Here is a 71,543-nt window from a genome sequence, read left to right as displayed (position 1 = left end):
ACACCTCACCCTCCGTCTTTACACACTCCTTCAGCCTCCATCCATCCTCCTCTGTCTGTGACCAAACTCTCCTGCTCTCCTCTCCTCCTCCTCCTCCTCCTCCTCGCCCTCCTTCATCTCGTCCACCCTCCATCAGCCTGTCCTCCCTTTGCCCTTGGCTTGTCCATTTCCATGGCAATTGAAATCTCCCACAGTGCCAACTCGCAGCTGTGTGATGATGAATGACTCTTTACAATGAACCAGCGCACACACATAGTCTGGTTTCCATGACTTCAGAGGACATCACATTGACTTACATTCATTTCCTGGAGACTGACTCTAACCATAACTAATAACCCTAACTTTAACCTTAACCAAACTTTAAAACATGCCTTCACCTTCACCAAAAATGTCCTCACTCCATACGGTTCATATTGTTTTTATGGTCCTCACAAAGATGCACATACAAGAAAACAATCACACAAACATGTTTTCACCTTAACATGTTATTAATGGACATAATTGGAACCTTAACTTAACCTTTACCTATTTCAAACCCTTAATCACACACACTGCTCGTCCTAGGACTCTGCACTGACCAGTTAACCTTAACCATAACCACAATTCAAATCTTACTCCTCTAAACTCAACCAGTTCCTCAGAATATGAGGTTCTGCCTCAATAGGACCAGGTTTTGGTCTCCATGAGGATTCCTGGTCCTGACAAGATCAGTGTTTAAGACAGACAAAATGTCCTAAAGAGGTGACAAATACAAGAACACACACACACACACACACACAGGAGTATCTGAGCTTTTGGACAGAAGAGAAATCTCACTGATATTCTCTCTCTCTCTCTGTCTCTCTCTCTCTCTGTCTCTCTCTCTCTCTCTCTCTGCCTCTCTTGTGTGTGTTGTGTCTCAATATCTGGCTCAGGACCCCGGACACGTCTCACTATTTTCAGATACTGATACCCTGTCCATCACGTCCAAGTAAGACTTTCCTCAGATGCAACTTTAAACGGCTTAAGTTAGTTAACTGTGGTCACATATGAAGTCATTGCAGACTTATGTATAAATATGTTCAAATGTGTATGACAAACTTTAACATGATAAACATCTCTTTAATATCTCCAATGTCAAAAACTCTAACTTAAATCCACTGAGAGAAAAAGACAGAACTGAGAATCTACATCATTAATCATGATAATCATGAGTGCATCAAAGAAGTCTGCATATGTTATTTATTGGTTTTCTTTGAAGCAAATATATACAATATAAGTTTTAAAAATATATATAATAAAAGCCCACAAAAAACTCTCAACAAATATGAAACTTTTTGCAGCATCTTTTCAGTGTCATTTTTATGATCTTATTATTCCGTGTTTCCTCCTGAGACGCCGGTTTGTCTGTGATAAAGATCACTAACCGTTTGACCTGCCGCGAGGAAGCGGAAAACATCGAGCAACAAATGTTTGTAAGTCATTAAATCGGCAGGAAGGCAAGTGTCTCGTTGTTTATACCTGTCGCACTGAACTCACAGCAGACGTTCATGTGAGTTCACAGGAAAAGAAATCCTGAATGACGGGAAGAGCCTGAACTCATCGTTTCAAACAATAACTGTTTTTCCTAATCTCGATTTAACTCAATCAGCTCTGCAACAGTTATTCAACCACTGTTAATTAATTATGACTTGATTACTTTAATTATATTTGTATATATTAGTATTTTGATAATCAGGCTTGAGTTGAGCGAGTTCATGGACAGTTTCATGTGTGAACAGAGGGGGGCGGCGTTGAGAACACAAGAATCAGGAAACAGGAGAGAAACGTCCATTTTGCGTGCGTTAAACTGAATTCTGTCCGGATTTTCTCCGGTTTCCTTTGAATTAAATCCTTTTTAAACCAAAATCAGATTTTTTTAAGCACATTCAGATTATATCTAGCTTGTTTTGGGTTTTTTTGCTAAGAAACACATGAGATCTGATTTTTCCAAAGCTGATTAAACCACATATGGAGGTGGTTTTGAGTGAAATTCTGATCAGATTATTACAGATCTGTCTCAGTCGCTCAGATAAGATTTAAATCCGTCACATATCACTGAGAGATACGCATTCACTTTAGTCAACGTGTTGATTCCACCGACTGTTTTTGCGTCGTGTACATTCTCCATCATTGTTCCGTCATTCTGTTGCTTCCACAGAAAACACAGCAGTGTTCTATTTTTGCTGGATAATGGAACTCAACGCTTCAATTCAGCAGAATTCAGGAAGAAAAACACATTCATACATTAAACATTAAGCCCAGAATAAAAGCGGCGGTGTTGACTAGACTAGACAATGTCAATATGGACACGCAGATCAGATCACAGTTGATGAAGAAGATCAGATTCAGATGATTTGGGATTTGGGATGCGGTCTAAGCAAGGCCTTAAAAACACATGAGATATGATTTTCTTCAAACCACATACTGAGGTGGTTTTTTGAAGGCGATTCTGATCGAGTCCTACAGATCCGTCTCAGATAGGATCTCAAAGTGTCTTCTGCGTCACTCGCAGCACGACGAACGACAACAGCAACGATGACGTAGATCCAAAAAGACGCTTAAGTTAATCGGAGTCGCGTGGAAGACATTTTGGACCGACACAGATTTCTGTCGTCCATTTCGTGTATTTAGTTCAGACTACTTCTTTCCGTGGGTCGTGGCGTATAACGATAGAAATCCACGTGGAAGACGAGACTAGACAATGTCAATATGGACACTTGCAATATGTGGTGTGAACAGTTCCTCAGGAAGATTAGATTCGGATCAGATTTAAAGTGACACATGCTAATCAACAAACCATTTGTATGCACAAAAGTTCCCGATGCAAAACAAAACAAGAGAAACAAGACGTGCTGTAAACACTTCCTGTGGCTTGTTTGTTCATATGGAGAAACTCATATTCTCCTCGTCTAACTCATAATTACACGTAGATAGGGTTTGATTGCGCCTGCAGGTTCTCGCTGATTAATTACGTGTTATCATAGAGTTCGGGAGTTTCTGTTTTCTTTGCAATTCAGATGGTGCTGGCTTCCCCCAGAACTGGGCCTGAGTGCTTTGACCCGGCTGCTCAGAGGGGAAGAGCAGCGCCGGGCCAAGAGGAGAGATTCCTCTCTCAGGCTCGCATAAACAAACACAAGACAAGAACTCATGAGTAACCAGTTACTTCACCTCGCTCAGTAAAATGTGAGCAACATGAACTCAAAACACCCTAAAAAGCAGGAAAATAGCCTTGAATATTCAAATGTGCTTCAAGTGACAGTTGTAGTCATTGATGACTCTGCAGTGTGTTCTCATATTGTGCTGCTGGCACTGGAAACACCAAATACAACACAAGTGGTGATAAGAGTGAAAGAAGGCGTGTTTGTAAGTCCTCGTGAGATCGCTCCGAGCACAAATGGAACGCGAACGCATTCGAACGGTAGCGTAGACTTCTGTTAAAAGGCTAAAATCATTATAATCATCAGTTATTACAGTTACTACGAATCTTTCCTGAGTCCGATCATTTGTATGAACCTCGTACAACCCCACTGATTAAAAGAGAGAACACGGGTGTGAATCAGCTGTGTGATTGTGACTCCTCCTCAGATGTTCACAGCCACACAGTTTATTTGTGGTGCTTGTAAAGGCCTCACAGTGTTAAACTGGAAAAACAAACTGATCCCTGATCTGACGACGCGTTGTCTCCGGTGTTGACCTGCTCTTTAGCTCGGATCCACGGATGTAGCAGCCTGTAGCATGTCATAACCAATAATAATAATAATAATAATGATAATGATAACGATCATTTCTCTGTTCTTAAAGGAATCGTGTAATAACGTTTTTATCTTGTATTTGAGTAGATACGGGATGTTCTCAAGTGTCTTGTTTTGTCCACAAAACCAAATTGAGTCAGTTTTTCATAAACCAGGAAATATTCACATTTAAGAGGTTGATGATTCAAAAAGTATTTAATGATTTTATGTCATAAAAGCCATTATGACATTAAGAACAAAGAAATGATTACGAAATATTGTTTCTTCTGCTTCAATTTTTACGAATTGAAGAAATTTCACCAAGTCACCACGTACTCACTTCTGGTCGACTGCTGCCTCTTTTTGGTAAGTTTGTGTTTTGGAGGTAAATCTGAACGAATGATTTCACACACTAAAGTCACAAAGTAACTTTCTATGGAATCTGGTGTGGGAGAGTTATTTATAAAGTGACACAAACTTTATGTTCCAGCCAGAAAAGGCAGATTCTCCTCACAGCACAGACTTTCCCTTTAATATGTCTACAAAATAAAAATAAAAAAATTGACAACATTTGTGTACTTACATTTGTTGACTGATGTATTTACATGTTTTCAGACAAAACACAGAGCAAACAAGTTATGTGACAATTAATTAACTCAGAATTTATGAAAATTAACTCAACTGAACTCAACTGAACTCAACTGAAGAGTAAACGAGGACAAATCTATAGAATGAACGACCTCATGTGATTTTCTTACCGTGTAAATACACTGAAGTGTATAAGTCAGCGCGGAGTGAAACTCTGCACTGAAACAACATCAATAAATGAAGAGGGCCAACGTGGACGGGTGGAGACACTTCGAAGTGAAAGATGATATAAATCCACACACAGTGTAAAAGTTTGTCGTGGAATAAATTTACTCTCACTCTCTGTGTTAGTCTTTCCTGGAAGTAAACGACAAGGTGACAGATGCTATCTGTTTTTTACGTATAGAATACTTTTTTCCTAAATATTAATTTTAAATATGCAAATATGGCACACATTTACATAAATCTAAAGAATATTGAATAAAATCCAGTTAAAAACTCAGTCAAAGGTTTTTAGAGAGCAGATGCCACATGTCTTTATGTTAACACATTTTATACTCTAAAATAGAAACATACTTTTACAAATAAAATGTTCGATAAATCAGTCGTCAACAAAAAAGTCTTTCAAATTAAAACATAAATGTGAATTTTCAGTATTTTTTCAACTACATATTGTATATTTGAGCTCTTTTTAATCATTTATATTCACATGTGTGGTTTTCAGATACTTAAATCCTCACAGTGTAAACTTTGCACAACATTTTCATTGGATCAGAAAGACGAAGACCTTTCGCTCCATGTTTATCATCAACCACATCTGCCCCCCAGAGGAAACCCGAGTAACGACAGAATAATGGCTTCAAATGTTTGGACGACCGCGCGCGTGTGCGTGTGTGTGTGTGTGTGTGTGTGTGTGTGTGTGTGTGTGTTGTTTCAGTGTGTTCGTGTGTGAACTCATAGTAACGGGACACTCAGCAGTATAAACCACTCTTACAACATCATCAGACACATGATGGACAGGAGAACCACAAAACGCATGTGTGCCTACATTACCCATAATTCCCACACACTCTACACACAAAACAACAGTTCAGTTAGAGTCTGAAGTGTGTTGTACTGAAATAGACAAGAAAACAGGGGATGATTTAAGGCGTGGCTATGGTGTGATTGACAGCTAAAATCGTCTAATAGGTGTTGACTTACTATACATTTAATTGATAAAGTCCACGGGGACAATGAGCATATAGTCAAAATATAATCAAAATAACAACATTTGTGATGATATTTCACAGAATTTCAACTAAAATGTGTTTGTTTTTAGGTGGAATAATATAAAAATCGCAATAAATAAACAGAATTTATGATGCAAAGTTAATCTAAAAACAGACATAACTCATTGTAATTTAATATTATTCAATATTTTTCAATGGGTGGTCTGTGGGCCCATACATACATATATATATATATAAACATACATAAAATGTGTATATTTGAGTTGCTTGTTATTTGGCAGCTTCTTACTTGTGGTGTAAATGTAGCTAACCTCTCGGTTGAAACTTAAGTGACACCGTTTAACTTTTACTCTTTGCTCTTTACTCTCTGCTATAATCTCATCTCAGTTCGTCTCCGCAGGGAAATCAGTGAAATTATCTTAATCTTTTGTTACATCATGATCTGCGATTTACATAATTGGGCCTAATATTGAAAAGCTGGATCAGAGCGGAGCTCGCTGTTGTGGCGCGGCACGTAGCGCGGCGGAGTGGACCGAGCTAATGGCGGTAGCCGTGGCGCTGGCTGACAGGTTGAATAATCATTACAAGCGCAAACAGCACGTACTGTGTTACACCAAGAACACAAACACTCGCCAAAAGACGTCAGCGGTGAAATATCAGTATCCATCATCAGCTGCTGGCAAACGCTCATGTGCCTTTAATATGCAAACTCTTACAAGCAGTGATGGATTTTGTGTCATTTCAGCACAAAGTTTGGCCTCAAGACTCAAATGAAATGACTTTGGGCCTCAGTTCTGCTCTTTATCAAGATGAAATGACATCATGTCCTTGTTTGACTTGGCCACCTGTCCGGGCTGCACAGAGACATTTAATTTAACACTAATGAGCTTCTTTACGCAGTTTGAAGTGACTTCTAACAATTTAACACTGTCATCAAATACATGAGGTTTCTTTTTTTCACTTTTCAACCTGAAGCAACAGCGTTTCTGTCACATGTCAAATGCTTTTATTGTATGTTTCACCAAGAAAAAGGTCAGTTTACATATGAGCATTAGCATTAGTTAGCATTCATGGGCTTTTGAAAATGATCTGTGTTCAAATGAGCGTAACAGCGCCACATCGAAGTAATATGTGTAATAACCACTACTAACTAACTAACTAACTAACTAACTAACTAACCACCAAAAATCAGGATTAAATCCAGAAAAAGTAAACAAAACAATAAAAAACTATCTTGCTAACAACCATAAACAGAATATCAGTCAGAGTGGAGACGCAATGGAGGCAGAAATGCAATATTAATGGATTCCGACTGTTAATAAACTTTGTTTACGTTCTACGTTTCTTAACAAATGTTATAAAGCTAAACATCACAGCTAGCATGCTAGCTAGATTTTACTGACACCAATAAATGTTGTACAATACTGAAAAAGGAAGAAGTTGAAGATTAATAAATCAAGAAGAATGATGAATGAATGAAAAACACACACATACAGACACACTCATAGTGTCACACAATGCATTCCGTAGCCCCTTACCCTAACCTTAACCCTAAAACCAGGTCTTGACAATGTTAAAGCCCTTTAAAGTTGTGGAGCCCAGACAAAATGTCCTCACAAAGACAGAAATACAAGTGCGCACACACACACACACACAGTAGTGGGAAAGTTGCTGACAGTGGGTTTGTCTGTGTTCCAGCTGTTCTACTGACAACAACGATTCTCTGGGAAAAACCATCTGACAAATTAACCCAGAGACATGTGGTCGTGTGTGTGTGTGTGTGTGCACGCGCGTGTGTGTGTGTGTGCGCGTGTGTGTGTGCTTGTGTGTGTGTGTGTGTGTGCAACTGCTCACTCATTTTTCTGCTTTTAATCACTGTGACAAACAACCCAAAGAAGCGTCAAACAGCTCAATTGTTTTTGTTTAATGAATAAAAACTATATATATATATAAAACATTATTATTATTATTATAAATAAAATAACTTTTCACTATGGTACAAGTGATACGTTGATCATTAAAGGTCAAATCTGTGAATTTCTTTCCAACTTTACTGAAATGAGAAACATCCAGCGCTCAAAACCAAAACTAAATAAAACTGGATTTCAAATGAAACCAGTGAAACATTTTATACCAAATACGAGCTGAGACAACACTGAACGTTAAAATATAGTGGTGTAAATAGACCGAGCAAAGTCACAGGAGGCAGATTTATTCTCTCCTCGTCCTCCTCTTCCTCACATATACTTCACACACAGATTAAGATGGAGCGAGAGACTAAGTGACTTTTTTGTTATTTGTTTAATTTTTGACAAATAATAATTTTGACAAATAATTCCATAAATCCTCAACTCCACTCTTAATTTCTGATTTTACTCCAAGTACCACCAGAGGAACGTACCACTGGTGCTACACGTACCACAGTTTGAGGACCATGGAATTAAACGAATGAGACTCGTTCACTTCCACTCATTTCTCTCTGAATTTGATTTTTTTTTTTTTATTAAAAAAAATCCTGGTTATTTAAAAAAATATTAGTTTAGTTTTTCAGAAATTCACAATTATTTTACCAAGAAAAAGGTCAGTTTACAAATGAGCATTAGCATTAGCATTAGCATTAGCTTGACTTCAACTCAGATTAGCATTCATGGGCTTTTGAAAATGATCCGAGGTTTTTCTTTGTTAGTTTAGATAGTTAGTTAAATATAAATCATCTGTGATTACAGGAAACAAGACTTTAATGAATGTGTGTAATCCCGTCGCTTCAATGTGCAACAGATTATCTGATGTGAAGAAAAGAGTTTATTTAAAAACGTCAGTGACAACAAGCAGCTGTTAGAGGATTTATTGACTGAGACTGAGTCACAGTTACTATGATTATTTGTTTCTGAAATTGAACTGAATCATATTTGACATTGTTTTTTTTATATAATGATCGTGTTTCCTTGTGCTGTGACTTTGCTCGGTCTATTTACACCTCTGTACTTTAACGGTGGTGATAACAATATTACTGAGAGAGAACCACTGACAATGATGAACGTGCTCAGGTTTCATTCATTTATTTGTTTCTCGTGAGGCTTTAAATTTGACTGCTTATGTAACTAAACTAACTCTGAATATTCACTGAAGAGCAGCCGATGAAAAAGACAAACAAGAGAACAACAGTTGTTGAAAATACTGTGAAAATTTGCCAAATGTAAATCAGGGTACTGACACTCGAATGACTCTTGAATGTGAAGTAGACCCAGTAAATCTACTTCTCTGCGTCTTCTGCCTGTCTCACCTCTTGGTTTGTGTCTTACATGTCCTCTCACCTCTGACTCCTCCCTCCATGTATGTCATGTTTATCGTGCTCTTTGTTCTTCTGCCTGTCTCACCTCTTGGTTTGTGTCTTACATGTCCTCTCACCTCTGACTCCTCCCTCCATGTATGTCATGTTTATCGTGCTCTTTGTTCTTCTGCCTGTCTCACCTCTTGGTTTGTGTCTTACATGTCCTCTCACCTCTGACTCCTCCCTCCATGTATGTCATGTTTCTCGTGCTCTTTGTTCTTCTGCCTGTCTCACCTCTTGGTTTGTGTCTTACATGTCCTCTCACCTCTGACTCCTCCCTCCATGTATGTCATGTTTATCGTGCTCTTTGTTCTTCTGCCTGTCTCACCTCTTGGTTTGTGTCTTACATGTCCTCTCACCTCTGTCTCCTCCCTCCATGTATGTCATGTTTATCGTGCTCTTTGTTCTTCTGCCTGTCTCACCTCTTGGTTTGTGTCTTACATGTCCTCTCACCTCTGACTCCTCCCTCCATGTATGTCATGTTTATCGTGCTCTTTGTTCTTCTGCCTGTCTCACCTCTTGGTTTGTGTCTTACATGTCCTCTCACCTCTGACTCCTCCCTCCATGTATGTCATGTTTCTCGTGCTCTTTGTTCTTCTGCCTGTCTCACCTCTTGGTTTGTGTCTTACATGTCCTCTCACCTCTGTCTCCTCCCTCCATGTATGTCATGTTTCTCGTGCTCTTTGTTCTTCTGCCTGTCTCACCTCCTGGTTTGTGTCTTACATGTCCTCTCACCTCTGTCTCCTCCCTCCATGTATGTCATGTTTCTCGTGCTCTTTGTTCTTCTGCCTGTCTCACCTCTTGGTTTGTGTCTTACATGTCCTCTCACCTCTGACTCCTCCCTCCATGTATGTCATGTTTCTCGTGCTCTTTGTTCTTCTGCCTGTCTCACCTCTTGGTTTCTGTCTTACATGTCCTCTCACCTCTGACTCCTCCCTCCATGTATGTCATGTTTATCGTGCTCTTTGTTCTTCTGCCTGTCTCACCTCTTGGTTTGTGTCTTACATGTCCTCTCACCTCTGACTCCTCCCTCCATGTATGTCATGTTTATCGTGCTCTTTGTTCTTCTGCCTGTCTCACCTCTTGGTTTGTGTCTTACATGTCCTCTCACCTCTGACTCCTCCCTCCATGTATGTCATGTTTCTCGTGCTCTTTGTTCTTCTGCCTGTCTCACCTCTTGGTTTCTGTCTTACATGTCCTCTCACCTCTGACTCCTCCCTCCATGTATGTCATGTTTCTCGTGCTCTTTGTTCTTCTGCCTGTCTCACCTCTTGGTTTGTGTCTTACATGTCCTCTCACCTCTGACTCCTCCCTCCATGTATGTCATGTTTCTCGTGCTCTTTGTTCTTCTGCCTCTCTGCAGTGATTGATGAGTGAATAGTGTCTGGAAGTGTTGAACTATGTCTTCCTCTCCGTTTCATCCTCCTCATCATCTTCCTTTCACACACATCCACACGAACCTTTCAAGAGTTCAAATGTTGTTTTTTTTCTCTTCTCAGACAAAAAAACGAAGCTTTTTAGAACTTAGAATTTAGAACCCAGAGAAATGGTAATGCATGTTGAAAGTCCAATGTTAGTCAGGCTAAGACATTAGTTTGGTTTTCTTCATGCACTTGCACAATCATATAATCTCCCATCTATTACGCTTCCTTTTTTATTTTTTATAATGTGTAAAATAGGAACATTTGAACAACGGATGTCACATTTCCTCATTTTCCCATCAAGATCTACTGATAGCAGTTTTCAGTGATCCTGGTACTTGAAGCAGTTCAGGTCTCTGTGGCCCCGTTTTGACCAGCATCTCTTAACTTTCTCCGACTGCAGTTTGAAAGTGAACGTCAGCCTCTCCATGATGTAGATTTCATGAACACTTTGATTGAACATGTGCTGATTGAAGAGTTACATACTACAGCTTTAAGTAGAAGGCTGCATCGATGACATGAACAACATGAACAAGTGTATTCCTGCTTTGTGTTTCACTGATGAACGGGTCAAGTAAAACAAACACAAACCCCAAAACAGAAAAGTAGAAATGTGAGCATATCACTAATATTTATCACGTAGGTGTCTGGACGAGCACCTGGTCTGAGCCGCCGCTCTCCGCTCCATCGTCCTTCACACGCTCACATCAAACAGCTCTAATCGCAGCCTAATGACGGCCATTATCTGCCGCTCGGCCTCCTTCAGTCTAAACACACACACACATTTAAAGTCCCATTATGACATTAAAGGTCCAAGCCAGTGGTCAGCAACTGGTGACCCGTCAGCATCAGAATCTGGGCCCGGCAGAACTGATGCTAGAATTGACAGTTAACTAGTTACTAACTAACTAAGAAACAAAAATAAAAACACTGCTGTTGCCACGGAGACAGCCAGGTTTGGGGAGTAAATGTCTGTAAAATAACTATCATCATATGTTTCGGCTCAACAAGCAGTAATTCTAAAAAGTGAAATGATGCACAATCAATAATTAAGAGTATGTCTCACACACATTCGTCTTCTTCCACATTATTGTTAGTTTAAGGCAACAAACGTGTGTTTTTGTCTCAGACTGAAGACGTTTGAAGACTCTTTGTCTGATGAAGACAAAACAACCACATTTACTTGCTGATCCCTGATCTAAGGGGGCCCACAAACCAAAGGACCACACAAGATTTATACCGACCCACACTTTAAAAAGACACTTCAGGGTCGGTTGACACACAAGACACATGACACATGACACACAACACATGACACGCGACACGCGACACGACACACGACACACGACACATGACACACGACTGGACTGTGTATGGAGGCAGCACAAGGCCTGTTTCACAGAGGACGCACATGCATGGTTCTCATTTAGGTACTCATGATGTACAACGTCCGCAACAACAGAGAGAAGGGTTCTGGTTCTGGAGGTAACAAGAACAGAGTGACGTGTTCTGGTTCTGGTTCTGGGGGTGACAAGAACAAGAGCAGAGAGACGTGTTCTGGTTCTGGTTCTGGAGGTGACAAGAACAAGAACAGAGAGACGTGTTCTGGTTCTGGTTCTGGAGGTGACAAGAACAAGAACAGAGTGACGTGTTCTGGTTCTGGTTCTGGTTCAGGATATTTCCTTCTTCAAGAGCAAATCAAGTGCAGAACTCCTGGCAAGTCCAACCACGCCTACACGACAGCAGATGATGTGTGAAGAACATGATGAACATGATGACGTTGTTGGTTTCTCGCAGCCCTGAGAGAGGACAAATGTCTCAAAGTAAAAGCACTCTGTTATTAGTCTGGTCTTAAGAGCGCTGAGGACGCACAGAGGACGCACAGAGGACACACAGAGGACGCACAGAGGACACACAGAGGACACACAGAGGACACACAGAGGACACACAGAGGGCTCACGGGTCACACAAACACATTTGTAGGATATTCCCAAACCTTTAGTTCACTGCGGTGTTTTATCTCGTCTTCAGGAAACATTGGAGTGTGAAAGTAGTTCCTTTTACAACATCATTTTACACATTACAGCCAAGCAAAATCTTTTTTTTTACTAAAAACAAGAACATTTAAATCAATTTAAGAATATTTGGCTTCTTTCTTGTCAGGCTCTTTTTGCTGTGAAAGCAGAAATGGGACTGGGAGCAGACACGTACAGTATGTCGCCTTAATGCCAACCCATTTGTAAAATGACATCATTCAAAACAACGACGGACGCTCCATCACAACTCTTACTACGAGACTGAGCTTCACAGAACCGTGAGACACAAAAAGCCCTCGTAGTTATTTTAAGTCCTGGCTTTTGTTTTGTTTTCTAACCACATTGTCAACGTCTAAATAAAGCGTTTATAGGTTTCTGATTCCCGGGATTCTCTGGGCGTCCGTGGGGAAGGTTGGGAATGATTATTGAGAAACGGAGGCAGTGATGGGAACGGTTTTAGCAGCAGCAGCAGCAGCAGCAGCAGCAGCAGCAGCATCAGCAGCAGCAGCAGCAGCATCAGCAGCAGCAGCAGCAGCATCAGCAGCATCAGCAGCAGCAGCAGCAGCAGCAGGCTGGTTTTATTGTGCTGCACTGAGGCGGCGTTGACTCGTAAAGAGCTCCGACTGGTGAGCACCGCCTGAGGAGCTGCGTGTTTGTAAATGTTTGTGCTGATCTGATGTGAAACACTCACCAACCTCAGAACATTCATATGAGCTCATTTTAGAAGAGACACTGATTCAGATCAAAACGCTGAAAAACAAGAAGTCATGCAGGAAATGTAACGACACAGGAAGTGGTTGTGAGTGTGTGTGTGTGTGTGTGTGTGTGTGTCACTATGTACAGTAAATATTACTATAGATAAAAAGTCAAAGTCAAACATATTATGTTCTGTGTTGTATTTACATTTCAATACTAAACGTGTCACTAGTTTTGTTTTGATCGTCTTGTGATTTTCGTATCCGTGTTAAAACCACTCGTAGCTCAGCTTCAGCTGTTCCTATGGAAGAGTATCAGTGCCACATGTAAATCAATCAATAAATCAATCAATAAATAAATAAATAAATAAAACAGCAGGAATTCTGAGATCAGAGTCAGAATTCTGACTGCGGTGAGCTCGGCGGGGTGGGCGCACACGCTGGGCTTCTGCGTGATGATTGGAGCACCTGTCTGAAAGGCGGAGCCAGTTTAGATTGACAGTGTTGAAGTCTTTTCTCCCTCAGTCCTGCGTGGATTATGTGATGAATTGTGTTGACAAACAGCTGCTCGTTGTGTGTTGTTTACTCTGTGATGTAGAACATTTTCATTTGTGCATAAACACAATTATCGCGTTTCCTTGTTCTAGTTGTTCGTTTGCAGAACTTATGTTAGAATGAATGTATAAATAACACAGTTTAAAATGTGTGTTGCTGACCTCGTGTAAAAGAGACCTCCATCTCAATGGGACTTTACCTGGTTAAATAAATGTAGATATGCTGCACACGAGTGGAACTAACTACCAGTGGAACTGAAGTCAGCACCAAATGTGAATAAAATCATTATTTTCAAAGCATTTTTAATAATTATTGTTTTATTTATAATTACTGCTCTATCATAAAATAAGTTTTTGTTTTATTTTTTTTAAATTAAAATGTGTCCAAAATGTTGCCTCACCTGTCATTACAAGTCCTGCTTTAAAGTTCATCAGTATCCTGGAGATTTATTTTACAGTTGTATTTTACCAACTGTGGGAGGAGCCCAAGAGCAAACCCTACACTGTGTCACTGTAAGTGTGCAAGTGTGTAAACTTCAGCAACAGTTATTGGTGAAGTTGCAGCTGATTTTCCCTCTCAGTGTTTTTAAGAACCCTTTGTAGCCTTCACTTAGCATCAAAACTCATTGTGGGCTGTTAATATAATAATGACAATAAAAAAAAGAATCCGCCTCCAATCACGGCTCGGGGGTTTATTCCAAAAAGAAATCCATGCAGAGGTCAAATGAAGGGTCAATGAGAAAACAGTCAAACTTAAGCGCCAACGAAGGGAGGCAGCAGGGGAGCTGGAATGTGAGCAGGAAGCTTCAGGATCGAGCGAGATCTGAACCGACAGGACAATTAAAGGCCGCGAAACAACAACTGAGCAGAATGAAATTATAACAGAAATATCACTGATGCTTCGTGACATCAACTCCATAGACTCCATAGAGCTCCCCCGGCGTCTGGTATAAATAGAGAAAGCTCATTCTGAGGTCATGAAAAACAACTCATTTACACACTCAATGGTTAAACACCTCCCGTCATATTGTGTATGTCACCATTACAAGTTCCACTTAAACGCAGTTGTAAATTCAATATTACTATTACTATAGCTCCTCCTCAACGTGGGCGGAGTTATCGTAGCACATCTGCATGAAACTGCCGTGACGACACAAACACACAAACTAGTGACTTGTAAAGCAGTTGTTTTGGGTGTAACTGAATCATTAGAATCAGTCGATTAAAAAATATTTGTCCACAGAATGGTTGCACAGTACTTACAGTACTTACAGTACTTACATACAGTACTTCCTGCATGACTGGAGCTGAACTGAAATACCATTGTTAACAGGTACCAGGTGCTATCACTGATGGAAAAGCAAAAAAGAACCAGTTTTGTGTTTTGTGACCTTTACTGAATAATGCTGCGTCAATAACAATGCACAGAAACAACATAGCAACTGTCTACAGTTGTCTTAGAGGGTCAACTCAAAGTAAGAAACACTATGTAAAGTGTAAATGTAGTTAAAGTGTGTTTTAAATTAGGCAAGCAGGACATGTTTACGTCCATTTAACTGAGCGCTCTCTTTCTCTATTCTCTATTTCTTTCATGGTAGATTTATCTGGTTTATTCGGAAAAAGAGAGGTGACATATGTCGGTAATTCAGCAAAATAGAGCAGTGATTATATTTTAATGAACAAACTATGTTAGGACTTGTTTCGATTTGCAGCCCAAATCTGATTTGAATTTCACAGAAATCCTTTTAAGAAGAAGAAGAAGAAAAAAAGAGTAGAATGACGAGTCTCTTCTGGTGTCCATGTTCCTGTTGCCTAGCAACTACTACGCTCTGCCGAACTCACCGACTGAAGCAGAGCACGTCGTGTTCATCAAAACGTCCCATAAATGTTCATGAGTGTTTCAGTCTTCTCCACACACACACACACACACACACACACACACACACACACATGGTGTTATGTGCTCAAATGTGAGTTAAGAACAATAAAACAAAAGTTTTTTTTTTTATTGTTATTATTTTAACATGCTTGTAACTCGTGCAGAACATGAACATGGATCTGTTAGATAAAACACAGGAACATTTACTGCTCAGGTGACGTTTGACGTCTAATTGTCAGGTTTATCAACTAAATAACCTCTGACCACATCAAAGCGTGCTTTTCCCGTCTCTCTCTATCTACTTTCTCTCTATCTATCTGTCTTTCTGCCTGTCTCCCTGTCCTTCTGTCTCTGTGTCTCGGGTCCATTTGAACTCAGTCATTTGGCAGAAAACTAAACAAGCCCCCTGTTAACTAGCGCACTTACTGCTGTTTACAGACCGAGTCTCTCAGAAAGTTGTTGCTGCAGAAACTCGAGTTTTAATGCAAAAATCTATGTTAGAGCCACAGAGTTTGTTTACGAGAACCTTCTGGATCTGTGTAGAACTTTACCTGCTTATAGCTGTTACCATCTGTGTTGTAATGTAACAAAGTACTTTTACTGGTACTTTTACTGCACTACATTTCCTCTTAATATCTTTGTTACTCCTTACTACCAAATACAATCAGAAGAAGAAGAGTTGGTATTATGGTCTGTTTAGAGGCTTTCTAGTCTTGATGAGCTGCTTGACACTACATTTTTCACCCATTCACACATCTTTCATAACCCATTCACACGCTGCAACATGGGGTTAAGTGTCTTTGCAAAGGCAGGAATTGCACCACTGAGCCACCATGACTTAATCCTAACTCTTCAAAATAACTTTTGATACTTAAGTACAGTAAATGAAATTTACTTTAAGACTTTTACTTAGTAATATTAATAAAAAAAAGTGACTTCAACTGCTACCAAAGTCATTTTCTGGTAACATACGTGTACTTTTACTTTGGTGGAGGGTGTGGTCCTGCATGCACATACCAAATTTTGTACAAATTCGGTGAGATTTGAAAGAGATATTTTAGTTTGTTTTACAGCTTTGCCCATTAAAAGAGATGGGAGAGATTCCTTAAAACTTTGATCTCGTTGTGTGACGTCATGAGTGGGTACATTCTTACCAAAATTGAATGGGAACACAATTCAGATTGATCCATAAAAAAATGAAATTTGAATTTCATTTTTTTTTCCATCATCTATTTCCATGTAGCTCCTGCCAGAGTAATAGCTGTAGTAGCTGTTAGTCACGCGAGCTCGTTTCACCAATCATCAGAAAAACAACCAGGTGAAACAACACCACAACGTACTGGTTTGACACTTTCAAGGCTTTCAGGCCTGATTTGTGACTTCCTGAGAAAACATTCGTCAACAAAAAGAAACACAAATACTGAGAGGAATTTGAACAAATAGAGAGAATGTGTCTGAGGTGAAGCAGTAAATAGGGAGGTTTCTGACTCCCTGACTTACAGACACGACGCAGCTGTGGCTCTGACACACAACTGCTGCAAATCTTCAGCTCACGTCCACCAAAAGTCTGTTAACGGCACTGGTTTAGTAGATCTGCAGCAGACACTGAATTCATCAGGTGAAAAGCTTAAAAATGTGTTTTTGTCATTTTTAAAGAATAACCTGTTTCCAGTTTCTTTCATCAGAGATTTTGTCTTTGTAATAACTTCATTGTTTTAACTTATTGGCCATGAAGACATGACACATTTGTATTATATGAAACATATGCAATACAACTTGTATGTTATCTATAACAAAGATACTGCAATGATAAATAATTATTATTGCAATATATTTTGTTATTGTGGTCAAATTTCCTTTGATACCTATCTATGTACTGTAGGTAGGTAGGTAGGTAGATTAGTTGGTAGGCAGGTATCTATCTAGGTTGGTTGGTTGGTAAGCAGGTATCAGGTATCTATTTAGGTAGGAAGTCATCTGATGATTAAACACATTTCCACAGGTCAAAAACCAAACAGGTTTTATGACAGAACTTCATACAACTCATATAACTATCACTTCAGAATAAATTTGAAGTTTTAGGAGGAGGCGGACAAAATAAACTGGGACGGAGGTGAAGAGGAGGACAGAGACACTGACACGAGCTGAGGAGACACCGTTATCTTCTCGCTGAATTCAATTAAAGCTGCGATGAGAAGATGGTGACAAACATGGGCTGATGTTTTGGAGTCGGACAATGATTAGATATTGGAAGGTGGGAGGTGAAAGGTCAGCCACTTTCTCTGTCTCTCTGACTGTCTCCACTTCTGCTGTGGAGTCACACCTCCACTGTGGGTGGTGAACACACACACACACACACACACACACACACACCGGAGGGGGAATGTAGTGAATGAACTCTCTGCAGATAAAAATCTTTTCTTGTCAGTAATTCAATCCTTCAGCTACTAGAAGAAAGAAACCTGCTCTGGTGAAAAGCAGAATAATTCAATAGTGACTCAGGAATGTATCTGAACCTCTGTAAAGTATCAATCACAGTCTGAGCTGCTGCGATTGTTAAACGATTGTTCAAATCTCATCCGGAGACAAAACATGGGAGACAGTGGTTCGTTCTGCTCATGAGTCGAGGGAAAACATCACCGGACGACCGAGATTCAGTTTCACTGAAATGTTTCAACAGCGTTTCAAAATCTGGACAAAAGCTTAATTGTTGACTTTCACTTGCATTTGTGTCATAAATTTGATTCGTTATGAATATTCTCTCGTTCTCTTCTGGGAAAAAAGTGTTTATTTCATGATCTCTTTGCGTCATCCCATCATTCCAATGTTTTTGTAATAAATATTTAGGTTTTTGCACTAAATGTGACTTTGTTTGAAATCTCACGGTATTCCCTGAATGTTATTAATATAAAATACAGTATGTATTTGTAATATATAACGGTTAGTGTGTTACATGACGTATACACCTTTCCGATAAAAAAAGTATATTTTTTACTGAGAATTAGTCAATTATTGAACACTTTTATAAAGTATAAGATGCAAGCACTGTTATTACACTGTAAAAACTGATTTTCAAGACTATAAAAAAAAGCCACACTTCAGGTAAATTGTTCTTATTTTTTGCCATTATCTTACCAGGCAAGTTTTGCACTAGAAGAATAATCTTGTTCAATTTATCACATATTATAGTATATTACTGCTCACTTAAAGTTTTAACAACCAGTAACAAGATAAAAAAATTGTTTGCATGAAATGGAACCAAAGAAAAAGATTATTCTTCCCTTATTTTGAGAGTAAAAACAACCGCACAGCTTCTGCTCTCTACTGTGATTATCTTGAAAATGTGGTATTTTGTAATTCTATACTGTGTGTTTTTGTCTGTTTTTCAGTCTGAAAGTGAACAGATTTACAAGATTGTTTTAAGAATTCTAGCCAAACGAAATTTCCTCACCCCATTGACGGATTCATTTTCTTACAACACCAAATATTGAATACATTTAAGAATAGTTGGCTAATTCCTGGTGGGACCGTTTTTGCAGTGTAAGTCACATGAAATGGAAGCTATTGGAATAGAATATAATTATATTTAAATATGGTTAATATAGTTAGCATCGTTCCAATACAAAGAATGCAACTGATTTTCTGTACGGAGAGTTTATAGCTGATGTTCGTTTTCAACTCTTGTCCCTAGTTGGGCAAACACCACACTATAACACACTTGAACCTACTTCATAACTACATTACATACTACAATAACAATACATTTAAATAACATTTATCCAATGATAAATATAAAGCATTATCAGTACAATAAAATACGATACACACAACTTACAAGTCAAATAAACTAAAGACACCTAAAACAGTAAATGTGAAGTACAGCTTTGTTTTTCTTTTATTTCTGATATTAATTTAATTTCAGTTCAGAGTCAACAGCCTTTAACAGAGAATGTGGATTATCCAAATGTAATCCAACAAATAAAGTGGTATTTTTAATAAAAATGTATATGGATATTCAAATACAGTAAAGCAGTAAACAAAGAGTGTGTTTGTGTGTTTGTCTGCCAACAAATGTGCCCTTTATTTTAACTGTGATCACTTTCCTTTGTCTTTTTTTATGCTGTGACTGTGGCTCTACAACATAATCCAGATTATTCACAATAATGACTGTCCTTTCAATAGTTTCGAAATAAAGGAGAGAAAATCTTTTGTGAATACATGGATATATTTAAAGGTGAGAACCAAAGATTTTTAGCCAAAACTAACGTCATCAATGCAAACATGTGTGAGAACACAGCAGGTGCCTCAATAGACGAATCAAGTGATTAGATCATATGGTCAAACACCTGTAATCTCGACGATGTTTGAACTGCAAATGTTGATGTCATCCCTTAAATTCCCCCCACGTAGAAAAATGGTCACTAAATAGACGAGAGATTAGTTACAATATCCAAACAAGGATTAACGAAGCTACGTAGAATAATCAAAAAAAAGTTTCTCTCAAGGTTAGGTTTAGGTTTAAGTCAAAGCTTCAGGCTAATTAGTCCAAGAATTTCAGTTTAAGTGTGGACAGATACACGCGACATTTACAAAGTAAATAATTCAACATTCCTCCTGTAGGAATCCAGATCTATGAGGTGTTCACAGCACAATCATTAGTCACATTCTTCTGCTAAATGATTCTAATGATGATGAATGGGATTTTTTTTTTTTTTTACCCACACAGAATCATTTGAAAATGTTTTCTTTCATTTATCCAATTTCATGGATCAACATCACCTACTGCACTGAAATCACTTCAGTCTGGACGTCAACACTAGACTCTGACAACAGCCGTGTGGAACCTTCATGGAAGTTACAGGTACAACAGACGCCTGATTATTACACCAACAGGGACTGTAACGACATATTCAAATACACATACACTACTTTAATATGGAGGTGGTTTCCCTTAACATAAAGAAAAATGAAATATTTGTTTATGGTTTATGTTTGTATCTGAGATTAGTTCTGTTAATCAGTCATTCGGTGAGTGTGTGGTGGTTGGAGAACTCTTTTGGTGCATTCCAGTTGTAGTCAGAACTCGGATTTCCAACTAGGAAACAAATACAAACACTGCTACGTTTGCGGCTAATAGCAGTTTGTTGCACAGTAAATCAGTCGTACATGTAGAACTGTTTAAAATTTTATCTTAAACATGTTATGAGCGCTGTAATTGACTGGTAATGCTAACAACGGTTAGCCTGAGATGTAGTTGGGTTTCCGACTTCTCACCTGGAACACGGAGAACTTGAGTATGACATCACTCTTTACTCCAATGTACTCCAATGTAAATGGAACACAGCTTTCTACTATATGGACAAGAAACCAGCAGCACTTCCTGCTTCTAACTCTCATGTGACTTCACGGAACAATCAAATGTTTAGCTAGCTATAAATAGGTAAATGTAAAGTATGTAAATATATTTACGTTGCAATATTTCAATTGCAAATAACTTTTCCATTTGGATGTTAACTAACACATGCATTTTATGTGATGCATATATTTCAGTCACACAAATAAAACTACTAATAAATCCCTTGTATTTTAGGTCCAGGAACATCACTGCCACCTACTGGACTGGAGTGCGGCAAATGGATTAATAAAGTCACAGCTACATTAACATGATTGATTTATGCTGAGTGCAAGGTATTTGATGCAATAAAATGTGAAAATGTGATTATTTATATTAGGATTATAAATATAGCGTCACATCCTGAGTGTGGAGCAACGTCATCACGGTGAAAAGCAGGTGAAAAGATGACAAAAGTGGAGTCAACAGGGATAATTACAAACTGCCGGGAAAATACAGAAGAAAGTAATAACAGCTTCTCATATTTGATCAGAGAGAGAAAAACAGCTCAGTAAAATCCATGAGGGATGACGTCTGCGTGAGAAAATGTTACACATCTACACATTTACTAGAATAATTGCACTATAACAGGCTCATTATTGTCCGTGTGCGTATTCTTAAGGAAGCGTTTAGTTGTTTTCTTATTTTTATGGTGAGAAGTTTTTACGATGCAGGATCGATGCAGAATAATGGGGAGGTTTTTACAATGACTTTCATTGTACAGTCGGAGAACAGAGGGAGTAAAAGAAACAGATGGAAGAATAATAGTTGGTGAGGACGACAGGAGGGAACAGTCACCGCTCTGTCCTGAGTGAAACCAGCTGCCACTCATCCGCAGTCACAACCTCAAAACCTGATCTCTAACCTGCAGATTAACACACAAGAAAACCTGCGCTGCTACAATCTAAAATCACACACACACACACACACACACACACACACTGCATACACAGCTGCTAAAGCAAATGTAGCTCGTGTTGAAAGAATCCGGAGTCACAGTCCAGCACATATTTTCTTATCGTTTAGTTTCAGCGGGTTGAGCGGTCCAGGTCATCCATGTGGCCACACACACACACACACACACACACACACACACACACAGGTTTGTGCAGCTATTCTTCCTAGGACACTGCATTAACTTCCATTAACTTCAACTTCATTTGGACAGACTAAACAAATCTTATCACTAACCCTAACCACAATTCAAATCTTAGTCCTAAACTTAACCAGTTCATCAGAAATGAGGTTCTGCCTCATTAGGAACAGGTTTTGGACTCCATAAGGTCTACTGGTCCTGACAAGGTCAGTGTTAATGAGAGAAAAAGTCTTAAAGAGGTAACAAATACAAGAACACACACACACACACACACACACACACACACACACAGAGAGGTTTGTGCAGCTATTACTCAGCTAACTAAAACATGATCCTTAGATGTAACCAGACTGCCTAAACCTGACCACAATCCACATCTCCTCACATTCTTATAATGAAGTGCAGGTTTTTTTTTAAAGTACTGACATAAAATCAGCGCTAACGTTGCCATGTGTGCCCCCAGCCTCACTGAAAACAATCCCCCACTCAACAAAAGCCCCACGTCGTATAATCTATAATACCTGCCTAAGTCTACGATAGCTTTTACAAATATGCGCTTCACCGTTGTCGTTGTTAGATGATGTTTTCTGACTGGAAACTGGAGTTTGTGAAGCGCACACCCTTCTGCACCAAATCATGTTCAAATCATGAAAATCATGTTTTTTTTGCTCACAGGGACTCAGGAGCTGCCGGTCTACTGCTGCCTCGTGTGGTCAGTTTGTGTCACTGAGGTGAATCTGAACAAAAGGATTTCAAACACCCAGGTGACAAAATGATATATTTGAACTTACTGATGGAGGCAGCAGTGGATCAACACCACATGATTTTCTGAATGGGCTTTGGTGGGGCGAGTAAGCGGCTTTCAAAGTGATATAAATGACACTTTTTTAGGCATAAAAGACAGAGATAAAGTAGGGAAACATATTCCGAAGATATACTTAAGCCACAGTGTGCTTTATAGGTGGGCCTTTAGTTAATCTGCTAAAATTAGCACCAGGTGCCATTAATTAACCAGAACCTCAATTAGGTTCTGGTTAATTAGGATCAGCCCTGGGGCCATGGGGCCATGGGGATGACTGAAACTGGCATGGTCAGTGTATATACTAGAAAAGAGCCATTAAACAATTGCATATACATCTATATATATACATATGCAGACTACTAAATCCACCTCAGTTACGATGTAATACCGAGATCGTACGACAGTTTCCTGTCTTACCTTCTGCAACCACTGCGTGTTGTTCTGCATCGTGCTCTCCAGGTGCTGCAGTTTCTGAGCTGACCATTCTCCGTCCATCGGCGGCGAGTCCCTTTGCACGAGACTCGCTCTGCTTTGAGAGCCGCCATAGAGTTCTGAGTTTGATGTGCCGTCCTGGCATCCGTCGAGCTCCGGCAGGATGAAGGTGTAGCTGCACTGGCCATGTTGGATGCGGTGGTACCTCTTCCTTTTCTCTCCACCTCCTCCTCCTGTTCCTCCTCGCCTCTGGCTTCTTCCAGCTCCTCCTCGTTCGACACCAGCTGCATCAGCGAGGACCGACAGCGACCAAAGCAGCAGAAGGACCAGAAACCCCCGGCTGAGACTGAGGCCTCGCATGACGCTCTCCTCAGCTGAAGTGTTTTCTTGCAGTGTGAACAGAGGTCAAGAGGAGCTCTCTCTGACTGCACTACGTGTGTGTGTGTGTGTGTGTGTGTGTGTGTGTGTGTGTTTGTGTGTGTGTGTGTGTGTGTGAGAGAGCAGGGCGACTTTCTGCTCCTACCACTCAGTGCATGAAGGTCTCCTGAGAACTTCTCCAGAAGAAGTTTTCTGGAAAGCCTCCCTCACTCGTGGTTTGGATGAGTTAATCACTGGTTTTGATGCATTCTCGTTCTTCTCTCTCTCTTCCTCAGGTCTTCATTTTGATGAAGAGTTCTCAGGAAAGGTCCATTGCTGAGTTCCTGACCAGATCCAACACAATGTTCCAGGTGAAAGTCCAGATCCTCCAAGAAACCCAGAGTTAGAACGAAAGCTGAGGAGGATTTGGGGATGTGAAGCAGTGAGAGGACAAAAATGGTTAAAGTTGCAAGTAAATAAGATCTTACTAATCCTTAAATACCCAGAAGAAGGAGTTTTTCTTCTCATCCTATTCTGGTGGCTCCAGTTTTAGAAGTGGCCGAGGAGAAATACTTCTGCCCCCTTCTTATCTGGCTGAGAAAAGGGAGGAATGAGTGAGGGAGGGGAGAAGGGGAGGAGTGGAGGGACAGGAGACCTGAGGGAGGTCTATTAGAGAGAGTACCCTCTCTATTTGTGAGAGAGGAAAAGAAAGAAAGAATGAAAGCAAAGAGGGAACTAGAATGAGCCAGAGAAAAGATTAAGAAAGGAAGATTAAGAGAATGAAAAGAGAAAGTGTGGACTGGGGTAAAGAAAAAAGAAAAAGACAAGATGCAGATGAAAGAGAGGAAGAAATGGACCAGTAGAAGAATCTGCTGTAATCTTCTGTCTTGACTGATTTCTGAGGAGAACTCTCAGAACCTTGTATGGTCATTTACACTGAGTCAGCAAAGGGAAGCTGGACGTTTCACTGCGTCCTCGAAACACATGGATGGAGACCACGGGGGACGAGGTCAAACTCTCGTGCTGCACCTTCTTCTTCTGCTGCTGCTGCTGCTGCTGCTGCTCTGTGGAGTCGCAGACACAGATTACTGCCAGACAGATGGCCTCGTCCCAGGCTTATGAAACACAAGCTCTACATGTGGAGGGACAATGTGAGATGTCAATTATTGAGTTTATTTGCACAGCGATAAACGGCTCTGCAGGAGCTGATTGATGCACAACACAGCGGCGCAGATCAAATACTTTTATGGAGACGGATGAGCAGAGACTCACTTAGAGATAAAACTCGAAATAACATCCCAGTCATTCATTTAAGCACAGTAGAGCTCAGGATGTCACATGACTCAGTGACACATGAACAGCAGCAGTGAGCGGTGAGATCGAGCAATATGTCGTACAACCTGACAGACTGAATATATGTGATCCTTATACTGCCCCCTGGTGTTTTTCATGAATATGGATATAGCCGGAGCAGGCATGGTTCCAGACCTTGTATCTCGCTTGATTTCTTTTGCAGTCGGGCTAAAACTGATTCAAACCACATACCGAGCAATTCTTAAAGCAATTCTGATTCAAGCTGAACATCTCGGTCGTTCAGGTAGGATTTCAAGTGTCTTCTGCGATACAACATTAAACCCTTCCTTTACCATCCTGTCATCACCGACAGGATTTGGCATGTGACGTTGTGACGGATTGATCGCACGTAGCGGAATATACAATAGTGGAACGGAACCGCGATGCAACACGCAACGCAACACGCATGCAGTTGAAATACGACGCTCTGCACTGTGTTCTGCACTCTGTTCTGCACTGTGTTATGCACTCTGTTCTGCACTGTGTTATGCACTGTGTTCTGCACTGTGTTCTGCACTCTGTTCTGCACTGTGTTCTGCACTGTGTTCTGCACTGTGTTCTGCACTGTGTTCTGCACACACACACAAACTAAACAGAACGATTGATTTCATGTGAGACAAAAAGGACAGAAAGTAGCAGCTGATGTGGCTGGCAGCCATCTTGGAATGCGACGTCTGGGTTTGTGACATCGTCTCGAGTCAGTGACGAGTTCATGTCACATTTCTCATTTCAGCTGTTCCTGCCAAACTGCAGCATGCTTCTTCATTTCTTTCATAATGACGGCCGGGTCACTCTCTCAACCTTAGCCAATGGTTCCTCTGGGGGAAAAGCAGTGAGTGGCTTCTGCCCCCAACCAGAGCTCATTCTCATGGGAAGAGGAGAGAACACAGAGTCTGGTACACAGAGCTACGAGAACACGTTCACATCATCAGGCTGAAGTGACTTCTGTCTGATCGGATTTTCTCCAGCGCGGCGTGGACACTGAAATTCAAGTGTCCCTTCAGATTTTTCAATCAGATTTGAGTTCCTTGAGTATGTCATCATGTATATCAGATACATGAAGATACATGCAGCGTTATGCCTTTATAGATGCACTGAACATCCCTGTCAACCTGTTCTGTTTTAAGGCTACATTCACAGTGCCAGGCTTAAGTGACTCATCTGATTTATTTTCCATTTTTGTGACTCACTTTTGTTTGTTTTGTTTATGCAGGAATGTGTGGACATAGAAATCTGCCGTCAATTCCCATTTTTAAAGCAGTCTGGTCACTTTTTTGCCTTTTTCAATTATTGCCATTTAAAAAAAAGAAAACGTTTTCTCTGCTTCTTTTTCGGCAGCTCTACCATGATGAACGTCGCTGCCTTGATCTTACAGTTGGTACCTGTGTGATTCTGAGGTTAGGGTCAGCAGCCCACACCTCTGATTCACCTGCACAGCTGCACCTCATTTTGTTAATTGATCTGTTACGATTTAAGTTCACCTGTTACCTCAGTCAGAGACAGAGAGAGAGACAGACAGAGAGACAGAGAGAGAGCGACAGACAGAGAGAGAGACAGAGAGAGAGACGGAGAGAGAGAGAGCACTACTTTGTTAGACTTCCGTGTGGTTATTTTTGGATGAAGTTTTATTTTAAGTTTCAAGTGCCTCACGATTGGTTTTAGTTTCTTTTGCTTTAGTTTCAGACTTGTTTCCTTCTTGTAAGCTTTATTATTTTTATTTATGTTATTTGTTTAGCACCTCTGGTGTGGGAATAAAGGGAATAAATCCCTCTTTTGTTACTTTTACCTGGCTGTCTGAGTTCCTATTTTTTGGGTCCCGTTTCCTGCGACACCATGACAGGTTTTCCTCTAACAGACAGTAGGGGGCACTGGAGACAGCCACCAATCTCCATTTAACAAAGTCGTTAAATTAGGGTAAAATCTTGCATAGTTCTGCTTTAAAACAGGCTAGTGCAGTAGCCGTTCAATAGGGGGCACTGGACTGTGAGAGAGGGAATACATCTGTCACATTTCTACCTACATCTCCTTCATTTGTTATCCAAACAAAGTTCTCTGTCAAGTTTGAAGTCAGACAGACTTTCCTTGCACTTATTTATAGATATTTGGCTTCAAGAGCAGACGTACAGTTCTTCAACACAGTTCTCCTCTTCTTCTTCTTCTTCTTCTTCTTCTTCTAATAATAATCATTTCCAGCCGGCACAATAATGAGAGGTGCAATGTTACCCTCCAGTTCAGAAGTTCATCATCGCAGTTCTTCTCATCCTCTCATCTCCTCACTCACATTCTTCTTTAATCTTGTGCTCATTCCTTAATTCTTCCAGATTCTTCCTCCCTCTCATCTCCTCAGGCTCGTCCTCCTCCTCTCCCCTCCCACCCACTGAAACATCTCAACGCAGTTCTCTTGTCGTTCAGTATCGGACTCGATGCAGTCCAAAGCTCCTCCTCCAAATGTGGAATTATTGACCAATAACCAGTGAGATCATTTGTCTTCCCCAAGTTTGAATCCTTTGAATTCTTAAGTACGTTGTTGTCGTCAGTTTCCTCCACGTTGGTACCACATGTGGTCGGAGGGAACATTTGATGGCACTAGTGTCCAAACAGTGATGACGTAATGTGGGAAAAGTTCTGGTTTCTCTTCACATTTCAGCCGAAAAAAAGACATTCACATCAGATCATGTCCAACTCTCTGGATATGATTTCTTCTTCCACAAACATGAAGAAAATGAACTTTATTTGTGATTCCAGAGAGGATTAGAACAACATGAGGTATTTCTGCTCTTCTCCAGCTCTGGGTCCTGGTGGTGGCGTCTGCATGTGTCGCGTATTCAGGCTGATATCAGAAATAACACATGAGGGCACATGAGTCATGAGCCAGGCCTTTCACCTTCTCCTCTGTGGGAACGGATAGATGGACGAGGATGTGGGTTTTTTGGGTTTTTTTTTATTTCAGGATCCAATTTCAACTTCGTTTCTTTTTTTTATCGCTTTCTAAACTTGATGTTTGTCTTTTTTTGGTCCAGGATCTGGCTTCTCTCCTCCTCTTCTTCTTCCTTCTCCTTCCTTTGCTGTTGAACTCACCACATGGTGTTTTGGCAACGGTGTCGTCAGCGTTACTGCTGACAGTGTGATGTTGGCTTCATTTGCATGACAAGAACCAAACTCTTGACATCACTCTTCACGTGTTGTAATTCTCACCACCTGAAAAAACACATGATGGGATGATGGGATGTCGCCTGAGAAGCTTTCACTTACTCATAAAAACAGAGGGAGGGTTTATCACAGGGAATATACGAGTCTGGACACAGGGAATAGGACAGAACCAATCCCCTGGTGTGGTAGAGTTGGGCTTAACGCGACGGTGACAGAGAAGCGATGTCTAGCATCTCTTGTATACGTCCACCATGGCGGCCACTGTTGAGTGGAAGTGGAAGGTGACTACACCTTTTTCAGACCCTTACACCTGGCATTAGAATGTGTTTTCTGTGATCAGATAGAACTTCACCACATGCAATTACACCTGCTATTAACATGCGTCTCCAGTGTCCACATTAAGATCCGATTGCTATCAGATCAACGTCACCTCCCCCTCTTTTTCTGCAAAGGTTTCCAGCCATATCAACGACAACAACAACGACAACAACAACAACAATTTTTTCTTACATTACAGAAAAACATACATTAGTGAGGTTTAAAAAGTCATATTTTGCTGAGTTTTTATGACACAATACTTATTATGGCCTTTTTGCATCTTGCACCTGGCACATACTCCCTATTACAAAAAACTAAAACTAACATTAAAACTAATCTAAAATTCAGCTTTTACAAAAACAAAAACTAGCAAACCCGCTCTAAAAACTAATTACAATAAACTAATGAAAAATCTCAAAATGTGCTACATCCTTGTTAACATCAGGATTTGCATGTTCACAGGAACAATGTTTGTCAATGATGTACAAATCTTATGTTTTATATATTATTCAAGATAATCAGAACAATGACTTCACAAGACCTGGAAAATAAGACCAACAATTGTGAAGCAGAGGCACCAGGCAGGTCTCACATATGAGTACATCATTTTCTTTTCAGCATGCATTGAACATTACGGTGTGATTATATCTCACCGTTTAAGAGAAGTTAATGGGATATTTTCCATTAAGCTCTGTGGGAGCTAGCCTCACACTTGAGATAAAGTTTCACTTCATAGTTTACACACAGGAGTGGGTAAACGAACCCTCCGGTCGAGTGGAAAGACAGAGGGAGTCAGGAATGGTTTCAGGAAAGGGAGTTTAACTGCACTGTGATTTTTACAAAAGGAGGAATTATAAGATTTCCCACCATTAGTGACGAGTGTGTTTATACTGTATTATCTGCTTCGTTCTAACTGTATCACAAAAGTCATTCAAACCTCAGATAAGAGAAACTGTGAAGATTAACTCGGTCACTAAGTGACAAAACAAAACCATTCATCCCTCAAAGTAACTTCAACGCGGCATCGAATTCCAAGATTATTTATTTAACACACATTAAACATCTGGAGCTGTGGGTGTGGTCAGTGAGCTAGAGGTCGCCCTGCAGCCGGCAGTTATTTTACTGACAGCCTTTTAAATCCTAATGTAAACACAGCACCGGAGCAACATTAACCCTCATCCATCAAACTGTACAGTGAAACACCAGCAGCCTCCAGCACACAACAAGTGCACTTCACGTCTTTCATAACAATCCACATGTCTCACATGAGGGAGAGACAGACAGACAGACAGAGAGAGGGAGAGACAGCCAGAGAGAGGGAGAGACAGACAGAGAGAGAGAGGGAGAGACAGACAGAGAGAGGGAGAGACAGACAGAGAGAGGGAGAGACAGACAGAGAGAGGGAGAGACAGCCAGAGAGAGGGAGAGACAGACAGAGAGAGGACAACAACATCAGAATATGATCAGTTAGAACTCGACTCTGAGCGACTGAGGCCGTCACGTGATTTCATGTAGATACAAAAAGGAAGTAACCCCGGTTCTCTGAAAGATAAGTGAGAGAACTTTAGGTTAAGGAAGCAGACCCGGTTCTCTGAAACACATGTTGAAAGTAAACTTTAGGTTAAGTGACGAACCCCAGTTCTCTGAAAGATGATTGATGTGAAATGAATGGTGAAAGAAAACCTTAGGTTACGGAAACAACCCTGGTTCTCTGAAACATTATTGAGGTGAAAAAACGTGAGAACAAGTTTAGGTTAAGGTATTAACCACAGTTCTCTGAAACATAGGTGTTGAAAGAGAACTTTAGGTTAAGGAAACAACCGTGGTTCTTTGAAACACCAGTGAGACATTTGACGTTTTTACTGTGTCCTTCGTCCTCATTCAGCTTTGTCTTTCTACGTGTGTGTGTGAGTGTGAGTGTGAGTGTGTGTGTGTGTGCATGTGCGTGTGTGTGTGTGTGTGTGTGCAGACCCCCTACCCGTATAGGATTTCTCTCTTATCTCTTGTTTTCTGTCCACTTTCACAAACACACTCATAAACCATTAACACACACTCGGCCATTGTTGCCGTGTTGGTCTTGGGGACGTGACACGTTTACATTGTCCGACTCAGAAAAACCTACAGGACAAGCCAAAAACCATTAGCTTCACCTCCCCCCACCCCCCAAAATAAAGCGGGTGTCCCTCCCAGTGCACGGGGCCAAGACACCCCGCAGAGGACTGTCAAGCGCAATTAGTCGTGAGGGGACAACCTCAAATCGAGGGGTTTCAACGGGACGTGGTGATGTGAGTGAGGGTCAGCGTGAGGACTTCTCTGATGTCTCCTTCTGGTTTGTACCATTCACACACACACACACACACTGGTGTGTTGTAAGCAGTAAAAGTCTGGACCGAGACAATTATGTCATGGTAGTCCCACTAAAATCGAGTCGGACTAACCTGGAAAATGTGATTGAAATATCACCCACACATTCAGGACTGTCTTCTTCAATGAGGACCGACGTCAGAATATTAGCCTAAATGCGACATTTCAAACTTCCTGTTCAACAAACAAGCAGATAAGTGACATTTTCACCATTTTGGTGTCAATTTAAGGACATATACACAGACAAAGAGCTGGTTTATGTGCAGTCCTGCGCTCTGTCGCCCTCTGTGTATATCAGTGGTACTGCAGCCTGCTTCTCTCTCTCTCTCTGTTCTTCAGCTCTACTTCATTTCCTCATCTTTATAAATTTAAATAAATTCAGATCCACGTTGGCCAAGGAGTGCCAAACACTACAACATTTAAGAAAACACAACAACATTAACAAAACACTAAAACATTAAGAAATGCTACAATATTTAGAAAACACAACATTACAAAAATGCCACAACAGTAAGAAAACACAACAACAATAGGGCAACATTAAGTGCAATTGTATAGTGTTTACTTAATGTTTTTGTAATTGAAAAAGCAACTTTCGCAGTATTGTGAGCCTCTTTTTTTTATCGTCGTGCACTATGTGTGTTTGTGTTTGGTGCAAATGTGGCTCACATCCTGTTGGCTTTAAAAAGCTGAAGTTGGCATCGCTGATGATGGTAAACTATATTTAAAAATGAAATAAAATCGTCCTAATAATAAGATGCAGGATGTGAGATGACACATCCTCTAAATTAGTGGGAAACAAATAACTGACTAATATCTGGCCCGGTAGATGAAATAAAAAAAATATTATAATTGCTATTGCTTTTTTTTCCCCAAAAAACGACAACATCAGGCATCAGGCAGTATTCAGTGCCTTTTATACTGAAATTAAATTACATTTGCTGTTTGCCGACCCCTGCCTTAAATTGACCGTAGGTGTGAATGTGGGAGTGAATGTGCACGCCTCATGAGTGAGTGTCAATGTCACTTTTATTAAGATACATTTCTCACATTTCGTTCCTGTCCTTCACTTCTCATTTCCTCTTCACTGGCACAACCGATGACAGAAGGGGAAGGAAAGGCAGAGTAGTTGGTGCAAAACATGCTTAAGTAATAAAAGACACACGGCAGGAAATTCAACACTTTGGGTGAGTGAGTGGCTGCTGAGACAAAAGTAACTGGAATAGCAACACGATGAAGAGCTTTCTTCTACTCATCCTTTCATTGATCACAGGTAAAAAATAAATCTTTATTCCTACCACAGTACTGTTTTGGTTTCAGTATCTGACTTTAAATAATGAAGCTTTTGTTTTTTGTTCAACAGGCTGTGAGGCATCATCTGAAGTACAAGGATGCCTTAAAGGATGGTTTGAATTCAACTGCACAAATTCTGACCCAAAGGAACAAATTATTGTACATATGCCCAAACAAAAACCCATAACAAACAACCCAGGGGATACATGTGAAAAAGACAAGAACTTTTGCCTGTACCGGGATAAATTAAATAAAATTCTCACGGTGGTTGTCAACAAACTTGAAAAGCGTGACTTTGGGGATTATTGGTGTAAAATTGGCAAGTCATCACCTAAAATAGAACTTGAAGATGGTAAGAAATCCTCTTTAAAGCACTATTTACAAGTTAATGTATAGAAATGCTATGAAATATTACCTTGTGTGATGCACATAAGTGAATAAATTATAAGGAACATAATGAAATATAAATAACCAGCTGTTGCTACATTAGCTAATACAGCTTGTAAAGCTGATAATGTGTCGTTTAAATGACAATCCTTGTTCCCGATAACCATCTCTAAATAATTCTCTATCTCTCTACCTTTTTGATAATATGGTGTTGCTACATTAGCTTATACAGGTTGTAAAGCTAATAATGTGTTGTTAACATGAGATAACGCTTGTTCCTGATAATCACCTCTAACTTAACTAATTAGCTAATTAGCTAATTAGTTTGTAAAGTTAGTAATGTGTAGCCCGTAACCTTGTTCCGCTAATGATGTGTAGCTAACAACTGTGTTCCTGATGAACATCTTAGCTAAGTTAGCTAATACAGTTTGTAAAGTTAGTAATGTGAATAACAAACTTGTTGCTGATAACCTTCTCTAACTTAGCTAGCTTAGCTAATACAGTTTGTAAAGTTAGTAATGTGAATAACAAACTTGTTGCTGATAACCTTCTCTAACTTAGCTAGCTTAGCTAATAGTTTGTAAAGTTAGTAATGTCTATAACAACCTTGCTCCTGATGAACCTTTTTCTAAGTTAGCTAGTATGTGTAATACATGTTAAAACCTGTGATGCTAATATGAGATAAACCCACTGTAGTTCCTGATAACCAGCCATTTATTGATTACATTAGCTCCTAAGCCTAATATTGTGATGATTAGACTATATAAACATATTTCCCAAAAAAAAAAATACCCTTAGCTATATTATTTTTCTTTACTTTACTTTTTTATTCTCGGGATTAGGAATGAATTTCACATCTCTTACCTATTCTTTTTTTCTTTTCAGAAAAGCGTGGTTGCCAGACAAAGCTTTTTCAAACCGTTTGGGCAACAGCTACAACCAACTTCACGTGTGACAGAATAAAAACCTCCAGGGTTACTTTTCTTTGCAAAAAAGATGGTTTCAAGTGTACAGAAATGATATGGACACTGTCTACTACAGTGTCAAATGGAAAGTTTACGCTCACAGTCAGCCCACACGTCTTCACCATAGAGATCAGACACGTTTCTGCACAGGACGCTGGAGTCTACTGGTGTGGACTAAGATCACAACGTGCAGGTCGATATCACCGAACTGCACTCAAAGAAATACAGCTGGAGGTTCAAGGTGAGTAGAGTTTATCTCAAAATATCAGTTTGTTTAGATTGAACTGAGCATCTCTGAAACGGTGCCACGTTAAGCAAAGCAAACACTTAATGCATCTCTAAGTTTGGATGATGCTGGAAGTCATTGTTTCTAGTTTTATGCTCATTCTTTTAAACTGCATCCCTGGGCATTTTTTTTGCTTGTTTTTGGCTGGAATTTCATCCTGTTAATGCATTTTCATAAGAAGATACGCTTCATAGCAGTTCCTGTCCAGAGTTGCGCATCAGGGCACAGGAAATGCCTGAAACCAAAATGTGGTGTTCCTGCACATCTGGATTGAAATGATTATGTATCTTACAGTGTATATATATATATATATATATATATATATATATATATATATATATATGGGCGGAGTCATCACTGCACAGTCTGCATGAAACTGTGGTGACTTTGTTTTACACACAACAAACACACACACACACCCAAACAAGTGACTAGTGACTTGTAAAGCAGTTGTTTTCAGTGTAACTGAATCAAATCACTAGAATCAGTTAATTAAAAATATCTGTTCAGTAGTTCCTTCATGACCGGAGGACAGACTCCGTCTGACACAGTCACTGGACGGAAATACAGCGGCAGGGTTTGTGATGCCGGTCACAATCAGCAATGCTGTCGCTATATACACCAGACTCCTCTGTTAAATATTCCGATTTTAGACATTTCCCTGGTAGTTGTTGGAGATGAACCCATGATCTACAGTTCAGTACTGTTTGGTTTGATTTTTGTTTCAGACGTCTCTTCCTGTGACGGCAGTCTGGTGACGTCATGTGGCTCTGTGTTGCTCTGAAGGTCCAGCAATCTGTTGTTAAGGTCACTAAATCTGACCTCCAATAACATACCTTTGTAGTAAGATGTGAGCTGCTTGGCATTTCATAGTGTGTTCCAGTACATGATAAATGTTTAAATCCAGGGTCACATGGTCTGATGCTACAAACACGCCTATAGCGGTAGTTATTTAGCACGAGTTGAATTTTGACGCATGGCGCCCATCACGTCTATCACACCGTGTGGACTGTGCGTTGACTTTGTTTGTTAACTTGTTGCGCGACAAATTCATGTTGCGTGTCGTGTGAGCGCAGCATCGGGCTATCAGTGCGTCTAAACCACCAAAACACTCCCTTTTAATGTCCTTCTATCCACTGTGTTTACAGATATACCAACAAACACAACATCAGCAGCTGTTGGACAGACTCTAACATACTCCTGCCAGTACGAAGGCTCCGTACCCATTAAGAAATTTGTCTGTAAGGGAGAACAAAAATCTAAATGTGAACGCCAAGTGGACACCCAAAGGTCACAAAATGAGAGGTTTTCCATCAAAGATGATCGAAAAAATAAAATCACCATAACATTGAAACATTTAACAAGAGAAGATACTGGGATTTACTGGTGCGGAGCAGAGAGCACCCGCCCGGGGAAGAGCGACCAGTTCTTCCACAAACTTGTGTTGACTGTCGGTGGGTGAAACTGACCAGTTATTATTTTTACTAGTGGCCAGAGGAATAATATTTTTTGGTTGTCCTTGGCTTCTGTCCATCCGTCCCATTCTTGTTGACATGATATCTTAAAGGTATAGTTTGGATTTTTGAACATTAAGTTGTATGACACAGACCCCGGGAGTAGAGTGGATGCAACGCTGTTAAATCATTTAACGAGTCTCCGGTTCAGAGCGGAGAAAAGTAGTTCCAGTTGTCACAGAACTAGCAGGTTTTAAACCACAAACAGGCATGCATATGTTATGTTAGCACGGTTGCACCGCTGTCCATCAGTATGTTAGGAATGTTTATGGATCAGTAAATGTACGTATGGGATGTACAAGGGACTGCAAATAAGGAAGTACACTTAAGGATAAGTAACATTAGCTTCCTAAGATTCACTAAATCTGTTTGAACTCTTCATTTGAAGGGTCTAGGAATTAGATTTGTGTCAGTATTTAAGAAGCAAATTAAATATCTATTTAATCATTCAAAAATACTGTATTTTATTGTTTGAAAATACACTTGTACTTTACGCTATCTGAGGGAGTGCAAAGAACAAGTGAGGGAGCGCAAAGAACAAGTGAGGGAGTGTAAAGAACAAGTGAGCAATTGAATACTGGTCCAAAACATCACATCGTCATCAAATTTATGAAATTTAAGAGATGTGTTGGTTTAAATGTGTTGGCGTCAGATATTAATTCCAGCGGGCCAATTTTGACCCACGGGTCACCACTTGCTGACCACTAGTATATGCGTTCCTAATCATGTGCTTATATTTGACTCTTTCCAGAGTCTCCACCTTCAACAACACCGTCCATCCACCCGAGGACTCCTTCTTCTACTCCATATTCTACCTCCTCTTCCCAGTCAACCACTGCGTCTGTTGAGAGAAAGGGTGAGGAAGTACTTATTAAACTGACATTACCAAGAACAGGAAAAGGAAGACATTTACTTAGCTGAAATACCATTTTCTGGGGGGTGGACGTTTTGTGAGCAGGAGTGGTCATTTTATGTGTGGTGCGGTTTTGTCTTACAGATATCTCTTGGTTAATTGGAGTCATTGCTGCTGTCACATGTGTGGCTGCGACGGGGCTTCTTGTCTTCATCTGTAGACGTGAGAGATTTCTTCACCAGTGTTGCATGGCATGAAATTCTCACCTACACGCAACACTTCCTGTTTGGAAGCTTTCGTGCTGGTGTGCCAGTTATTTAGTTTTGTTGTCTCTCTCTCTTCCAGGTGCCGAGGGTTTAAAGAACACAGCAAATGAAGGAGCTAAGAATGAGGTGTGAGCTCACGTCATTACTTGTAAAGTAAAACCAAAACGAGGCACACGTTCAGTGTATGTGCAGATTGTACATACAGTATAATGTTCTTCTTTTCTTTTCTGGAAGGATCACTGTTATGCAGAGATACAAGAGCTCCCCCAGAAGTCAGACTCAGGAACTACACCAAAAACGGTCTATGCCACCACCATCTTTAGCCTCACGCCCTACTCCGTCGTCCAGCTTCCAAACAGCTCTGGTGACATGTGGTCCACAGTGACAGGCGACGAGCAGGCTCACACCTACTCCACTGTCAATGAGCCACCCAAGCTCACTGACACCGCCCTTTGTTACACCCTCAACAAACCACAGCAGCAATGAGGAAGCGTAGATGTTTTTATATTCCCTTCTATGAGAGACTAAGTGTTTCTTCAGAGGAACAGAAACAGCAGAAACAATCCTTCCGTATCAGCTGGGTTTCATGTTCATTTTCCGTATGTTTTATTGCATGTAATTAGCTAATGTGGCTGCAGACAGAATGTCTTTTTGTTTATTGTTTATTACTATCATGTTTCAGTGTAAACCATACAACATAAAATACATACAACAACAGCTGGTGGAGCCTGGAGACATAGACAAATGCAAATGTAAAAATATTACATTAGAGTAGATCAAATTGGCTTTTATATAGTTTAAAATATATATATATGGCAGGGACCTAAGTAATTGAGTAATTTCAACTCTTCAATTCTTCATATTATTTAAGGGTTTAGTTCTGAAGAATTTACATTTTGTGGATTAGAAAATTTGCAGGAAGAAGAAGAAGCTTGACCAGAGTTTATTTGACCTAATAAGTGTCTCCATTTACTCCAGTATTTCATAAAATAATATCTGTTAAAATAAAAAATAAAAAACTCAACTGGTACACAACACAAAATGCATGTTAGATTGTATTTAGTTCATATCAGGTGTGTTTAAATATGTCAGTATTTTTAGGAGGTTTGGGTAATAAGGGGGTTAAATCAACAGAACTGTGATTCCGGACTTTAACCTCTGGGGGACAGCATTTAACATCGTCTCATTTCTCACAGCGTCTGTCTTTTGTCTCCTTCACTTGGACGATGCAGCCTTGACTGTTGAGACACAGACTTAGCAAAAGCTTCTACTTAAGAATAAGTTCACCACTTTGTCTCGGTGTTAAACAGCTGTTACTGACGGGAAGATGAAGTTTGTAAATGACCTACTACCATGCACCAAAACTCATAGAAAAAAGTCACTGATGGATCAACAGCTTCTGTGAGCCGTGATGTCAAATTGTGTAGAGGGGAGTGAATAGTTTAGAAATCTTAAACAAGTGTCAGTCTGTCTTACAGGTGAATGTGAAGAGGCTAACACGTTTTTCAATGATCCTTTAACCAGTGATAATCCAGATGATGGTTCTATTGTACAGCTGATTCATTTCCTTATTATAAATAAAAATAAAATATTTCAATTCCTTCCAGATTTTTCACTTTTTCTCCAAGAACTGAGTTCTCAAGTCAAGTCAAGTAGTTTGTGAAGCAACTAATGGAAAACTTTACTTCCCCAAAGCGCCCTGAATAAATATTCATCTCACTATTTTTACTTATTCACGTATGATACTGCCAATTTTAAAGGGTAGAATGCTGTACCGCGACTGCGAAGCCTCAGATAGACCCTGGGGAGGACAGAAAGGGGAAGCAGATAAGAGCAGATTGGTGACAGAAAAATAAAAATGCAGGAAACGCAGCTCTTCACACACCAACAAGCACAAAGAGGCACAGACGCAAGAAAGTTCAGTGTGAAGACGGACGGACGACAAAATGAAGCTCTTTCTTCTGCTCGTCCTCTGGCTGACATCAGGTAAAGAGATCAACGACGTCTGATCAGTGATATTACGGATTAAAAAGGTTTCTTAAATGAAATGAAATTAAATTAAATATCAGCGACAGCTTTACCAATGTTTAAAAACTAATATTCTGAATTTGTGATCATGTAGATGTGAGTCAGTCAGGTGACGTTTAGTATCGGAATCAGCCCTGGTTGAACAAAGAATCAATAAAAAAATGAAATAAGAAATATTGGGATTGTTAAAGTATGATGCAAAGCCTTATTTTTGCTTGGTTTGCAGGTTGCCTGGCCTTGTCTGAACGGAGAAACTGTGTACATACCTGGGTTAAGTACACATGTAAATTTGCCAAAGCCCAGAATATTTCAAGTATCGTGTTTGAACTAAAACATGATGGCACAGAAAAATTCCGATTTCCTATCACAAAGCTGGAAGGAGAGGATGCTGGGATATACAGCTGCAGTCCCGTTGGTAAGAAAGAGAGGCGTGTTCTAATCTGTTAATGTGTTATATTTTGTAAAATAATATAAATATTTAAGATTTTTTTTCTGAAATAATTTAACATCTACTACCATATAAATACTTTATATCATAAAATATCTGATGGGAGAAAATGTTATTTATATATTCGTCAGTTGCCATTATCCACTGAGTCTCATTTGACTTGACTCTGACTCTTCCTCAGTGACTCACACTCCAACATTGGGAACTAGACTCTCAGACTAACTTTGACTCTTCCTCAGTGACACGAGGATTGGTGAGTCGACTCAACTCCAATAAACCTGGACTCCACTAACGGACTTGACTTCAAACAGTACAGACGTCTTTGGTGACTCAGACTTGGATGTAAATGGATTAATTCTGACTCAACTAATGACTCAAGTTAGTCTGGAGTCAGACTCTTCTTTGGTGACTTAAAGCCAATAATCAAGGACTGGATGATGACTCAGACTAAGTATTGAAGTATGGGGACTCAAAATATACTAAAATCTTTGGTGATTCCAAAGAAGGCGGATAACTGAGACTGGGACTCAAACACTGGGGAGAGGACTCTGACTCATTTACACTTGATTAAGACTCTTCTTTGGTAGCTCAGACTGGGACCCAGTCACTGAGGATAGGACTCTGACTTAGACCACCTCTGACTCAAGTAATGAGGAAATTAGACTGGATTCAGACTCTTCTTTAGTGACTCTGACTCAAACTCAGTCATCGAGGACTGGATGATGACTCAAACTAACTTCGATTTGAGATTCAAAATTAAACTAAAGTCTTTGGTGATGCCAAGTAATGCTGATGACTCAGACTGGGACTCGGCTCAGACTCTTCTTTATTTAGTTAATTTAGACTGTTCAATAACCCTAACCACTGGGACTCAATCACTGGGGACGGGACTCTGACTCAATTCAACTTGTCAAATTCCTTATTGACTTAGACCAAGACTGAAACTTTAGAAACTTGGCTCAGACTCTGACTCAAGTAATAAGGACTTGAATTGGACTTGGTTCAGCCTCTTGATGATGACTCACATTGGACTCAACAAAGTCTTCTTTAACCGGACTCATACTCTGACATTCAGGACTTGGTTCGGACAGTGACACAAGTAATGGGGACTTAAATTGGACTTAATGTGTGTGACGCACAGGACTGGACCCAGATGGCAAGAAACAAAGTTTATTTTCAAAGTCAAAAACAGAGGCAAAGGTACAAAACCTGAGGATCCTCAAATAGATGGCAGGAAGCCGTTGGTGCGAGATCCACGGTCAAGACAGAGTTCCACACTAATCCACTGAAGCACAGAGGTGCAACGAATCCACAGAATAAATCCCACTGGACGGTGAGAGAACAGCTCGGTACATGTCACCCTGACAACGGACGAAGACAAACTCGCGATCAGACAAAGGAAGAGGGAGAGTTTATATACACTGAGGAATTAGGGAGACGACGAACAGCTGAGGTTGGCTAATCACAGAGGGGAAAAGTAAAGTGCACACAGACAAGGGACAAAAAAGACTTCAAAATAAGAGGGAATTTCACAATAAAATGACATGGACGAGAATACATGACAAACTCAGACTCAGACAAACAACAGGGCCTTCAACATAAGCATGTTAAATGAATCTTTATCCTTTTTTGTTTTTACAGAAGTCTGTCCGTATCTGCTCCAAACAACATACACCATGGCTAAAACCACCGTCTCATGCAGCTACCCAACACAGGATGGCAAGTCAGGTCAAAGAGCCTGGTTTTTCTGCAAGAAGCAAGAATCAACCTGTGAAGAAATGACACAATCTTCAGTGAAGTCAAATGGGAAGTTCACTCTCACAGCCACCAACGCTCAAAGCTTCAGCTTGTCCATCACCAATGTGTCCTCTCAGGACGCTGGTGTCTACTGGTGCGGCTTCAAAAACAAATATTATCCAGAACTTTCACTGCAAAAACTTCAGCTCAAGGTTCAAAGTGAGTGTTCCGTCAAACAGAAATCATGGTGAATAATTAAAAGGGATAGTTGAAGGTTTTTTTAAATGTGGTTGAATGTGGCACACGTACACAGTGATGGGAACCAAAGAAATCTTTCCCTGCCCACACCAAATACCATGGAGGAAATCTGTGATTTTACATCCCCACACACATCCACTGCTGCCTCCATCAGTGAGTTCAAACGTGTTCTTTTCTGACTTCTGTGTTTGAAATCCTTTGCCCTGGTTTACCACAGTGACACAAACTGACCACACGAGGCAGCAGTACACCAACAAGTACAAGCAGTACAAGTTAAAACTGATTTTCTCTATGGACTTTGGTGTGGGAGAATGAGCGTTTTACACACTCCAGTTTCCAGTGAGATAAAGCATCTAAAATAATCTCAACATATCATAAATGTGCTGCTCACAGTTTTGTTTTCGAGTGTCTGTGACTCAAGGGGGCAAACGGGGCACAAACAACACAGTCAGCACTGTCTATGTCACTACCTCATACAACCATATTTTAAGATGGCAGCCATATGCTTGATTTCACCTCTGTTTGTTTACAGCTGTAACAACCTTCACAAAATCCCCAAAGGTTGGAGAAAACGTCACCTACTGGTGCAAATACACCAGACACTCTCCCACTGAGGTGGTCATTTGTAAAGGCGAAGATCCAGCGACGTGTCAAATTATACTCAGCACGGCCAACGCGGCTGACGGGAGGTTTTCCATGACACGGGGCAAAACGGGAAATATGACCATAATGGTGAGAAATGTGACGATACATGACACAGGGACGTACTGGTGCGGGCGACTCAGTGACAGTGAAAGAAGGTTCTTCCACAGATTCTACATGAATGTGGGTGAGTCATGTTGTTTTATACTGCAGACACTCGACCTCTGATGCTGCCAATACTTTGTGAGTGTGGTATTCTCTCATATGTACTGATATTAGAGCTAGGATAGGCAACACATTTGTCACTGACAGCATACAATTGGTATTTTCCTCCGAGAAACTCTTCAGAACAAAGTTCAATGATGTTATAAATCCATTGAGGCTAGTTTTCCTGTCCACTTCCATTTAAACTGACTGCTTATTGGTATTTGATGAAAGTATTTTATGGTGTGAACAGTATGTCGCACTGTGTTTACCTTTCAGTTTCACCGTGGTCACCAGCAGCGTCCACGTCTTCTCCAACCACGTCCACTTCCTCCTTCCCGAAGTTCCAAAGTGAGAATGACAAAAAAATGTTGATCCTATGTTATTACGAACCCCGATACCGATGGCGTTTAGCATTGTGTGCGTGACTAAAAACAGAATACAATGATTTGCAAATCCTTTTTGACTTTTATTCAATTGAAAACACTACAGAGACAAGATGTTACTTTGGACTGTAAATCCCTGGAATCCCTAAACTCCTTGTAATTGTACGTTGAGAAACGTTGTTGTGGTGATCGTCGCCCAAGCCTTGTTTGTGAATGACTGAGCCTTTCAGGGATGGATGCTCCTTTTATACCCAATCATGACACTTAACTGTTTCTAATTAACTCTGTTCACCTGTGGAATGTTCCAAACAGGTGCTCCATAAGCATTCGTCAACTTTCCCAGTCTTTTTTGGACCAGGCAAGAGCGTAGGTTTGGGTACAAGATTGGTGGGTGACCTCTTTGGTGGCATGATGTCTACAAAAGAAGTGTAGGCCCGAGAGAAAGGGGAAGGCAAAAAGCTTTGCCTGTGTGCTTTAGGTCTGTTGCTCTGTTGTCAGAACACAACGTCACCTGTCCCGTCCCAACTTCATTAGGGTTTTTACAGCCAAAATCCTGCCTTTAAGCAGGCAGCTCTGGAGGATGATGATGATGATGATGATGATGAATGTGTGTCTTGTTACCATGTCGCAGTTCCCCCTTCACAAACCTCTGGAGTTGAAACAGCCGTCCTGGTCCCTGTGATCGTCACCGTCGTCGCGCTGCTGCTCGGGATCGTTCTGATCTCCATCTACAAACGTAAAACACATTTTTATTTCTTATAACTGGAGCTTCACCTAAAGTGACTCTTTTTTTTCATATGTTGATTTGAATCTAGTCTTACTTCTCTCATTTTTTTACTTCCTGTTGCAACTTTTACATCCAGTGAGCAGACGAAACAAAGAAGCAGCAGAGCAGCACAGACAGGTACTTTAAACAAAAGTACACTTTCTTCTTAAAACCACGGTGATGTCACACGTTTATGCCTGTGATACAAACACAAGTCAAACTTCCATTTTGCCTGGAACACCAAAGAACTAATGATACAAAAATATACAGTATATATATATATATATATATATTATATATATTTTTATATTTACGTGTTTATTTTTGTGTTTTATAAATGCATCTCAGTTATCACATAAACGTCACTTTGCCTAAAATACAGATAGACCTCCATAAATAATACATTTTTATATATATATACATTTTAGACCTTATTTATTTCTCCATTTAATTTTGGTAGGTTTGGTCGTTCATACACTTCTTTTTTTAATGTCCTCACTGTATTTGTTTTTTCTTTCTTCTCTGGAAAGGATCATGTGAGTGAGCAGATGCAGGAGCGCCTCCACACACCAGCAGGAGAAGATGCAAATGACGAAATGTCGCTGTATTACGCCACCATCCACTTTCAAAATGGCTCCAGTGGAGTCGGTGACAAAGCTGTGGCGCTCAGACCCAGCACCGCCGCCGCCTGTGAATACTCCACCGTGAGGTACAACGGCAATACAACCCACGTTTCACCGTCACGAGCCACAGAGGATCCTCTCTATGCAACAGTCAACAAGCCTGTCCGTGCATGACAGGGAAAAGACAGCATGAATCCATCATCAGCAGTAACTGGATCTTGCCAAATAGTGAGACCACATGAGGGATATCGGTTATAACTCATCATATAATTGTTAATTAATTGTGAAGCACCAAATGAATAACCTAATGATAAATCATTACCAAGCCAACATGTCCATGTGGATCCCATATGGGTTATATTCAGGCCGTTTCCACCGTGTTTTTTGGCATTTCAATTAGAAATAATACTAGGAATAGTACCTGTAATTCCATTCTTTGGCACCCTTCCCTTGGGGTACCAGAGTAAAATGGTATGCTCAAGCCGGAGCTAGACAGTCAGCTGATTGGGCGAAAGAAAACGCCACTCCCTTGCGATCGGTGTAAATATCCCAACCCCGAACCGTACCATGATGGAAACACAGCAATAGTGACCCCCACCTGGAAATACTGCAATGAGCGAACAATGAGCTAGGCATCAGTGGAGAGAAAAAAGTGCCTTTTAACAGGAGGAAATCTCTGACAGAACCAGACTCAAAGATGTGCGGTCATCTGCCTAGACAGGTTGGGGTGAAAGGAAAAATGGGCAACAGAGGAGAGGTGGGGCACAGAAATGACAAAAGGACAAGAGGGAGTTCCACTCAGTACCCAGGTAGCCTGGAGATGGTACGAATGTTGTATTTTCATCATGGTACAGTTCAGCCAAGCCGGTTATTTTGGTATTATTCCAAAAGGGTACTACGTGAGCATGGGCTTGAAGACGTCTGCAGTTATAATCTGATCTAATCTACTCTCTAAAAAAACATTTAAGGAAAGTAAACATTAGCATATTGTGATGCACACAAAGTGCTTTCAAAATGTGATACTGTGATAGGATGAGGCTTCAACTGTGGTGAAGAAAACAAGTTTCCACTGTTGATGCATGAACCTGATTAGAATCCAAGAACATTAAAGGTAAAAAAAAAAAAGGTTTGTAAAAAGATCTCAGCACATTTACCACACGTGTCAGATACTGGACCAACATACTTACAAGAGCAGTGTTTTGGTTTTACCAATAAACATGAAGAAACCTTTGTGCTAAAACCGTTTTATTTATCAGTGACAAATGTAAAGGGATAGTTGAGTTTTTTTGATGCAAGGTTGTATGAGGTGCTGACTGCACTGTGTGTATGAACTCTGGTGAAACTCCGACACTGAAAACTCCCAACAGGGACACAATGATCAACACTCAAAATCAACACTTACTCAAGTCTACAATACATGAAGAATAAGACAGTTTTTACACCGCTCACGCTCCTGCACCAAACTCCATAGAGAACATCGCGATTTAGCATGTGGGGACACAGGAGCTGCTCTTTCACTGCTGCCTTGTTTGGTAAGTTTGTGTCTCTTCACTAAATCTAAACAAAGGATTTCAAACATTGAAGTCACAAAATAACATTTGAACTTACCGATGGAGGCAGCAGTGGATCATCACAGATTTTCTCTGTGGGGTTTGGTTTGGAAGCGTGAACAGCTCCCAGATCACAGAGCATCACAAACTTCAGTTCACAGTGAGATAAAGTGGTAAACATATTCTTAAGATGTCATAGACTGAAGCAGATTTAGATACAATTCAAAATGTAAATTTTGATCTGTATCTTTAAACCGTTAATAAAAAAACATGATGATGATGATGATGATGATGATTGTCCAGTGTTTAGCTCATGTCCATGCTCTCCGAGTGTCCCTCCCCTCCCTGTACGCTCTGGTAAATGGACGCCATCTCGGCGTTGGTTCGGATCTGGTTGGCAAAGTCGGCCATGCTGGGGCTCCTCTCCACCTCGGGCACGGCCAGCAGGGCGGCGACGGCGCGCATGGCGGAGCGTCTCAGCTCCTCCTGCTTCTCAAACTCCTGCTTCACAGAACCAGCCTTCACCTGCAGGAGACGGAAGAGATGGTTGATAACTGGTCCGGGTCAAATGAGTGATTTGGTGACATGGTCGACTTTCCTCTAGTTACGATAATTCCACCCAGGGGCAGATGGGGACCCATGTTTTCAAGATGGCAAACCTCATATCTGATCCCTACTATCTTAATAGACCTAATATCACAAGTCATTTCCAAGAAATGTTTGATAAAGTAAATTATTCAAATGTTATTTAAAACATATACATTCAGCCTTCTTTGGGTCGTGACCCCGTGATTGAGACTCACTGTGTTCCAGAACTGTACCTTGCTGGTGCAGGTAGCTTTGAGCGGCTCCACCAGTCTGTCGAGTCTCTGCAGAACCGCAGCAGGACACAGAGAGACGAGTCTGGCCAGCATCAGGAAGGTCAACATCTACACACACAAACACACACTTCAATCTGGTTAAAGCTCCAATATGCAACAAAGTAGGTAGAAGAAAGAAAGTAGGAGTTAGCTGATTTAAATGGGTGAAGTTGAACTTATCTCGCGTAAGGAGGCTGGGATATAAGCTAAATATGGGTTTAGGAGGTCTGAGATTTGTTATTTTATCCCAGACTTGTGTATTTTTTCACTCACTCTGATGTCATAATGATCTTTGAGTCCTTCCTCTACGTGATCCAGGAAGTTGAGGACGTCCAGTCCCTCCAGGCAGCTGTCCAGCAGAGTGTACATGCACTCGAACGCTGCTTTACGCACGTCCAGACCGTCGTCCACCGTGTGTTTGAACGGACCCATCTCCACCTGCGGCATGAAGAACATCACAGATATATTATGGAAAATGCAACCAATATAAAAAACGCTGAAAGAGGGAAAAATCCTCTCATTACTTTAGAAAAACAGAGCTTGAGGTAGATTCTTAAAGCAGATTCAAGGACATCGATGCTACTGCTTGTATAAACTCGTATAAACTGCTGTCTGTCTCTACCTCGCCTCCCTCTTTCACTTTCTCTCCCCCCATTCTGCCCCCCACCTCTCCTCTGTCCCACATTTCTCCTTTCACCACAACCTGTCTGGGCAGATACTGCCAGATTCTGTCAGAGATTTCTTCCTTGGAAATAATGTATGTTGTGATTTTATACAAATTAAATTGAACTGAATTGAATCTCTAACATCCAGCTCTGCTGGTTGAGCTATGTCTTTTATTGGATGGTTTTCAGTTTTGTCTGTGTTTCCTGTTTTATTTTGTGTCGATTCAGGTAGCTTCACTTCCTGTTCTTCTGTGTTTCCCGCCTTTAATCAGCGTCTGCCCCGCCCTGATGTTTTTCACCTGTGCCCAGTTGTCTTTCCCCTGTCTGTGTATACATATATACCCCCTTCCCTTGCACTCGAGTCTTTCCTCCTTGACATCACAGCCTCTGAAATCCAACGGAAATGTTGTACAACGTTTTAATCTCAAAGAAATGAAACAGAATCATCTCCAGGCGACTCACTTCTCTGATGAGGTCCTTCCTGATCTGCGTCTCTCTGTACAGGTGAGGCAGCACCTTCACCAGCAGACCGCGGATCAGTGACGGCTTGTTATGAGCCGCCGAGTTGAACATCACCAAGGCGACGCGGCGCACGTTGATGTCTCCGTCCTGGAGGGTCGTTAAGAAATCACCTGTCAGAGAGAGACAGAGACGGATAAATGGGAAATTTCACACTAAACTCATGATATTCACTTTATTTAATGAACTCCGATTATTTCAACCTGACATCAGCGTCAGCTTTTTTGACTTTGTGCTGAGGTGAAATAAACACTCCAATCAATTTAAGCAATTTAATCATTGTGAAATTCCTGAATAATCTCAGATTAAATTACAAATACAATTGTTTAAAAAATAAAAATTAATCATTATACATTTTTATAAAAACATAAGTGGAGGTGTAAAAATGTTTCTTACCTTTTTACACTTTACCATATTTATATCTAATATCTTCTGTCTTGGTATTCTTATTAAATTGGTTTATTTTTGGTTTAATTTGAAACAATTTACTAATTGTATTCAACAACTGTTTATTATGTTTGTTTTGTCTAAATTATTGAGCTTCTTTTTCGTGGAGCTTTTTCACATGTTTATTAATTAATATTAGATAAATAAAAGGTGTGTGTTACCTATACAGTCCTTCAGCAGTGAATCTATAGGAGCAGGATGATCAACAATAGTGAACTTGACAGCCGTGACCACTGTGCTGCGAGTCAAAGGAGAACCTGGAAACAAATACAAAAGACTACGTTTCATCACATGTATTTGATCTTTGTATTCGTCATAGATTAAACTTTGTGTTCTATCAAATACATTTACATCTAGAAGATATTTTCTTGTCTTTTATGTAGCTGTTGACGTCAAGAGAAAACTACAAATTTAGATGAAGTAGTTTTTTGTAAGTCATGAGATTTGTGAAGTGAAACTCGTGCTTGAGATTTAATGATTTTAAAATTCAGCTCAGTTTCACAGGCTTCACTTCATATTGAGTTTTTCTGTGTGCAAAGACGCCCCCTGGTGGCTATTATTACTTGTTTCCCCCCTGCTATCAACTATAATTATTCCATAATAACCTTTCAGCATAATGTGAACTAATTGACCTGAGATGGAACTTAAATGGACATTGGACAAAAAACGGACGTCAATTTCTGGGTCCAGACAGTGAAGCCAATGTGGTAGTGTCTGAAGACTGTATTCTCTCAAAGAGCCACCGGGGGGCATTGTTTTTTCATGTTTTAATTATGTTACAATTTAAAGTCAAACAAAAAAATCTTCACTCATATTACATCAGACTATATATAAATGGTCGTAATCTTGCAGGTTCATATAAGAAGTGAAAATATGTTGAATGGCCACCAGGGGGCAGCTCTGCTGGTTGCAGATATTGGTTGCTAACATTATAAATCAACTGCAAGCTCATTTTCTCTTTCTTTTTTGCAATCCAAAATATGTATTGCCCCCTCCACCTTCATTCGACAGTCTATGACCACAGTTTAACGTCGTACCAGCTTTTAGTTGCTGTTTCAGTCTGGGTAAGAGCAGCGCAGGGTTGACCAGGGTCAGTTTTCCCAAACATTCAGCCACCAGGTTCCTGGTTCCCTCCTCCTGACACTCGCAGTTATGGATCAGCAACGCCCAGATAGACTCCACGTGAGACGAGAGACTAGATGCTGGACAGGCACTAGAGACGGGGGGGGGGGGTTAGTATTCATCAAGAAAAGGTGAGATAAATCATGTTCATGGAATCCCATGTCAATGTTGTTGCAGTTTCTCCGAGAAGAAAATTCGACTTCAGACTACAAGTAGAACGCACTGTAAATGGAAGTACTCGGTAAATCCTCCTCCCCTCCAAAAGGGTTCCTGTTTGACTTGTGAAAGTTGCAGGAAACATTTAGTTCTACGAAACACTTATAGTTCCAGGTTTTGGTGGAAGAGCAGCTAAACGGAGACAAACACAGATGAAGACACACCTGATGACGTCTTTGAGGGAGTGCAGAAGCAGGTACTGTCTGCGTGGCTGGGTGGAGATCTCCTTCAGAAGGAAGGGCAGGTAGTCGCTCAGACTCCCGACCGCCATGCTGCCTAACGCGCAGGACGCCGCCGTCTTCACCTGAAATCGCACCAAACACCTTTCACACCTTGACCCGTCCAGGAAAAGCGTTTTGTTGGGAGCGAGCAGGGATGTCTTACCTCCTCACTGGTGGAGGTGATGGCCTCCAGGATGACCCCCTGCACCTCCTTACTTCCTCCCAGACTGCCGCTCCTCCCCACCTCCCCGAGACACAACAGAGCCAGGACACGAGCCGACTCAGGAGAGCCGGGATTCTTCACCTGAGGACGGGAAAGCGGTAAAGGAGCAGGAAAAAACAGCACAGGGACAGAATCGATAGGAGACACTTGGTATGTCTCCATGTTCACTTAAGTCAGGCTATGGTTGAAGCTCGACTACACCGTTCAGCTGGACTACTGCCCCTGTCCCGGTGTACAAGTAAAAGTTCACGAGTAATGAATTGATTTATTGTATAAGTGTGTCCATCGACCATTGACTTCCAATCATGTCATTTTTACAATCCAGTTCTAGTCAGTGACCGATTAATTTGTTTGTTTTCTTCTCACACAAACCTCCTGTATGAGGCTGGAGACGGTGCCCGGTGTCTCTTTGGGACAAGCTGAGGACAGCGCACCCACACAGCAAGCGACAGAGTGGTAGGACTGTCTGTGGATGACGCCGCCGTCCATCGAGGAGTGAGATCTGTGAAACGGCTCGGTGAGAGACTTCAGCAACTGACTGTGGAGAGGAGAGGAGAGGAATTTAAATAACATGTTCTGCCAACAACCCATTCAAGGGTATCTAATGTATCTTTTATTTCCCATAATCCAACTCACAGCACCTGTTTATTACAAGTAGATCCAGACTGCCTGGTCAGTAATGGTGAATTGACCAAAGACACATTTTGTGACACCACTATGACTTTGACCAGTTTCACCACCTAAATCTGAGCAGTTACAGGTACATTATGTAAGTAATGTATTATATTATGTCATAAAATGATCTTTGTGTCAGAGATTTAAATAAACAACGGTACAACCTGTTTATTCAGACTGTAAATGTTCCAATTTCCAGCGACAAACCACAAACTTGTGTTTTCAGTGTGTGTTTTGGTCTGTTGCTCCGCCCTCCACCAACCAGCCTCAGCAGCCCTCTCAAAAACATCTCAACCAGAGAAGAAGAAAAACGACATTACACATGTGGATAATTTTACCAGTGAAGTGACTGCGCTTCTACCAATGTTCACCAACACGCTCTCTCTTGTATGTTGTCGGTGGATATTTAACATTTATAAAGTTCTTAAAGCCTGTTACTGTCACTTGTCTTATCATGTGAAAAATTCTCCAACACACTTTAACATTCAATCTCCGTTCATTTCTGACACGCTACAATAACCAAATACATTTGATATTTTTAAAAATTAAAATGGATTGTGGTATAATTGCGGTAGTTAGATACAGCGTTTCATTGACTTCCATGTAAAAGCTAAGGTTTTGCAGTTATTATACATATTTCACATAAAGAACCTTTAGTCAATTAGACAAAGTGAAACTTTACAACAGATTTTTAAAAATGTTCCAGAAACGCCATATTCACAAGATTATGCTGGGTGGCCGTGACTTTAAACTTTGACCTTTGACCACCAAATTTAAACCAGATCACCACTGAGAACAATAGAATGGTTGAACCAAAAGTCAATGGATTCCCTGGAGGAGTTCCTGAGAAATCGTGATCACAAGCCAATAAAAATGTGGTGAGATTTATCCAGGTCTTAGTTATCCAAAGCTGGACTGTGTTTGGGTGAACTTTGACCTTCACCCATCACATTTAAATCAGATCACCTGTAAGTCCAATTGAACATTTATACCACAATCGAAAGAATTCCCTGGCGGTGTTTGAGAGATATTGCAATTTCCAAACCAAGACCTTCCTACTTGCAAGTCCAAGAAATTCTGAGGTCATTCTTGAGTAAATGTATGTTTGAAGCAAATTTAAAGAAAATACTTAAAGTTAGAGCTATTTCTGAGATATAATTATTGACAGGCAACCCAAGAATAGTTGTTGATGTGGAACCTTGAAAGAAATCTCTATTTCCTGAGACTCGATGAAGCTGCTTCTGAGCCGCAGAAAAAAGTTCCTTTTTAACAAGTGAAACAAACAACTTGTGTTTCTCTGTCTGTTCCTGTTTGGTCACCAATGTTATAGATGTTGTAGATGTTGGGTCAACATTTAAAATATCTGCAGTGTTTTGGAGACAGAATAACATGGTGAAAGAAAGACTTATAAGTGACGCTTTTTTTCACTATTACACAATGACATAAGTTTAAACATAGTACTGATGCAGTTAAAGCCAAAACGTTGTCTATTCCAGCGCCAAAGATGGATTTTTAATTTGCTGGATATCAATTTCTTACATCACACCTTGATTTATGAGCGCCTGTGATCAGAACAGAGTCGGTAGAAGCTCAGTCATGCAGCTGTTTTACTGCTTTACTGACTCATAATAGATGACAAATCCCTTCTAATCATTTTTAATAGTTTCTAATCAGCCGCACTGTGGTTTTTGGAAAGGTTTTCATGTCACATGATCAGATGAAAGATGTTTACATGCCTGAGGGAGAGGCTTGACATCATATCAGCATTAAAACAACAACAAGGAAAACATTAAAAACAAATTATTATCAAGAATAATCACGGGGTAAACCCTGAACTCTTTTCCCACCAGAAAACCGAGCTGACGTCGAGTAGTGAACTCTAACGCTGTCCCACCTGTAGCCCGTGTTGCTGGTTTTGGACAGCACCAGCGCCTTCATGAAGTTCAGTATGGCGGCCAGAGCGCCGCCCTGCAGCAGGGGAGAGTGGACGAGTCTGAAGACGCCGGGCAGCACGGACGCGCTGATCTTAGCCAGAGAGGAGGGAAAGGCTGAGGTCATGCAGGTCAGCAGGGAGATGGACACCTGTACAGAGACACAGCAGGGACATCACATTTGTGAGTTTGTCCTTCGAGGCCACTTGTGTTTGTGATGTTGTAAGGCAGGGGTGTCAAACATACGGCCCGTGGGCCAGAACCTGTCGTGACCAAGAAAGCTGCTTGTGTTTAGTTGTTGTCTTGTGGTTTCCTGTTTTATTTTGAAATTTCAATCTCCTCTCATTTCAGGTAACTTGCTCCCTTCCCCTTTTTCTCCCGCCAGTGTGAATGTTTCCTCGCCCTGATTGTTTCACCTGTTCCTCAGACCACGTGTATATTATGGTCTGTGTCTCCCTTTGTCACTTGCCAGAGAACCAGAGAACCAGGTTAACTCGTTTTTTTCAGGTTTCTTTGCAGCGTAAATGGATTTTATTTGTAGTTTGTACCAACTTGTAGTTTAGGAGGATTTCTTTGTTTGTTTCTCGAGTAAAAATCTTCAGCGTGAATTATCGGCAGATGCTAAAAACGCGACTCTGACCTGAGACACGTGCATGTCCCCCTCGTCCACCAGAGCGGGGAGTTCACTCGTCACAGGCTCCAGCGCCGCGGGTTTGATGCTGGCGGCGTGATGAGTGACCAGCGCGGTCAGACAGGCCAGCGAGCCGAGCTTCAGGGCTCGCTGGTTCTTCCTCAAGAAAGATCCCAACACGGACAGAGCCTCGGGCAGGATGGACGACATGTCCACCTGGTGGACAGTGGAGGCAAAGTTAATGACACGACTAAATAAGTCAAATCTCACATCAACGTTTTTGAAAAACAAACACACTGAACCTTTATTGGAGAAGCGGCGACAAGCGTAAGGGTCCGGACGGCCATCAGTCTCGTAATCTCGTTCTTTAACCTCTCCAGAAAGATCGCCAAAACGCCCGGTAGCTCCGCCCCCAGGTGATCGCCAAGGTGACACACCATGTGACCCATACAGGAAATGGCCCGCTCTTTCACTTCCTGGTCGATGTCTGTCGCTTTGAGCTTCTTCAGCGTCACAGGGAACACCTAAAAGATACACATTATTATTGGAATTAGTGTTTCTATTATTTCTCCGCAAAGGAAAAATGGACGGAAATTGGTACGCAAATCAGAACCAGTGAAAATGTTGATGTTTAAAAGTGGCGCCTAATGGCTCAGTAGCGCCCCCCCATGACAAAGTCAAAACTGAGTTACACTAAAATTCATGAAATTTGGTGGAAACATGTAACAGCCCAAGACAAACAAAAAAGTCTCTGGGGACCATGGTCTCAACGCAACAGGAGGTCGGACATTTTGAATTTGGCGTCCATCTTGGCAATTTGAACATTTCATAATCCTGAGGTTCTACCAAGAGGAGCTGTATTTCTCTGCTTTCTCTGCTCAGTTTTTGAATTTTCTAGATACCACAAACGGCCTAGGAGTTAAATAACTACAATAACTAATATTATTATTATTACAGTCATCGTACCTCTCTGACAAACGGTTTGGGGTTGAATCCTGCGACGGCAGTTGCCCCGTGCGGCCTCATGACCCTGACCAGCTGCTGAGTGACCAGCAGAGCCTCCGACGTGATCTTATAGAAAGTGTCTTCTACACAGGCCACCACCGGGGGCAGCAGCACCTGTGAGGAGCACAGCACTCACACTTGTGACACACTGAGTACAAACAGAACAGTGGTGACGAATCATGACGACATGTCGTGAGAAAAGAAAGAACCTGCATGTGAGGCTGAAAGGCGTGAGGAGGGTGAGAGAGGAGGAGGACGTGGAAGAAGGACAGAGCGTCGATCCTCATGGTGGACGACGTGGACTTGTCTGTCAGTGAGAAGACGATCCCTGAGGGGGAGGAGGAAGGAAGGAAGGAAGGAAGGAAGGAAGGAAGGAAGGAAGGAAGGAAAGTAATGGGGAAAAGTCCAATTAAAATGTGTAATAAAGGAGAAGGAGAGCAAAGCATGGAGCAAAGGATGTGGAGCTGTGTGTGTGTGTGTGTGTGTGTGTACCTGGGATTAAAGCAGGTATATGCTGTTCCAGTGCTCCAGGTGCAGTGTGGGTGAGTTCAGTGAGGAGACAGAAGCAGCCCTGTCGAGATTTGACGCTCTTCTCCTTCATCTGCCGGTGGAGAGCCTTCACGATGAGCGGCACCTGCACACACACACACACACACACACAGAAGCCATGTTCTATAATCCAGATTAACGTTTCAGACACAACCGCTCACCAAAACAGTGATTTTATCTCACGGCAGCACACAGGTTATTTAGAGAGAAGAATAAGCTGTAAAAAGGGGAGGAGAAAGCAGAAGACTTGAGTTGACGTAGGTTTACCGTGTTGTCACCTGTATGTAACATTTTGACGAAGAGTAAAAACTATTTCAATATATTTGTTTAAATGTAACCCTCTTGTGTGTCTCCTCCTCCTCCTCCTCCTCCTCCTCCTCTACCTGTTTCTTGAGCACAGCGACCGCCGGCTCCTCCTCCTCCTCCGCCCTGCTCGCCCCCGGGTCGGACGCCAGGCCGTGGTGACTGGTGGTCACGCGCGTCTGTCTCAGCAGCGTGGAGAACGCGGCGAAGACGTCCGCCCTCACGTTCTCCTCGCGCTCCTTGAAGCGTGCGAGCAGCGGCGGGCAGATGGAGGCGTAGAAGGAGAGGAGGAGGTCGCGGCGCGAGTCGATCAGCGCCTCCAGACACTTGATGGACGAGCGCCGCACCTTCCAGCTCATGTCGTCGTCGTCGCTGTACTCGTCGTCTGATTCTGGGGGCGGAGCATAGACATGTGTTAAAGGGATATTTCAGGGTTTTTTCTGCCCACAGTAAGACGTGCAGACAGACCGTCATCGAAGCCGTCCTCGATGTCCATGCTGTCGTCATCGTCATGCTCGTCGTAGTTGTAGTTGGGGTCAAACGTCATGAACTTAAGACAGAGCTTGGTCACCGTGGCAACATGGGGGGACATCTCCTTTGGACACCTGTCAATCAACCAAAGTATACACAAGTTATACAAAGAGGAAAAATGTGTGTGCGTGTTTTTGTATTTGTTACCTCTTTTTTCTGGCATAAACTCTGACCTGTTCAGGACCAGTAATCCTTGTGGAGACCAAAACCTGGTCCTAATGATGCAGAACCTCATTTCTGAGGAGCTGTTTGAGGTTAGATTTTAACTGTGGTTAGATTACAGTTGGTAATGGTTAGTATGGTTAGTTAGTAGTAAATGAATGGAAATCAATACAACGCCGTTCCTTTTCTGTCAAAACCTTGTCATGACCTTGTCAGGACCAGTAATCCCCGTGGAGACCAAAACCCAATACTGAATAGGCAGAAACTTGTTTCTGAGAAACTGGTTAAGTTTAGGACTGAGATTTGAACTGGGGTTAGGTTAAGGTTAGTGATGAGACGTTGTTTAGTCCATGCAAATGAATGGGTGTCAATGAAAGTCCTTCAAAAGACAGCTGTGCAAATCTGGGATTCCTTATGTTGTGGGGACCTAAATCTGTTCACACGGTCACATTATGGGGGCGTGTCTTCCTTAAGGGGACATAAATGAATACACTTTAATGAAGCTGCGGTCAGATGAAGTTATGAATAATGTTAAGTCACAAAGAAATGAATTTAAGTCAATGCAATGTCCTCTGAAGTGATGGAAACCAGATTGTGTGTGTGTGTGTTTGTGTGTACCTGCGTATAAAGGCTTCAAAGGCATGGAAACAGTACTCTCTCAGCTCATCATCCTCCACATCGGTGAATTTAACAACCATGGGGATCAGTTTTTCTAAATGCTCGCCTGTAAATAAAAAATCATTTTGATCTAAATCATGAATCATCACTGATTCATCAACTTTACACACACACACACACACACAAGCGCGTCTCACCGACTCGATGGCCGCCCTGCCGGCTGATGGTCGCCAGGCACTGGATGTACGTCCTGGTCACTGACGTGGGCGGAGCCTTGGCCAGCTCCGTCAACAGGTGCTGGGTGAGCTGGGAGAAGAGGGCGGGGCTGCAGCACGGCACCAGGTGACCGAGAGCCAAGATGGAGCGCTTCCTGACCGCCATTCTGGGGCTGGTCAACTGGGGGGAGCAGCACACAGGTGATGAATGAATGATTGAATGAATGAATGAATGAATGAATGAAAATTCTTAATTGAAAACTCAGGCTGTCAAAGTTAATGTGAAAATAGCGCACAAATTCCATTTAACGCTGCTAATTTAAATTACGCAGGATTTAATGCTTTTTTGAACTCAACTTAATCCCAGGACTCTTTCGTATAAAGCCACACATCTGCTGATCTGAAAAATCCTTCACAATAAAAGCATCGAAAAACCTGAAAAAGTATTTTAAATCTAAATTTTAAAGTTTTTTAAGTATAATTAATTAATTTGCACTTTGTTTTTGTGAGTTAACTAAGGACATTTATGTGATTAATCACTACTGAATATTTTAAACGATTGAAAAACCTACAAAAACTAAAAATGTCAACACAACCAAGCAGAAAGAAAGACAAAAATAATATCATATAACGTTTCACTTTAAAAGGCCAGTGTGTATCGACAACCTAATAAATAAAATGTGTGTTTTTAGCAGTAGACCAGCAGCTCCTGTGTCACCGTGAGCTAAAATCACTGATTTGAATGAGTTTATTAACAGAGGAGGTTCTGCACGACTTCCAGTGGAGGTGAGCGTTTCTTACCTGAGGGAGGAGACTGGAGAGCAAAGAGCTATGAAAGCCGACCAGTGCACCACTGAGCCTGGTGAGAAGAGAAATAATAAACACACTGACAACAACCATGACCTCTGACCTCTGACCTCTGAACCAGGAATGTGACCCAGCAAAGTTTTCATATGACAGAAAAACCCTTTTTAGTCATTCTGGAGATACTTTAATCTGAAATCCAACAGGATTAAGAAGAGTGTGTTCTGCTGTTTGTTTTCAGGGCCGTTACCGTCCTAACATGTCCGACAGGATGTCCAGGGCCTCCAGCTGGACGGACACGTCCTCCTGTTTGCCCATGGCGCCGATCAGCTGTGAGGTGATTTTCTTACAGACGCTCGTCGTCAGAGTCAAACCTGGCAACAGACACGACGCAGGTCAAGAGACGAGAACAACAAATCCTGACCATAATAATGATGATGTCATTTTTAATGAACGTTCTGGGACTCAATCTTAAGGAGAAAAAGCAGGAACACGTGTGGAATGGGAATTGTTGCAGCCCTAATTATTATTGCAGTATTATAATCTGTCCGTATTCTATAACCTCAGCATACACGTTGTCTTTGACATGATATTAAGTCCTCCGTCCTCTGCAGTGCGGTGTAATCGTCCACAGTGTCCACAGACATGGATTCATCTCATTCACCTGACGAGGACAGCGACAGCTCGGCGATCACCGTCTTCAGTCCCATACTGGAAATGTCCCTCAGCTGTTCCTTGTCCGACACCATGTTGGAGCACAGCGTGTCCACCATCGTCTCCACCTGAGGCTCTTTCACCTTACTCACCAGAGGCGCCAGGCTACGAATCAAACACACCAGTTACAAAAGGTCCTTGGTTCTTCTCATTTTTAAAGCTCCAGTGTGTCAAATTGAGTTGATATTTGAGAGAAGAGAGAGAAGTACAGCGAAATGATGAGGTCATTAGTCAAAGGTCAAGGTCAAACACCGGGACGTTTACCATTTCACTGCCAGGTTCTGCACCTCCCCGTTCTTGTCCTCCAGCAGTTTGAGCAGCATGGACACCACCTTCCTCTCACTGTCCTCATCCAGTTTGATGCTGTCCTTCTGCAGCTCCAGCATCAGGTCATTCGTGGCCATGAACCTGGACACAAACACACACACAGACACAGGGACACACAGAGACACACAGAGACACACAGGGACACACAGAGACACACAGAGACACACAGGGACACACAGAGACACACAGAGACACACAGGGACACACAGAGATACACAGGGACACACAGAGACACGCAGAGACACACAGGGACACACAGGGACACACAGAGACACGCAGAGACACACAGGGACACACATGTGAGCATGTGCACTGTGTACATGTGTAAAAAGTATACATTACAATGTAAACATCACAGGGGGCGTGGCCAAGTGGAAAGGTCGACTTGACTTGCTCAACAGAATAATTGGCAACTTATTTTGTGTTTCTGTCTTCCAAAGTCTGAGGATTTAACTGGATATTTATGACGTTGTTACTGTGTTATAATGTTTTAACACTGAAACTAAATAAGAATAATTAAAAGTGAGAGTTTTTGCTACCAAATACACTTAAATCTTAAACCCTTAAACTCTGCAAAATGATATTTGATATGGTACAAGTGTTTATAGTAAAGTGACACAAATAAAGTAAGTGAATGACTCAGGGTTAAAAAAGTGTCATCTCACTATGACACTGACACACACACACACACACACACACACTGTATGTCTTACCTAAAGTCTTTGTCAGTAGACGTCATTTTCTCCAACAGGTTGGACACGTGATATGACACGTTCGACATCTTGTTGTTTTCAACGCAAGAAAAACAAAAGAAAACAAAACAGTAAACTTGTGCAACAAACTCAGACAGACAACATGGCGAAGGCTGGAGGAGGACGGGGCAGAGGAGGCAACACTGTACCCGCTGAGGGCAACTTGATACTGGGTCAGTTCAGATAAAAATAGACGTGACGGACAAGTGATACGGTTCTGTGGCGCCCTCGTGTGGACACATTTTGTTGGGAGATTTGGGGGAAAAGACAGAAGCCTTTTTCTCAGACTCCTAACTCAGCCAAATCCTAATATAAATACATTTAACATTCTTTTTAACTCATTGTGACTTAATTTACTAGAGCAAACCGTTATTTTCAGTGTGTTTTGTGAATAAATTTATTTAAATCCACTTGGACAGTGTTTAAAAAAACGAGAATTGCGAACTTGCTTAATTTTTAGGTTTTAGTCATTATCGCAGTAAACCAGTTATAGTGAACGTGGATGAATAAACTACAATGATAAACTGGTAACAATGAATTCGGCGTGAGTACAAAGGTGACAAAACGGCTCAAATCAAATCATTGTTCTTCTTTTCTGAGGTTTTATGGCGGATGACAAACATCGATTTGGTGCATTTACAATCAACTGCATTTCAAAATAGCATTTTGTCCACAATGGTTAGTGGAACCATTTGTTGTGACTTTGATGTTTCCGCCGGAAGAAGTAGTCATCGGACTCATCCCAGAACTTGTTGCCACGTCGGACCGGTCCGCGAACCCGGTCAATTCATCCGAGAACAGACTAGGATTAATACTTTGTGGATTTGGGTTTTTGGTTAATCCGCAGAAATGGTGAGTGGGATAACGGTTTATTTAAAAATCGCCGGTGAAACCCTGAACGTTTGGGTGATTTTTGACGTGTGTCCGCTCCTCCCTGCTGACGCGAGCCCGTTAGCTTCAGATACTAAACGCGGGGAGCTAGTCATTAAAGTTCGATCTTTTATTATCTGCCTCGTGTTTTGATTTTATTAATACTAATTCGTTTTGTTTATTGATTTCCAGGTTTCTGTCATCAACACCGTGGACACCTCGCACGAGGACATGATCGTAAGTTGTATTACAGCTCATTGAAGCTAAGCTAACGCTAGCTTCCTTTTTCTGAACGGTTTTACAAAGTTATATTAGTAGTGTCAGTTAATTTTATCCTAATGTCTGTTTAACGGTAACGTTTCATCTGTGAGTCACTGTATATTTTGTCAATATGAGCTGAAATAAGTCTGTTAACATGATTATTACAAGGCTAATAGTTGAGCCAGGTTTTCAAAATAGGAGTCCAGGTTTATTACCAGGTTATTACCAGGTAAAGTTTACACAATACTAGGGATTTGTTCTGGTTAGTGGTGTGTATGTATATATATATATATATATATATATAGAGAGAGAGAGAGAGACAGGTAAATAATGTAAGGAAAATAAAATAGAAAAGAGTTAATATAACTGAAAATAAATGAGAGAAAACTGCAATCTGTCAGACAGAAAATAACAATTGTCAGTGCAATATTATGGAGCTAATTAGACATTTATGCATTTCCACAGAGCAACTGTTTTGGGGGTGAAGTAGAGCAGTATTTTATGCTGTTTTGTCACATATTTTATCTTTCTTAAAATGATTATTGTGATTTGTACATGTGTAATTAAAGAAGGGTGTTATTTTCTCAGTAGCAAACTTATGTATATCACCTTTTACTAGGACGTAGGGCTGCAAGAATCATTCGATTATTAATCAGTAAACCGCCAACTGTTTTTTTTAGCCTCTTAATGTGAATATTTTCTGCTTTCTTTGCTCCATATGATCAAGAAATCATTCAAACCAAGCAGTTTTGGTTTGTGGAAAAAACAATTTGAAAACATTATCATTTTGAGATTTAGGAAAAACAGCTCAACATTTTAGTATTTTTATGGATCAAACAACTAATAGATGAATTAAGAAAATAATAGACATATTAATAAATTATGTAAATAATCACATCTCCTTTAAAAAGTGTGACGTGGACATTGATAACTGACGTGTCAAGAGACCTGAACCTGCAGATCATTGGAATTGTTGCTCTGTGTTTTCCAGCACGATGCTCAGATGGATTATTACGGCACTCGACTTGCCACGTGTTCGTCTGATCGCACCGTGAAGATCTTTGATGTCAGGAATGGAGGTCAGATACTGGTCGCAGACCTGAGAGGGTAAGAAACCTTATTATCTTGCTGCAGCTTGAGAATTGTATTCGTTTTTTCCACAATCTTCCTTTTATTTTGTTTCAGGATGATAATAGTGTGTGATTAGTTTGTTTCTTCTCTAAAATTATCAAATTGTAAACAGAATTGGAAAAAGAAACTTCATCACACTCTTTGCACAGAGTGGTGGATTATTATCCTGTAACTTATCATAACATTGTATTAAGCAGTTGCTGCATGGTCCGTTTTTATTTAAAGACAATAGTTGTAAACACAGTGATGTCGACTTACATGAGTCTCCTCTGTGACTGTGCAGCCACGAGGGTCCCGTGTGGCAGGTGGCGTGGGCTCACCCCATGTTTGGCAACATTCTGGCTTCCTGTTCCTACGATCGTAAAGTCATCATCTGGAAGGAGGAGAACGGAACCTGGGACAAGATGTACGAATACACCGGGCACGAGTCATCAGGTCAGTGGATGGTCTACGTCAACAGAAGCAGAGAATCTCTGTATATGTTTGAAAATAGTGGCTTTGAACGTGTGAAACAAACTGTGGAGTAAAGACAGAAAACTGTTTTCTGTTCAGGATTTAGACACGCCTCCAGAGAATGTTGCTGAATGTTTCACGATTTGAAACCTTATTTTTAAACGGTTCATATTCATTAATAAGGTGGTTAGTAACACGTTCGTCTGTGAGGAGGAAAAGAAGAGATAATTTTATCACTAAACCCTTTTACAGTTTTCATTTTAGTTTATTGTTCCCCTTTTTATCCTTGTGTCCCTTGAGTAATGTTAGGTTTGTTTCTATAATAAAAAAGGGCGGAGTGTCAAACGCGTCTGTATTTGTATCTGAAGATCTTTGTCTTGCTCTTAACTGCACTGCGTGTGTGTGTGTGTGTGCAGTAAACTCCGTCTGCTGGGGCCCCTACGACTTTGGTCTTATCTTGGCCTGCGGCAGCTCAGACGGAGCCATTTCCCTGCTCACATTCACTGGTGATCAGCAGTGGGACGTCAAGAAGATCAGCAACGCACACACGGTGAGTGTGAGACACACACACACACGCACACACAGAGGTGTGTTGTGTTTGACGTGACTGATCATTTTCATAATCTGTTGACACATTTAATCGATTAGTGGTTTGAAAGTGGACATCACAACTCTGTTGTCATCGTATTGTTTTCTCTCTGTGTCGGTGCAGATCGGCTGTAACGCAGTGAGCTGGGCTCCTGCTGTGGTTCCCGGAAGCCTGATCGATCAACCGTCGGGACAGAAACCAAACTACGTCAAGCGCTTCGTCTCCGGAGGCTGCGACAACCTGGTCAAACTCTGGAAGTAAGTTAAGCGTTGAGTCGGCCTCGTACGACGAGTGATCGTCGTCTGTGTGGGGTTTAAAGCATCACTTTGTCTCAGTTTCTGTTTCAGGTGACTTCTTCTTTATCCTCACTGTTGTAAAAACTTGCCACTCACACTCCCTCCTACCTTCTCCTCTCTGAGGAGCAAACACAAGGGAAATACACATTTCAACATCTCTGTCTCACCAAAGAAAATGACCTGCCTTGTTCTTATACTCAATACCTGGCTATAGGAGTGTGTTTGTGTGTTTGTGTGTCGTGCTGTGAAGCAGTTTGTGTTTTCTGACAGTAGGGGGCAGACCTTTAACCATCACAATGACTCTGAAGCTGTTCAATTTGGGTAAAAATCCTGCACAGTTCTGCTTTAATGACTCAAGGTAGAGTGTCCCAGCAGACTGCGGATTTTTATCTCATTTAAAACCAAACATACCAAGGTGGTTAATAACACATGTTCCTGTGGGGTCAGAGGCAGTCGTCTTGTGTCTGTCTGTCGCCTTGTGTCTGTCTGTCGTCTTGTGTCTGTCTGACTGTCGTATTGTGTCTGTCTGTCGTCTTGTGTCTGTATTGTGTCTGTCGTCTTGTGTCTGACTTGTCTTGTGTCTGTTGTCTTGTGTCTCTCTGTCGCCTTGTGTCTGTCTGTCGTCTTGTGTCTGACTGTCGTCTTGTGTCTGTCTTGTGTCTGTCGTCTTGTGTCTGTCTTGTGTCTGTCTGTCGTCTTGTGTCTGTCTGTCGTCTTGTGTCTGTCTGCAGTCTTGTGTCTGTCTGTCGTCTTGTGTCTGACTGTCGTCTTGTGTCTGACTGTCGTCTGTCTGTCTGACTGTCGTCTTGTGTGTGTCTGTCCTTGTCTTGTGTCTGACTGTCGTCTTGTGTCTGCAGAGAGGAGGACGGTCAGTGGAAGGAGGATCAGAAGCTGGAGGCTCACAGTGATTGGGTGAGAGACGTGGGCTGGGCGCCGTCTATCGGCCTCCCCACCAGCACCATCGCCAGCTGCTCACAGGTCAGGTTTGACTTTCCCTTTACCTTAAACTTAATTCTTTTTTAATTAAGCGATAATATCTACAAAAACTCTACCAATCGTCCATTTTTTTCCATTTCCATTTGCTGAGCTTCTTGTCGTCACATGACCTTCTTCAGTCTTTGTCTATTAAGTACAACCTTTTATTTGCCATAACTTTGCCATCTATAATTTCCAGATTGTTTTTGTCCCCCAATAAAACGATGAAAAGACACTATAATGATTTATGTTTTATGTCATTTATTTCATTCATGTTATGACAATCCTCTGCAAATTGACAAATAACAATAGCATTTAATCATAATAAGATGATTAAATGCACAGATGTATGCGCACTTCTTGGGATTTTTAACGGACGACCCCTATGTTTAAATCTTTCCTCTCCTGTACCACCAGGTGGAGCCGCAGATTTAGTCTAACTGATTTACAGGAACTCATTCATTAGAAACACGGTTTTCACCGTTTTTGTCATGTTTTTTCAGGACGGACGCGTTTTCATCTGGACGTGTGACGACCCGGCGGGAAACACCTGGACGGCCAAACTGCTCCATAAGTTCAACGACGTGGTTTGGCACGTGAGCTGGTCCATCACTGGAAACATACTGGCTGTGTCAGGAGGAGACAACAAGGTACATACATCAGCTTTATATCCTGTATCCCTGATTTACTGTTTTAATGTTTTACTGTTTTAACAGGCTGGTCAGAAGATGTCTTTTTTTATTTGTCCTCAATTAAGCTGCAGCAATTACTCAGTTAATCAGAATCAGAATACTTTTGTTTTGTTACAGTTGCTCCATATTAGACTCAGTAAGTACCAGAAGAACTTTTATTATTGTTATTATTAAACAAGCTCTCTGATTTTTCAGCTTCTTAAATGTGAATATTTTCTGTTTTTTTTGCTCCATATAAACAAAGAAATCACTGAAACTGAACGAAAACAAGACACTTGAGAAACATCATCATTTCCAGGATCGACATTCTTCAACATTTTCTCCCGTTTTATGGACAAAAAAATAGTCGAAAACAATCGTTAGTTGCAGCCTTACTACAGTTGATTAAACTTTATTTTGAACATTTTAGGAAAGAAAGAAAAGGAATGTGAACAAATTTAAGCGGCGCATATATACATATATATACATATATGTACATACAGTATATGTACCTCAAGTACTCAAGTATAACTATTTCTTTGTTATACGGAGCAAAGAAACCAGAAACATTCCTATTTAAGAAGTTAAGAAACAAAAAAAACCTCAAACTAATTATCAAAAGAGTTGACTGTTAAATCGATAAAATGTTGCAGCCAAAAGTTGAAGAGGAAAAATCAGAAAACTTATAAATAAATAATTTTTTAGTTATCAAAATAGTTGCAGCCCCAATCCTTAAAATGTATACACTTATTTTCTTCCTATTTTGTGTTTTTCACTTACGTCTACTTCAATGAATAAAGTCTAATCTAATCTAATCCTCCCTTAATCTAAACAGAGGAAAAGCATAATCAAAACAACCAGATTATTTGCTCAATACGTGTGTTTCTGTGTTTAACCTGCAGGTGACGCTGTGGAAGGAGTCGATGGACGGTCAGTGGGCGTGTATCAGCGACGTCAGCAAAGGCCAGGGCGCCGTCTCCACCATCACAGACACACAGCAGAACGAGCAGTGACACACACACACACACACACACACACAGACACAGACGGTGACCCCTGACCCCACCAACATGACTTCAGATGTTGGGACTTTCAAACCAAACAACGACACGTTGTCCACGGCGATTGAGCTGAGTTTGAAATCACTTTTTTTGTTTTTCTTTTAAAGGCTTCAGTTCGAGTCGGACGCCATTTTCTCCAAATCCAAACATGACTGATGAGAATTTAACCCTCAACATTTCTAATCACCTTAAACCATAAAACCATCGTTTCTGTTTTTTTCTTTTTTTCTTTAATGTCGGGTTTTCAAACGTACACAAACGCCTTTCGTCCAATCCCATGATGCTTTGCACCGCATACATTCCACCACCTCCACCGACAGAGAACAGAAGCTGCTCAACAACAACTTTTACTTAATATTTATCTGCAGTTCATCATGTTCTCACAGGGAGATCAAACATTTAAAGGGACAATCAGGCTCATTTTTAAGTCTGGTTGTGTATTGAGACACAAAAGAAAGGCTTATTAGTGACTTAACTAAAGACACACCTAATAAAATGTTTTATTTCACCGTTAACAGCTTTTTCCTTCTGGAAACTGAAGTTTATAAACCACTCACTCTCCCGCACCAAAGCCCATTGAGAAAATCAACATTTTAGCTCACAGGGACACAGGGAGCTGCTGGTCTACCGCTGCCTCGTGTGGTCACTTTGTGTCACTGAGGTAGATCTGAACGAAGGATTTCAAAATAAGACATTTGAACTTAGTGGTACGACAACTCCTGTGTGCTTTGCTGTTAAATCACTGATTTTCTCCATGGACTTTGGTGTGGGAGAGTGAGACCAAAACCAAATAAAACACTTTATGTGGTTTCCATTTTTGAAAAGCTCTTTCCCAACTCAAGTGAACAGATGTAATAAACAACAATAATAAAGAGAATAAATGACTTATATGTTGGAACGTGTGACGAGTTACACATTCTTTCAGCTCCTCTGCCACCACATGAATACATCAGCGCGTTGCCAAGACGACCATGAATGAAGCTTAATTGTAAACAGCTTGAGTTTTAGTGTGAAATCACAAAACCAGTCAGTGGTGTTTCTGTTTTCCTATTTCATGTAATTAAATTACTTTAATGTTAAAAAAAACGACTCGTTTGTTCCATTTCTGTTTTTTTTTCTGATTCAATACAGTTCACGTTTGACATTTTAAAGGGGACATATTATGCAAAATCAACTTTTTAACCATTTTAATACTGATATTTGGGACTCTGGGGGCCCTACCAGTCGCCAAAGTGTGGAAAAACAATACTCAGTCATGTTTTCGTGGTTCCGCTTAGTGTAAGTATAGGCGATAAAACGCTCGATGTTGAATTCCCTGCGCTTATGACGTCAGCATGCGCATTTCACCGCGAATGTTACCGCCCCACCAGTACGTTTACTTCGCAAGCTCCACCTTAGCTCCACCTTGTCCCTGCCAGAGTGCAGGCGAGGGAGGAAGAGCGGTATTATGTCAACGCGGAGGGACAAGTGTGCTGTTGGTGGCTGCACAGTGGAGCACAGTGTTTTACAGAGGATTTTATATATGAAGCTAATGTGCCGGATAAAGTCAGCAATCGTGTGTTCGTGTGTTCGCACCACTTCACATCAGACTGCGGCCAGCGGTTGCCGTATTTAGTCAGGGGACGTATTTCACCGACGTACAAACACACAAATTGTTAAGAAAAGATCACATAGAGCTCATAACTGACCATTCTGACACGTCCTAATTAAACATATTTGTTCAGTACGTCCTCCATGACCGGAGCACAGACTCAGTCTGATACAATCACATAAAGCAGCTGTTTATGCAGCTCGCCGCTGACGATCAGCGGTGCTGCACTCTCTGTGCAGCGGTGCTACACTCTCTGTGTCACCGATAGCCTAAACTGCCGCTGGCGATCGCTGATCGGCAGCGGCGCGCTGAATAAACTGTATGTTGCTGTATCAGACCGGAGACTGTCTGATACAGCGGTGGCGCGTTACACGGTGATCGCCAGCTCGCCGGAGCACCGGAGGTGGTCAGCGGTGGTGAGGTCTCCGGAGCACAGTCTCCGGTCTGATACAGCAACATACAGTTTATTCAGCGCGCCGCTGGCGATCAGCGGTGGCGCGTTACACGGTGATCGCCACCGCTGATCGCCAGCTCGCCGGAGCACCGGAGCTGGTCAGCGGTGGTGAGGTCTCCGGTCTGATACAGCAACATACAGTTTATTCAGCGCGCCGCTGGCGATCAGCGGTGGCGATCAGCTGATCGCCAGCGGCAGTTTAGGCTATCGGTGAAACAGAGAGTGTAGCACCGCTGCACAGAGAGTGCAGCACCGCTGATCGTCAGCGGCGAGCTGCATAAACAGCTGCTTTATGTGATTGTATCAGACTGAGTCTGTGCTCCGGTCATGGAGGACGTACTGAACAAATATGTTTAATTAGGACGTGTCAGAATGGTCAGTTATGAGCTCTATGTGATCTTTTCTTAACAATGTGTGTGTTTGTACGTCGGTGAAATACGTCCCCTGACTAAATGCGGCGACCGCTGTTTGCAGTATGATGTGAAGTGGTGCGAACACACGAACACACGATCTGATACAGCAACATACAGTTTAACTGTTTAACTGATTTACAGTTGGACAGTGTTCGGCTCGATCCTTATGTAGGACGTCTCTTCCTGTGACGGCACTCTCGCTGACATTGTAGCGACAGTTTTCCTATAAAAGGTCGCTAAGAGGCTTAGGTGGGCTCCAGGCAGTTACGCGTCATTCAAATGAATCCAAGTCCAGTGATGTTTATTGTTTGACGATTTATTCTTGGTTGTATGATGATTTATTCTTGGTTATTTGACGATTTGACGGTAAACAGAAAATATAAATCAGGAACGCCACTAACCCCCTTTCTCTCTTACCCCCCGCCGATCCGAGTGCCCAGGTGTATAGATTAAATCACACCCATGTGTCAATCAAAAACGGAAGTGACATGACCAAAAAACAGTATGAGTGACCTTTCAAAATAAACAATAAACAAACAGACCAAATATGCATTTTGGCCCCTACAATTCCGGCCCCTAATTATTATGTTTCAAATAATAATTACAATTTCGACATAATCAACATAGTATATAAATATATTTTCTTGATCTTCTTTCTTCATTATTTGTAATCCAATATACGTTCTCTAAGGAAAGAGTGATTAGTCAAAGTCAAGTGTTCAGGAACAAAGTCAAGGGGTCAAAAGTCAGTTTGGGTCAGTCAATGATCCTCTGCCTCCAATAGTAGGCAGACTTTGTTGATGGGCCTGGTCAGAAATCCGGTCTTTGACTTGATCCGAAGCTGACGTACAAGTCCCTTTTTGTCCATAATGGTCTCCACAATCCTTCCAGTCAACCAGGAGTTGCGAGGCGCAGAATCATCCACAATGACGACAATGTCTCCTGGTGTGAAGTTGCGTCTTATGTTGGACCATTTCTGTCGTTCTTGTAGTTGGGGAAGATATTCCTTAATCCACCTTTTCCAAAATAAGTCAGACATATATTGAACTTGCCTCCATCTGCGGCGAGCATATAGGTCTTCCTTCTGAAACTGTCCTGGTGGCAGGGATGGCGTAGTTTTGAGAAGCAGAAGGTGATTTGGTGTGAGTGCTTCAAGGTCGTTGGGATCTGTAGAAGCCTTTGTGATTGGACGACTGTTGAGAATAGCTTCAGCTTCACATAGGACTGTGTGGAGTCCCTCCTCATCTAGACTTTGCACATTTAGTGTTGAGTTGAGAACCTTCCGCACTGATCTGATTAATCTTTCCCACACACCTCCATGGTGTGAGCCAGCAGGGGGATTGAATATCCAGTTTATTCCCCTTTGAAGCAGTATGTTATGGATCTGACCTTGATTCCATCCTTCAATAGCTTCCTTCAACTCGCGCTGTGCTCCCACAAAATTGGTTCCATTGTCTGATCGTAGTTCTTTTACTTGGCCTCGTCTGGCTATGAAGCGCCGAAGGGCATGGATGAAAGAGTCTGTGTCAAGCGATGAGGCCATTTCAAGGTGAATTGCTCTTGTAGCCAAACAGGTGAAAATAACACCATATCGCTTCACGACACTTCTGCCACGCTTCACTCCAAAGGGTCCAAAGTAATCGACTCCAACGTTTGTGAATGGTGGTTCATCTGGAGAGACTCTATCCAGGGGTAGATCAGCCATATGCTGTTGTCCAGGAGTAGCAGTTATACGCCGACAAACAACACATTTAGACAGGCTTTTCCTGATCAATACTGTGGCACCAGGAATCCAATATTTCTGACGCAGTCTGGATAACATATGGTTGCGACCACCATGTCCCACCTCTCCATGAATATGTCGTAGAATGAGGTCAGCAATGTGAAAGTCTTTGGCCAGAATGACAGGATGTTTCATTTCTTCTGGCATTGCTGCTCTGCTTAGGCGACCACCAACTCTTAACACATCTTTGTCCAGAATGGGGTTGAGTTTATGAATGTGGCTTGTCCTTTTAACATTCATTCTTTTTTTCAGATTTGAGATTTCATCTCCAAATCTCTTCTTTTGGCAGAAGCGGATTATCTCAATCTCTGCGTTCTCCAATTCACCGATTGTGAGACGGATTTCATGGGTGTCAAGATTTCCTTGCAACGAGAGAACACCACTTGCTGTTTTCCTCTTCCTGATTCGTTGCAGAAGCAGTCCTTTGATTCGGAGCATCCATGCTACTGCCCTTTTCAACTGATTCCAGGATGAGAAGTAATGGATGAAGTTGGTTGTTGGATCTCTCTGGAAACGCCCTTTTAAGTTTAGTGCCCTCTGTTCAGCGCAGTTCTTATTGTCAGGCAAGCAGATTTCCCTGTCCTTCAATGGTAAACCAAAGCAGTAATGTCCATTAACTAGCTTTGCAGATGTTGATACCAAATCCAAGAACTGCTGATCTTCTTTTGAAGGCTCTTGGTCATCTTTGACACACTCAGGAAAGTCAATCTTGAACTGCTGCTCCCACCGCTCATCAAGTGCAACAACTGATATCCTGTTAACCCTGATCTCTGACTGCTCCTGAGCATAATCATCTTTTCCTCCCAGAGGTCCGTTAACTGTCCAGCCGAGCATTGTTTCGACGGCATACGGTCCATCTCCCACACTCCGGATGACTTGAAGTGGTTCCAGAGCCTTTGGTACATCGGAGCCAATCAACAACTCAATCTCACAGTCCAGTTCAGGTAAGTGAATATTCTTCAAATGATGCCACTGATTGATGTCATTTTGATGTGGGATGTTTCCTTTATGCACAGGCATGGTCTTCTGAGTGTACACACATGGGAGATCACAGAAATCAGTGCCATGAAGTCCTGTAACCTCTAGGCCTGAAACAATGCTGGTTTCAACGACCTTCTTTTGACCCATTGTTCTCAGAAGAATATTAGATTTTCTTCCCTGGAGATTTAGCTTAGTCATTAGCCCCAATGTGCAAAATGACGCAGTGCTTCCCGGGTCAAGGAATGCATATGTATGCACTGTTGTGTTCCCCTTCTTGGCCTTTACTTTAACAGGCACTATTGAGAGTTTGCAATTGTCTTCACCGGCCCCAGTAAGACCACTTGTCTGTACCGAGGCTATGGCTCTGATGTCAGCTTCTTCTTTTGTTTGAGCTTGATGTTTGTCCATTTCAAATCTCCTTTGGTGGATATGCAGCATCTGAGGATGCTTCAAATTGCATATGTTGCAGCTGAGTCGCTTCCTGCAGTCCTTGCTCATGTGTCCTATCTGCAAACAACCAAAGCAGGCTCCATTTTCTTTAAGGAAAGTGATTTTCTCATGATGTGCTTTCTTTTCCAATAGGAAACACACCTCCAAAGCATGTCCACCTCCACAGAACAAACACCTTTTTACAGCCGGCCAACTCTCCATTTTCCTCGGTCCATTTCCATTTTTCTCATGTGCAACTGTCACAGTGGTTGCAAATGTACTTCCTTTGATTCTTGGATGAGGTGGTTTTGACATAAAACTTCTTCCATCCTTGCTTGGTGTTGGAGTGTCTCTGATGTCTCCAAATACTGGATCAGTTGCAATCCTCACCTGTTTTTCAAGGTAATTGACCAGATCCCCGAAGGTAGCCCTTTGTTTGTACCTTTCCTGAAAATCACATGCCACAGATCTCCATTTATCCCTCAGTCGATATGGCAGCTTCTTAATTATAATTAGCAGGTTAGCTGACATGTTGAGCTCTTGCATGTTGTTGAGATCTTCCATGGCATTGCAACATCCTCTTAGAAACAGAGTGTATGCTTGTAGTGTTTTTGTGTCATCTGGTTTAATTGACGCCCATGAAAGAGCCTTCTCCATGTAGGCTGTAGCAATTTTATGCTCGTTGCCAAAGTGCTCCTGCAGTAAAGATTTTGCCTTCCTGAATCCTCTGTCTGCTGTCATATGAAGGCAGCTCCTCACCATTTCTCTTGGTTGTGCTTCTGTATATTGTTCCAGATAATAAAGACAATCTGTGGGGTTTGGGTTCTTGCTTTCAATGTTGTGTTCAAAGGATTTTATGAATGTTTGAAATTGAAGTGGGTCACCATAAAAACGACAAATCTCCTTCTTGGGCATTAAAGAGAGAGACTGTTGTTGGACCATTAATGCAGTGATGTCATTTTGCTTTTCCATGATGCTAAGCATGTTGCTCTGTTCACCATTGTTAGGAGCAGGCAATGTGGCTGGTATTGTAACATGTGCATCCATAGTTAATGTATTTGACTGAACTGTCACTGGCACTGTGGGGAGAGATTGGGTTTGAGTACTGTCTCCGTTAGCAGTGGCAGTCATTTGTGT

At 41.3% G+C, this 71,543-nt stretch overlaps 5 protein-coding genes across 5 annotated transcripts in view; 3 read left to right on the top strand and 2 right to left on the bottom strand.

Moving 5' to 3' along the window:
* The window catches only part of angpt4 (angiopoietin 4), a 43,616-nt gene extending 19,517 nt beyond the window's left edge, over positions 1–24,099 (bottom strand). The window contains exon 1 of the mRNA XM_058630622.1: positions 23,196–24,099. Within this exon, the coding sequence (XP_058486605.1) occupies positions 23,196–23,570 (375 nt within the window). The 5' untranslated portion in view covers positions 23,571–24,099. The remainder of the gene's footprint in view (positions 1–23,195) is intronic.
* Positions 24,100–31,901: 7,802 nt separating this feature from the next.
* Positions 31,902–37,273, top strand: LOC131461171 (uncharacterized). Its single transcript, XM_058632218.1, has 7 exons — positions 31,902–32,025; positions 32,116–32,397; positions 33,318–33,638; positions 35,949–36,053; positions 36,195–36,272; positions 36,396–36,442; positions 36,551–37,273. The coding sequence occupies exons 1-7, from the start codon at positions 31,986–31,988 to the stop codon at positions 36,800–36,802; spliced, it is 1,125 nt and encodes a 374-aa protein (XP_058488201.1). The 5' UTR covers positions 31,902–31,985; the 3' UTR covers positions 36,803–37,273.
* A 951-nt stretch (positions 37,274–38,224) lies between these two features.
* Positions 38,225–43,755, top strand: LOC131461170 (CMRF35-like molecule 8). Its single transcript, XM_058632217.1, has 8 exons — positions 38,225–38,302; positions 38,571–38,759; positions 40,434–40,748; positions 41,320–41,616; positions 41,913–41,984; positions 42,651–42,755; positions 42,883–42,923; positions 43,316–43,755. The coding sequence occupies exons 1-8, from the start codon at positions 38,263–38,265 to the stop codon at positions 43,580–43,582; spliced, it is 1,326 nt and encodes a 441-aa protein (XP_058488200.1). The 5' UTR covers positions 38,225–38,262; the 3' UTR covers positions 43,583–43,755.
* An 881-nt stretch (positions 43,756–44,636) lies between these two features.
* On the bottom strand, positions 44,637–58,598 carry cand2 (cullin-associated and neddylation-dissociated 2 (putative)). The gene is made up of 24 exons (XM_058632215.1): positions 58,410–58,598; positions 57,634–57,777; positions 57,320–57,474; positions 56,906–57,029; positions 56,653–56,710; positions 55,834–56,032; positions 55,637–55,742; positions 54,794–54,930; positions 54,406–54,716; positions 53,966–54,107; positions 53,683–53,801; positions 53,435–53,587; positions 52,771–52,992; positions 52,478–52,684; positions 51,801–51,988; positions 49,604–49,769; positions 49,172–49,312; positions 48,952–49,091; positions 48,487–48,662; positions 47,611–47,706; positions 46,946–47,115; positions 46,092–46,256; positions 45,780–45,887; positions 44,637–45,483 (listed from the first exon to the last, which is right to left on the bottom strand). The coding sequence occupies exons 1-24, from the start codon at positions 58,475–58,477 to the stop codon at positions 45,265–45,267; spliced, it is 3,714 nt and encodes a 1,237-aa protein (XP_058488198.1). The 5' UTR covers positions 58,478–58,598; the 3' UTR covers positions 44,637–45,264.
* A 551-nt stretch (positions 58,599–59,149) lies between these two features.
* On the top strand, positions 59,150–65,653 carry sec13 (SEC13 homolog, nuclear pore and COPII coat complex component). The gene is made up of 9 exons (XM_058632792.1): positions 59,150–59,300; positions 59,511–59,555; positions 60,571–60,686; positions 60,994–61,145; positions 61,580–61,713; positions 61,876–62,009; positions 62,906–63,026; positions 63,527–63,673; positions 64,597–65,653. Exons 1-9 carry the CDS (start codon positions 59,298–59,300, stop codon positions 64,705–64,707), a joined length of 963 nt encoding a protein of 320 aa, XP_058488775.1. The 5' UTR covers positions 59,150–59,297; the 3' UTR covers positions 64,708–65,653.
* The last annotated feature ends 5,890 nt before the right edge of the window (positions 65,654–71,543 follow it).

Source organism: Solea solea, chromosome 6 (genome assembly GCF_958295425.1).
Source record: "Solea solea chromosome 6, fSolSol10.1, whole genome shotgun sequence".
NCBI lineage: Eukaryota > Metazoa > Chordata > Actinopteri > Pleuronectiformes > Soleidae > Solea > Solea solea.
The sequence above is the reverse complement of the archived record's forward strand: the minus strand, read 5'-3'. Positions and strand labels throughout refer to the sequence as shown.

Coding starts and splice junctions, on each gene's coding strand:
- sec13 (XM_058632792.1), top strand. Junction 61,146..61,579: donor CACCGGGCACGAGTCATCAG/GTCAGTGGATGG, acceptor GTGTGTGTGCAG/TAAACTCCGTCTGCTGGGGC. Junction 61,714..61,875: donor AGATCAGCAACGCACACACG/GTGAGTGTGAGA, acceptor GTGTCGGTGCAG/ATCGGCTGTAACGCAGTGAG.
- cand2 (XM_058632215.1), bottom strand. CDS start 58,477: ATGTCGAACGTGTCATATCACGTGTCCAACCTGTTGGAGAAAATGACG. Junction 57,030..57,319: donor GCTGTCGCTGTCCTCGTCAG/GTGAATGAGATG, acceptor GTCTGTTGCCAG/GTTTGACTCTGACGACGAGC. Junction 56,711..56,905: donor CTGTCGGACATGTTAGGACG/GTAACGGCCCTG, acceptor TCTTCTCACCAG/GCTCAGTGGTGCACTGGTCG.
- LOC131461171 (XM_058632218.1), top strand. CDS start 31,986: ATGAAGAGCTTTCTTCTACTCATCCTTTCATTGATCACAG. Junction 32,026..32,115: donor CATCCTTTCATTGATCACAG/GTAAAAAATAAA, acceptor TTTGTTCAACAG/GCTGTGAGGCATCATCTGAA. Junction 36,443..36,550: donor ATGAAGGAGCTAAGAATGAG/GTGTGAGCTCAC, acceptor CTTTTCTGGAAG/GATCACTGTTATGCAGAGAT.
- LOC131461170 (XM_058632217.1), top strand. CDS start 38,263: ATGAAGCTCTTTCTTCTGCTCGTCCTCTGGCTGACATCAG. Junction 38,303..38,570: donor CGTCCTCTGGCTGACATCAG/GTAAAGAGATCA, acceptor CTTGGTTTGCAG/GTTGCCTGGCCTTGTCTGAA. Junction 42,756..42,882: donor TCTGATCTCCATCTACAAAC/GTAAAACACATT, acceptor TTTTACATCCAG/TGAGCAGACGAAACAAAGAA.